Below are 58,687 nucleotides of genomic sequence, written 5' to 3' on the forward strand. Positions count from 1 at the left end.
TAACTATCTTAGTTATTTACATTTGTCAGGTGGCCAGAAACAACAAATTCATATGAAATGTGCTAAAATGGCTCTGTATCTGCTGGTGTGCAAATACGTGACTGTTTGCTAGCAAATAATATATCAACTAAGATACTAACTTTATACTGTCCTCGCATTTGGTAATTTTGTGTTTCAGCCTTTCTCTGCTGCCCCCAAGTGGACAAAGAAAATAAATAAATAAATCAGGTATTGCAGGTTTAACTTGAAGCCAGAAAGGAAATTCACTTGTGTGGGACATGAGTGAGAAACTAGAGAGAGGAAGCTAAAATCCACACACACACACACACACACACACACACACACACACACACACATGCTTTGCAGAATCCTTTCTAGAACTTTTATATAAATTAAAAGAATAAATTAAAATATGTGACAATTACACATAAAACATATTGGACAGCTACAAATAATGCAATAATGCCAGTAGCCATGGTCACACATCGAACAGATGGCAACGGCATTTACTGTAATTAAACCTCCTGTCCTCTTTGTATGTCTTTGTCACGAAAATCTTCTGTGTTTCACAGCCAGATGGTTAGAAATGGTTAGAGTTAGGTGTTAAAAGTGTGAGTAATAAATATAAAAGAGGAAGTCCACATATGCAATGTGCAACATTTCACAGCCTGAAAGGAAAAATCCAGCCACATTTGTGGCTCTGTGAGGCTGTCATGCTCATTGTAAAGAAAAGTGGAGCATAAGGTCCAGAGTTTACTTTTGATCTTTAGCCCCGAGGTGCTAGTCTAAAGAGTCAAAGGAAGGAAAAGCTGGCCCTCATAGAGAGGGGGGAGATGCAGTCTTGTTTAAATATGGGAATAATGTACACATTTTCAGACAGTCTCGCACGGAAGGCATTCATAGTGGTGCACTCGGTTGTTCATGGACAGTAACACAAATGAAAGAGGAGAGCTTGAGAGAGAGGATCACACCCCGGCCCCCTTTCTCAGCTCAGTTTCTGAAAGTTAGAGAAATTGTCAGACGCACGGGTTTCCCAAGCTTTTCGAGTTCAACCATCCAACAAACTCTTCTGATGAAGCATACTGGCGGTTTAACTCTGATGGCATGTCTACACAGGAGGAATGCCAGCCTCATTTTTCAGTCAACCTCACCTGCGTCTGACAGAACAGATACATTTCAACATCAAGGGTTGTTATTGGTCTGGACTTCTTACCCAAAGTCCCAAAAACTGTGTGATGTCTGTGGTTGTCTTATTCCTGTCTGATAAAGTCCACAGTCAGTGAAATACTGCAATAAAAGTCAAATACCCTACAAGTGATGTCAGGATTTTCTTCAAAAATGTGTTTTAAAAAAGGCAAATTCCTTCGAATCGGACTTATTTGAGAGAGCGTGGCTTTGCTTGCAAACCATCTGACAGTAAAACAAGGGTTCTCACTTGACTGCCGAAAATAAAGAAAAAGGAAGCCGCATAATGCAGGAGGTTTAAATCATGTTGAGGCTTCTTAATCCAAGAGCATTCAAACTGTTTGTGGATGCTCATTTAAAGTATCAGGCCGTTAAAAAGGCCCACACAGCTGGTTCATCTGTCTGTCTTCTCTTCTTCTAAGAAAAGTGTGTAAACATTTCAAGCAGAGCTATTATCTTCTCTTTGAAATTTCAGGAAATTATCACATTTCTTTTAAGTTTGAAAAGAATCAGTCATTTTTGGAGCATTTTACTTCCACAGCAGTAACGTAATGCAAAATAATGGCCTGAGTTTGACTAAAGACATGTACGTACAGCAGTTTCTGTGTGATGTTTCCATCTATGGTTTCGATCTTGTAAACAGCTTGAGATGCAAATCTGAACATGATGTACATGACAACATGGGAGATGCATCTTCTATTACAACAGAAAGGTCATTTGCATATACCATATGGACACCTGTAATTGCATGCTGAAAATGCACATTACAAAACTCATTATTGTGTATCTTAATATTTCTCATTAATTTTGCAAATGTCCATTATAAAATGTTATAATAATTTTTTCTTCATCATATTCTTTCTTTCTTTGCTGAGTCTTTCCTACTGTGTGTATGAACATTCGGCCATAATGTTGCACACATGAGATGTGCGGATGATGATAGTTTCCCACCCAAAAAGTGTCACAACCCTTACCTTATTTTATGCTTTGTTATTTTGAACTCCGTCTTCAGGAGGACCGCCTGCATCTGCGAAGCTGTCAGACCACAATTCCTCCAAATCTTTTGAAAAGCTAATTATGAAGTGTGGGCTCATTTTAACTCTGACCTTCACTGCACCGGAGACCTTTGGCGTAGCCCAAACCTTTTTTAAGAAATGAAGGTAAAACGCTATTTTTCTCATCAAGTTTAAAGACGTGCTTGTTTGGCCTTTGCAAATTGGGCAGAAATGAAAAAGCACAGTTCAAGGGTCAATATCTGCATTTAGTGGCTTCATCTTCAAGTAGATAAGAATAAAAAGTAAGCAGTAACTAGAACTCAAAAGTTATGCTTCTTCTCCCCCTTACTTCTCTCAACAATCTTCAAATGCAAAACCATTTGACTGTATGTCTATAACACCTGGCGGGTAAACAGCTGTGGATGTCTGAGACGTAGATAAGACTCATTGTAACCTGCCAAGCTTGTTTAATAAAAAAACACAAGACCATTGAAAAAGCATTTCTCTACAAAGACAAATGGAACAAATCCTTTAAGCAAACCAGGCGTATTGACTCAAGACATTAACATACTGCATGACTTGTTGAATAACAAAGTCAAATGTTTGCAGGTTCATACCTCACCTTTGGCATTATACTTCTTGAAGGTAAATGGTGCAAGTACATTTGCACAGTGGAGTGCGAGCTCCGGCATATGGCATGTCAGGTGTCGGACGCTAATACTGCTGTTGTTGTTAAGAGAGAAACACTTTGAGAAACATGTTCGTTTGCTTTCAACTTAGATGACAATACAAGCAGAAAGTTAGCTTATCTTAGCAAAAGAAAAAGGGGTAAACAGCTAGTCTGGCTCCGTACAAAATTAACAAAACTGCCCACCAACAGCCTCTGAAGCTCACTGATTAAAATGCAATGAAGTCACTGCATCTGGATTTCGTTGCGATTAGATAAAGCCAGGCTAGCTGTTACGTCCTGTTTCAAGTCTTTATGCTAAGCTAAGCAGCTGCTGGCTATTGCCTTATATTTAACACAAGAGGGGTATCGATTTTCTCATCTCACTCTGGGCAAGAAAGAAAATAAGCAATTTTCCCAAAGCCTTGAACTATTTACTTAAAATATGTAAAAATGTAAAATTATTACTAACATTTAATTTATTTATTTACATTTTTTATTAATTAGCCTCGGAACATTTCTTAAATTTGATCTAGCATGTCTCTGTTGGTATTTGCTTGGCTTAGGGCACAGTCAATGGATGTATGTTACATAGGTGTCGTTTACACTGGGGACTACATTTTGAAACAAGCTAATTTTGTCCCAATTACTGAAAAATAGCTTGCACCAAGAAATTGAAGCCAGAAAGGAAATTCGAACAAATGAAATGCTTTGAGAAAGGTTTATTTAGACAATAAGAATACTATGGAATGCAATTTAAATATAGAAGAAACAAATGTGCAGTACCCCAAACCCATTATTCAGCATTCCTATTTATTCAAAATAGTGTTAAAAATCTTCTCGTCTTGTTCTGGTGCATCCTCACATCACATGCCCCAAGTGTATCATCTCTCCCCTAATCTGAGCCCTTTTGTCTCCACCACTTTTCAACACAAAGTGACGCTCTTGGTAGGTTATACTATGGGCAAAGGATTAAACTCTAACTTGCAAGGGCTCTAAATTCCAGTTTCATTTAGACTTCTGCTTGTTGTCGGGGCCATTAAAATCCCTGTGCTTTTGTTTGATGATTGGTTTTGGCTTTCAGTAACTGGCTTTGTTGAATCTCAGTGGATGTTTTCCATATATTAGCTGACCTATGCTGATCACAGGTGTATTTATTTTATGAACATCAGGAGTTGGAAGGAGTGCTGTATCTTCAACCTCTTCGTTATATTGATCAAGTGCTATGGACCCAGCAAGCACTCCTGTGAGGCCTCCTCACTGTCCCTTGGGCCATGAGCCTTACTGGCAGCATCCTGTCAGGCAATTCAAACCTTTCTGCTGGATAAGTCACATAATGATGTTTACAACTACAGTCAGGTGTTATTTTAAAAAAGTTTTTCATTCAAGTAACCTTATCAACTTAAATTCCATTTATAGAAGGAACCTGGGAACATAGAGAGTTGTTATGGCGTGTTTTGTAAACCATTACCCATAAACCCTAACTAACCCTGCAACTGGGGACCCTGGGAACATACGTAGGAATGACCCGCAATGAACAACAGCTTATCGTTGTTGAAAAATCTTATTGTGTGTTTAGGTAATGTCTACTGGTTAATAAGATACCTGTTTAACCAGGTTTAGCTGCTGTTCATTTATTGGCACTAGACTCTGCCAAAAAACCCATCAGACTACACAGAATTTCAATCATAATTCAATACATTTTCCCCACAAGAATGTACAGTTTCATTTACCTCCTCTTATTGTGTTTTGGGGGATTTTTCATTGTTCTTTAAGGCTGAAAGAAAGGTGTTTTTGAGGTGGATGTCACTTGCTCTACCTAGGCTTATGACAAAACTTTTTCTGGCTCCAGTACCTGCCAAGCTTTACCAACATCATGTTCAGGTTTTCATGCAGCCTTTAATACATCTAACTTGTCCCTCTCAACACTGTTTGTAGGCAAAGCACATTTTCTGACACCATAAGTTACTGTAGTGAGATAAATCATCATTACACATGGACAGGTTTTAATTGTTTAGAAAATCGTAAATTACTAAATCAAAAACAAATTAAAGGATTTTGCTAACAACTGTATATTTGTGGGGATACATTTTAAGAATTCTGGGTATTATTGTGTTGCGGGACTTGATGCTTCATGGAGCTGAACTTTTTACCTCTGAAATACACAGCAGTGTCTCTATTTAAAGGCTCAGTTCACCAGATTACTACTAAAATCACTATTTTCTCAATAACCTCTTGTGGTATATAGCAATTCAGATAGTTTTGTTAGCTAACATTAGCCACCATAAGCAGTAAAAGTCCTGTGTATTGAAGTGAACAGGAGTGCGCTTGATGCTAACAAAGTAAATTTATCATTTGTAAAGAGGAAGAATGTTTTATTACTTGTTTAAAGGAGCAGTGTGTAGAATTTAGGATTGCAGATCGCAACCAACTGATAACCCTTCCCCTCCCGTTCCTACCATAACCTGTAGGAGAGTCTACGATGGCTGTTAAACCTGCGAAAAACTCTAAAGGCCCACTCTAGAGCCAGGGTTTGGTTTGTGGCTACTGTGATTTAAATGTGAAGGGCTCAAACTAAGGCAATCTCAGAAACTCATCAACTATCATCTCACAATGATTTAGCCTATGGGCGCAACGGCCAATAACTGAGGTCTTCCAGTCAAGACTGCCTCTACTATGCGCCGGTCACGGTTTACACACCACTTAGCAATCTAGGGAACCCATTGGCTATCGTCTGACGTCCGTATGTAATGCAAATTTTTTTTTTTTAAAAGCTAATAAAAAGCTAACGTTTCGTCAGATAGCTGATGGGTTCCAAGATTGCATTTCAGCCAATGTCTTCTGCCTCTTCTGCTGTTTACCTGCATGCAACCAAAGCCCACTCAAATGATGACTGGTCAATATTAATCAGCAAAATTTTGTCCCTTGCTTACAGATTCTGCATTCATATGCAGATATCTGTTTAAAGAGATAAATTCTAAAGCAAAAAACACAACTCTTTTTCATTTTCAGGTGATTATACACTAATGAAAACATACTTATGAATATTATATTATATTTTGCCAATATCCCCTAAATTGTACACACCGGTGCTTTAAAAGCTATGTGGTCTCGCTGTAAGTAACTGAAATATATACTTACTACTTCTCTAAACAATATTGATTTCCCCCAGAATGCATCCATTACAAAATCCATGAAGATGTTTTCATCTCTGTGTCATTGTCATTGAAGTCTGTGGCATCTCTGCTGTGCTCAGAGTGAAGCTTCTTTCTCTGTTTATGTCAAGCGTAATCAACAACTAATCCTGCTGCTTTCATGTCACACTGAAGGGCACATTCATCTCTGGGAACAAGGAAGCAATCTCGACCCCAAGGGGCTGCATTAGACTTGATCTGAGAAATCCTTTGGAAGCTGTGAGGCATGTGTGATATTTTCATCCTCAATGCTGTCTCTGTGCATTTGTAGGTAACGGCCAAAGCCCATGTCATTTCAGTCAGCTTTATAGTTCAAAAGTATATTCACCTTTTCGTATTCTCCTCTTTCTTTCTTTACCTTATCACACACACACACACACACACACATTCTCTCACATTACAGAGGCCAAAGCAGCATCCCCTCACTGCCCCTGTTGGCTTATAGACCCTGTCAGTGAACAGAGCCAGCAGCAGGCGGCCTCATGCCACTGTGCCATGTGGCGTGGCCTTGGAAAGATCACCATTTTCATAATGAGGTGTCAATAAGGATGACGGATGATGTCTTTCCTCTCCGCCTCAGTTTGCACTCCAAGGTGCTGGGACTTGGCAAACGGGGCCAGAAGGAAATCAGACAGCAGAGGAAATGTGGGAGATGTGGGCAGCGTGACTGAGTCGCATGTTTTTCCATCTCTCCCATTAACAGAGACATCAGCTGTGACGCAAGCGCAGAGAAGTGCCACAGTCCCAGATATTACTGCCAGGACCAGATTTGCTGATTTCTTTGGTCTTAATAATCTGATTCCCACTCAGTCACTGGTGTTAGTCAACACCCAGAAAGGATATTACATATATTATTAAATTTTTTTTGTGCTGTGGGCCAGTAAAATTGTATTTATGCTCATTTTAATTGTTTCATTGTCTCATTGCTTCCTCCTCCGCTGCATTTCTTTGCGTCACTACAAAGCCTCTGTCGCCATGGCTCCACACATGTTTTAGCTACAGGTGCATATTGCATCCAGAGCTGCGTCTGCTTTTGTAACCTGGAGCTTGAGTTTACCAGTTGTTCCTTGGGAAGAAATGATGCCTCATGGAGTGAAAAAAAAAATTCCGTACCCACAAAAGACGAATATTTATAATAATGTCAATCATTTATGGAAATGCATACAGAAAACCTGGAGCTTGAGTTTACCAGTTGTACAGTGGTTGATTTTGAATCAGCAGCTATTTTATTGACAGCTTTCATACATGACTTCCACTACAGTGGACAGAAATTTGGATTTTGAGCCCCTTAAGTTATAGTCCTACGTCGTAACCACCACGTGGCAGACCCCCCAAAGCGTTGTCTACAATTCCTTGATTATTATCCTTGTATCTCTGTCGTTTTGATATACTACATCATAAATTCAAAATAGGGCGAAGAGGAGATGCACCAAGTATCTCAACTGTAAAATCTTTTTATTCTCAGAAAACAAACTATTTTTCATCTAAATGGGATGTAAGAAATTATTTTTAATGATTTACTTCTTGTACATTTTCTTCTGTGACTGAAAAAACATCTGTCCACTCCAGTTGTGCACCAAAGGGTATATTTTGCCTTATTTTGTATATTTTATTTAAAATTATGATATAATTTGCACTTGAATAACTATATGTGTATTCATGAGTTCCATTTAATGACTTTCCTATTGCGGTGGACACATTTTAAAATAAAATATATTGGAGGGGAAAAGTCTATATAGGAAAAGTTTTTCACTTGTTTAAAAGTAAAAATAAACAAAAAACACTGCTTTGTGGTTTAATAATTCATGCATGAATTCATGAGAACATGTTTTTAAAAAAAGGCTACAGGGATGTTAAGAAAGTGAACATTGTCTTTTGTGCGAATTTGACAGCTGGACCGTGTTAATTCTCCCCAAACAGCCAATACTGTGCAGACATTAGCTGTAAGCTAGCTAGCAACAGACTGTGTTTATGGAAGTGTGTCTGTGTGTTTTGTGTTCAGCTCAGCCTCTGACTGATTCACCATATACTCTGGGTTTTCTGCTATTTCCCTGCAGCCTTTCTCGCTTTTCCTCTCGTCTCTGTAGCGGATTCATAAAGCCCAGGGATTCTGAATACTCATTTTACTTGTCAGTATTTCTGCTCTAATGTGGCTCTGTGGACTGCAGTGTGTGCAGGGGAGCAGCAGCATGCTCAATTGACCAATCAGACAGAAATATGAATGGGGAATATTTAGACTTTTTATTATTTAATTAAGTTTTTCAAAATATTGTATATACTTAAATACACTGAACAAAATTATAAACGCAACACTTTGGTTTTTGCCCCATTCATCATGAGCTGAACTCGAAGATCTAAGACTTTCTCTGTGTACACAAAAGGCCTGTTTCTCTCAAATATTGTTCACAAATCTGTTACAATCTCTGTTAGTGAGCATTTCTCCTTTGCCAAGATAATCCATCTACCTCACTGGTGTGGCATATCAAGATGCTGATCAGACATCATGGGTTTTGTACAGGTGTGCAATACCCATGCGTAATACTCCAATGGCGTTTCAGAGAATTCGGCAGTACATCCAACCGGCCTCAAAACCGCAGACCGCGTAACCACACCAGCCCAGGACCTCCACATCCAGCATCTTCACCTCCAAGATCGTTGAGACCAGCCACCCGGACAGCTGCTGCAACAGTTGGGGAGCATAACCAAAGAATTTCTGCACAAACGGTCAGGAACCATCTCACGGAAGCTCATCTGCATGCTCGTCGTCCTCATCGGGGTCTCGACCTGACTGCAACTTCGCACAGCCATTGAAGAGGACTGGACCAACATTCCACAGGCCACAAACAACAACAACATGATCAACTCTATGCAAAGGAGATGTGTTGCACTGCATGAGGCAAATGGTGGCCACACCAGATACTGACTGGTTTCCGGACCCCCTCGGAGAAGACTTAATCAGATTACCAACCAATTATCGGTGTGTATGCCAACCTGAGGTGTTGCCAGTTTGAACTGTGCAGGAACTGGTGTTGTTTGATGTGCACTCCGTCTCTCCGGCAGACTTGTAATAGAGTTGGGTGTGCAGCTGCGTTCAGTAATTATTTTATCCAGTCGGGTATTCCTAATTACAAAATCATCCTGATGTCAGGATGGAAAGAAAATTACATTTTCACAAATAAAACTGAAAAGCTTTCATTTTATTTTGGGAACCACACTCCCGTACCTTACACACGGACTACATGTATGAAATTAGACAAGGAGATCATTTTACAAAATGGTTCTGGCCCTGGCCCTGATGATGACATGCTATTGAGAAAAATGTCAGTGCCTGTGAATTTTCCTTGAGGGTTGTTCTTACTGTTGCTTCATCTGTACTGACTGAGCTTTACTGTGTCCCCAGTTACTGTGGTTTACATTAAAAATAAATTGTATCAGCTGGGTTTGAGATGTAGTACATACAGATCTTATACAGTGTACACCAGATTCCAGCTGTTTGGATGCTGAACACATTTTCGTGTAAAAGGCGTGGTAAAACCAGAAAGTGGCAGAGCGTAATTCATTGGCTTTCCTTTGAGAAAGGGTTGGGTTTAACCACTAGCATGTTAGCGGGGGAGGGGGTGCTACTCTTGGAATCCATTGCTGCCCTATTACAGTAAGAAATGCAGCTCATGAACATGCTGAAATCAGTCACGAGACCTTCAGCTTGGTTATAAAGTGCAGTTTTAATTAGACAAGCATGAACGTTTCATATTAGCAAAGTCGGGATGACAATATCTGCATATTAAACACCCCAAGAGCTCCTCACATTAAGCATTTTTTATCTTTTTCCCTTCTCCTGCCCCACAGTGCCGCACTTGAATCCATTTTCCTTCTGAGTAAAACTTCAAAGTCCTTTTTGAGGCAGCTTATGTCTGAGTGCTTCTTATATGAAACAGCAAAATGTTTATGTGAGAAAAGATTCTCCTTAAAAAAATAAAAACTTCTTCTATTTTTATGGCCTCCCATGCCTTTCATGGGTTTCAAGAAGACCCAAGCTCGAAGCATCAGTCATAGAAATAGATTTCCTCCAGAGGACATCCCCCATCTGTTAGGCAGAGTCTCACGACGATTGTGGTTAAAGTGTGATTCCCGAAGAAACAGAGTAAGGTTAAGCTGTCTTTTGCTGGTTGGAGATTGAACCGGCTCAAACACACAGCATCTCGAACCAACACAGAAAGGAGAAGAACTGTGTTGTGCCAAAGATGTGAGTATAAACCTGTTATACTGACACGTCTTCACATTTCCCTCTGGTGCAGAAAATTAATTTCCACTTTCCAAGCACAGTTGGTCCAAGTTTGTAGATGGCCAGGACAGACATCACAAACGCCAAAATGAAGTAGGTAAAGCCCAAACCCATTACCATTAGCTGCCACAACACAGGCCATGTGATTACTTTTTTGTAGAAAAATTGCTAGGAGAGGAGATTCCCATATTATATGAATGCCTACCCATACATACCATGCAGGGTTTCATTCCCATGCGCTCCTTAGCCATATTCTCCAAACGAAAGCTTTAAATGTAACCACCCCATCTCTGCTCTTCACAGTTCTCAAACCACCATGTGTTTTTATAAAGAATATGTCAGATTTTGTATCGCGGAGACTGCTCTTTTCAGCTCAGTTACTTAGCAACAACATGACATATCACGCAAATAAAAACCCGGAGCCCTCAGTGGTGAGAAAACTTTGAAAAACAGAAGGACGTCTCAGTGATTGCTGCGATAAATCTGTCTCCCCCGGGCCAGCGTGTTCAAGGTGGGAGTGTCGAGCACAAGTTTTCCTCCCACAAAGGGCCATTAGCGCTGTTAGCACACCCTTCTTTAGTGATGGGAGTCATTAAAGGCATCAAAGCTCCGTGTTGCAGGACAAGAATGACAACTGGGTTGTCGTAGCTTAATTTTGCCATCGTCAAATGCCATTCATCAGGCTGCATGTCACGTCACTGACTGACTTACTTACAGACAGCACCAGCTGGCAAGGTTAATTTAATTTAAAGTTAACTTAAGGAAAGTTGTTCAACATAGATTTTTTTTTTGCAACAAACCTCTGTGGGCTTTTCAGAAGTTTCAGATCTCTCTCAATGGGAACCCTGAAGCAATATTTGGTTTTCTGCTCACTTTTTGCATGAAATGAGGTTTTGTAAGGTTCCCTCATCAGTGCTAGCTTCTCTTGGGACCGTTCCTTATACATTATGCCATTCAGAGCTCGTGTCGTCTCGGCTAGCTTCGTCATACTTATGCTCCAGCTCTGCTTTGAAAATTCACAAATGGCACATTTAAAAAAAAAGACTATTTATTTGTCATTTCTCCTTTACTTGATAGTGACAGAGAGAGATTGGATGGGCAGGAGAGAGGGTGGTAAGGACTCAGCCTAGTGGACGGTATCCAAGCTATCAGGTGAGCTAGGAGGGTGACCCAAAAACGGCACATAGTTTGACAAATAGTTCCAAATTGTGTGCTTGAATGAATGAATTAGGCAGGGTGTAATTTAAGACCTTGTCACTAATACCAAGGTATGCATTTAAGGGTTAATATCTGACTCCTGTGTGCTGTGATGGAGGTTAACCTGATTTGATGAAATAGAACAAACATCACCAACACCATTGGCTTTAAATCTGGTAACAAGTGTAGTTTGGCTCTTTCATCCGAGGATTAAGCCTCAGTGGAAGGGGAAGGTTTTTGTGTTAGGCATTTAGGTCTTTTACCTGCCTGGGTTGGAGGTTTCTGCACATTCAAATAAAAGAAATCTCTCCTTTCTCTCCCTCTCTGAAAGGTGCCCTTTCACAATGCACCCTTTCACCCCTTGGATCTATATCACTCTACAGGGAAATTGAAAAGCTCTTATTATATCTGAATTAGCCTCTCAGGATTCGCTGAGTTTGATAGCACCTTTCATCAGTGCACCATGTTTTGCTCACACCGGAAGGTGTGTGAAAAGAAAAAAGCATGGCCTGAAGGCTTTTATATAGCTCACACTGGCTTTTGTACAAAAGCGCTCTATGTGTTGGACAGAAAATACCTACATATGCTATGGCCTCTGGAAACAGAAACGTTACTTAAATGGTGCAGTGAATCAGTTATGCAGCAATCCATAGCAACACATGGATTTATTGTACAACACAGCATGAAATATAAAAGGGAGATGCATCTCTAAAGTTTCTTTTATTCCTTCAGGCTGTTTGGGTCCAGGGATCCTGCAGTTCTTTATAATGCTATAATGCTGTATTTTCATTACATTGTCCTAAATGAAACAACCCCTGCCTACAAGCAATAGGGCCTATCATAGCTTAAACTTGCTGGTCAGGCCTATTTCATGGAAAAATACTGTTTTATTTTGCAAGTCAACATGAGGAGAAGGAAGAGGAAGATGAGGGGATGAAGAGTTATGAGCTAGAGATGAGGATAGACCATTAGGAATACCTGCTACAGGGTTGGAAAGAAGATAAATGAGAGGTCTGTGTTGCTCTGTTGGGTGGGGGACACTCCAGTGTTGACTTCCATTACTGAACCCTGTGGCAGAAAGCAGCCATGACAAACAGTGTAGGATTCAGCGGTCTAATTTCATACAAAAACAAAGTATGAGCTCTTTGGTTAGGTATAGGCAACAAAAGCACTTGGTTAGGTTTAGGAAAAAATTGTGGTTTGGGTTGCATGAAGTCAGTAACACTATTTAAATAAGATCTATAAATAGGTAAGTGTCCTGGGTGAAGGTGCTTTGTTTGTTTGACCCATCAATCCATCCAGCCAAACCACCTCCTTACGCTGCCTTTGTCGCTCTATATACTACATCACCCGGCTTCCTCATGTGCTCCCATGATACGGCCACTAGAGGTTGCGGCCTAACTATTAATGTGAATATGGGTAGCAATAAACCGCTTCACAGTCGACCAGACGGGCTGGTTTCAAGACAATGTAGCTGAAGGGGACACAGGAATGAGGACTGCAAAGACCGGTTCTATCTGTTGCAGATGCTCCTGCTGTGATGTTGCGAACATTGCTTCCATGCAGATCATAAATGGTGGCAGTGTCACGTTGCACAAATCTCTCGCGGGTTCACTTTCAAGTCAATACAAGCCTCGCATATTCTATTGGGTCACATATGGCTTAGTTTTGTGTTTTGTTAGTAAAACATGTGAAAATGCGCAAGAGGAAATGCTTTTATGATGCAAATCACAGCTTGTATGTTGCAAATCCAGTGAGACTGGCCCCATGTTCACAACAGAGCTAGCCCAGGCTCATTAGTCACTCCAAAAAAAAGCACAGTCATCTTGCATTTTCAAGCTTTCAGGTTTACTTCAATTAACCATTTTTTCCCTGTTGTTTTTGAGTTGTGGGTTCATTAAAACAAGCAGCCTCTCTCACATTACACATAATCATTTCACTAATTGTTAAAATTATTGACTATAAGAGCTTTAAAGCAATTGTCAGAAGCATATATAGGTGCCAGGAAACAACAGCTAATTAATACCACATGATTGCTCAGTTGCATCAGTTAAGCTGATGTTGGCACAGGACTGTACTGTTTGTGTTTTCAGTACAAAAAGTTAATGTATAAAATTAATTGTGGCTGAATTCCATTTAGCTGCTTCAGCTTCAGGGTCCTGGTATTGTGATTGCTGACTCACTGTCACACTGCCATGACTTACGAAGCCATTGTTAATTTTATTAGTAACACCTGTGCTTTTCCGACTATGACAAGTCAAAATGTCTACTACTGAAAAAGGCAGCCTGTGACATCTTTAGCGTAATTAATGCAACTGATTAATCAGCTGGCACACCTGGTATTCATTAGCTGGTGTTTCCTAACACCTCTCTACTTGCTGCGGCTAAATGTTTTATGTAAAACAAAAAGGCTGAAACAACCATGACTCTCTCTTTTTTCTTTCTGTTTTGGTAGAAACTTTACTCTTTTAAAGTTTTTGAATAAACACTGGACAAAGTTAATCCTAAAACAGGCTAAAACTAATATTGGCACATTACAAATGAACATAAGCCACTTAAATGACTAAACTCTCTGGAATTATTTAGATTTTCTACATATTATTTGTAGAAAAAGACATGTATAGCCATAATATGATTTAAAAAAGTAAAAAGTAATTTTTAAATCATAAATTTTAAGTAAGGATTTGCAATTCCTCATACCCACGACTGTTTTTCAGAGAAGAGCCAACTGACATCCATTACAACTGTAAACAGCATAGCTACCATTAATATTCAGGAAACGTGTCATATTTCACTGTGTGCTCTGACTGTGTAAAATATTTAAAAAGTCTCATGGACTTCTGCACCGCCTGAGAAAAAAACAAATGTGTTTCTGTTTTTACACAGTGCAAAATCCACGTCTTTAAAGGAGTTTTCTGGTCCGAGACGCTTGAAGTTGCGGCCAGGCGTGTTGCTATGGCAATAACTCCTGAGCATTCAGCCTCTTCTTCATCCCGGTCTGTGAAATGTGAGTTTTAACTTCCTTAAGGCCTCTCGTCTCCCGAGGACTTTAATTTATACCGTATTGTGTTCGCTGGGGAAACTGAATTGACATTGTTTGTTGTTATTTTTGTTATTCATCGCCCCTTTTCAAGTTTATTCACAGTCCAGCTCTCCTCTGCTTGAGATGAGAAAGTCTTTTAAACTTCAGTGGAGAAGGACTCATTTGGAGGCAGATATTATTTATCGTCTAGTAGACTTTATACCAGAAGCCTACTTTTCATCGAAGTAATCACACATGCTCTCACACACATAACATAAAGACGTAATCATGTTTTTTCTCCCCCAACATTTATTTTTTGTTAAATAATTGGCATGAAAAAATGCGGTACGTGTAGCCATGAAAAAACAAGACTGCATCATAGTAATTGTACAGCGAAAGCAAAACATCACAAACATCAATAACCTCACATTTAAAACCTCTCACAGACATGAGAGCACGGTTCTGTTTCAACTAACAGACAATTACGCATTTTATAGTATTACAATGTAGCACAAGCAGGCACCAAAAGGAGTTCAGCAGACCTGGAGACTGCTCTGGTAAACATTTATCGCATGGAGACGTAAAAACACAGACAGCTTCACCATCAAAGAAGTGTTTCCAATGCTAATAGGAGCTAAATATATGATTTCATCATCTCATCTCTGCGCCTGCTCGCTATCTCAGCATCTCTCACTTTGTTGACTTACTTGTTTACTGCTTTACGATGGAGTTTTTTTCCCTAAACACGTAAAATGCTCTCTCAGAAGGTGTTAAGAAGTCTCAAAGTCCTTAAAAGAACAACTACTCCTCTTGTAACTCAACCGTTGAGAAGGAAAAGGAGCAGAGAAAGCTACCAGAAGACACATTTTCCCTTTTATTTTTCTTTACAAAGACGAAATCTGTTAGGCTGAGCAAAAGGCGTACATGAAAAGGAACAGATGAGAGCCGGTTCTTTGACAACTCACATCAACTACAGTTCTTGGTATCACTCACGTGCAGAACCTGTAGACAAAAACAAAATATTTAATTCTGTGCCTGAGGCGAAACTACAAAAATCTCTCTTTGCAATTATGAATTATTCTGCAGAAGAACAAAATAAAAAATTCAGCAGAGGCACATTTTACTTGCAGCCGTCCTCCAGGTAGCCATTATAAATAATTGAGAAACGTATGAGTTTACTTATGAGTGCTTTGTCAGTGTTTGCTGCTGGCTGAACATCCTGTAACTCCAAGCAGTAAACGTTTCAAGAACTAAGAAAAAGCAGCTTTGTTTGTAGCATTTTTAAGTAAAGATTTAGTGAGCTCAAGGTGAGCAAGGTGTGTAATCCTTCAATTAGAGTGGAAACATGAAAATCCTCAAAGTTAGAGGTTAACTGAGAGCCAAATCGTAATGAGCGGCTTAACGAGCAGATTATCTATTTGTAAGCTATTTGTTGGTGCTTGTAGAAGCAATTAAATTATTATCATACGTAGCTTTGAAAAGTGAACGACATGCTCTCTTCTTTTAAGAGACACAAATGAATCATCAGAAATATGAGGGGGTTACTATTTCACTGCCAGATAAGTGGCATTTATGGAAGATGACGTTACAGTCTTTTGTGTCCCGAGATGATCAAATCTTTTTCCTCGTGTGCTGCTAAACTGAAGAAGCAAATGAGGTGTGCTGTTTTTGACTCCTTGTGTGCCGCCTGAAGCTTCTAATGGGATTCTTGTTGAGGGAGGTAGAGATAAGAGTGAAACCAACTGTGTGCACCGTCCCATGCCTCGGCCTCATTTCAGTTTCAATTTGCATCGGGCATTGTTCTGGGGACGGGGTAAAAATTAGATTTCTCACATCAGAGACAGGGCTTTTTTTTTGGAGTCTGTAAACTTAACTGTGATATAGCAAAAACCTATTATTTCTGTAGCCTACTGTTTCTTTCAAGTGACTTTCACAGTTACTGAACAGAGGCCTGCAGTGGAAGTGCTCCATAAAGCCTGAAAGAAAACATGTTACATTTTGGAAAATGTGTTTATTTACTTTTTAAGTGTATTTCCTAAAAATGAATTTGAATCATCGCTGCATTTAAAAAATTTGCCCATACTTGCAATAGACTTTCAAAAGAAAATAATGGCAAACAATACTTAATTGAAAACACAGGAAACAAACACAGTCTCCTGGGTGAAGTCCAGTTCTGAACCTCCTGTCCACCCAAACCACCTGCTTACTTTTGCCTTTTCTCTTGTTTATAGTAGGCCTTCTTTTAGCATTTGCACCCCCAGTGCATACTATGACTAAAGGGTTCCATGTACGTTGGTGCCAGATGCTGAAGGACGTGACGAAGTGTAGGCATTTGACGCCCTGGGAATGAGAATGACTGGGGAGCTCTATGACTGTGTGGTAAATAGCTAACCAGATATAAAATTCAACAAAAACAGCATTTTTTTCAAAAGCAAATTTTGGTCTCTCTTGCAGGCTTTTACCATAATGTTTACTATGCAAGGTTACCCAGAAGTTTTACACTGTTCTTTCATAATGAACATGGCTAGAGACATATTTATTTTGTGATGTTGTAAATCTACAGGCAATGGAAAACAAAACAATACCACCTCTGGATCAAGAGGCTTATCCTCATTATTCCCACTCAGCTATGGTCATTTACTTTAAGATTAAACTATAGGCTCCAATTTCATACCGTTCACAAAATATTTGGATAAATACAAATTTGATGGAAGGTGAAAGGGTGCACAGACAGTGAAATAAATCCTGACTGAATCCACAAGGTTCTCCAAGTGCTGGCAAAGATATGGAAATCACATTCCTTAATTACGAAAGCACACACAGAGTGGAAGCCGGCAGACGAAGTGTTTACAAGTGAGGCTCTGTTAGGGATTTTTGTGTGCCAATTGTCTGTCTGCGAGCCGAACTCGCCGTCACCTCTGCCACCGTCTGTAAACTGCTCTTGGACAGTGCTTGTGCCTGCAAATCTCAGCTGTCACCCACACGCTATTGTCATTCATGTATTCCTACGCTTCTGCACTGAAAAAGGATAAAAAAAGGGAGGGTGGTGGGCGGTGGGGCTGCAGGGACAGGGAGTGCTAGGCGAAGAGAGGACATGAAAAAGAGGACCAAACTTGAAAGTGATAGGAAATGACAGCGCTAAGCTGTCAACGTACACCGTATGTAGGACAAAAGTATTACATCACACTGCTTAACACAAATACAGATACTTTTGTGTTGCAGAGGCCAACTGATACAATTCTGTCTACTTTTTATCTTAATGGGGTGTTAAATTATTCACTGCAACACTTTCATGTCCATATTTTGGCATAATTAACTGAATTTATGAATGAATTCATTTTTCTAAGGCAATCTGTAATTTGTTGATGAACATCATGTCCTGTCAACAAAATAATATCTATCAATCACTGGACAACGTCAATTTACACATAGCTCATGAATCATTTTGCTCACAATTTCTATATATGTCAGAGGTCGCACGCCTCCGGAGCAACTAGGGTTTAAGTGTCTTGCTCAGGGACACACTGGCAGATGTCTCACAGTGGGAATTGAACCCGGGTCTTATCCACCCCAAATCAAACACCTCTGCCTTAACATTGAACACGTACTTCATGTGTACATAAAATTCAGTGGGTATTTAGAGGGTAACTAATGGATCATGCTAACTTTGCACTTGCCACCATTGTTATAGAGTTTATGGAAAGCAGGCAAGCCTCCTAAAGTCCCTCCACATATGTTTAAATATTACATAAATTATTTCAAGTGCTTGCCTCTGAGTCTAAACCTAAGTAAACACACAAAGTAGCCACCTGGATAAGTTACTGCAGCTAACTGCATGAGGATCTACTTCTGCAGCTACCTATTCATCTTCACACTGGTTTGTTTACATGCAAGGCTGTGGCTTGATTTAGCATGTGTGCGTGCAGGAGAAGTAGTATGAGAGATTTGTTTGCGCTATTGTCTTCTAAGGAAATTAAATAAAACTAGGGTGCAAAGGGTTGTTAGTTATCAAGTGGACTATTATTAAGACTTCATAATAGGAGCTTCAATAGCTAATCCAGGAGGCTTCTTCTTGTGTTTACTTTCATATGGAATTATTTATGTAAAATTTAAGTTAAATTTGAAATCTTGGGCTGCTTGCCCCAATATATGTTGTTTTGTTCAAGTGGCATTTCCGCAATAGTGCAAATGTAGCATGACCCATAGCCATAATTAAAAGAAAAGCACAAAGGTTAAAATAAAAATACATAAACTTTCCTTTAAATAAATATTTTTACATTTTCAGAAATACGTTTATTCACATGCTTGATTACATAAACAAAATATTGGTCTTTTGCTAAGCTAAACTAACCGGCTGCTGACTATAGCATTTTATGAACAGATATCAGTGGTGTACGTCTTCTCATCTACCTCTCTGTCAGAAAATAACAAGTGTATTTACCCAAATGTCCCAAAACTTTAGCTTCAAAGCCCAACAGGGCTGTCAAGTAAATGACACCACAAGCCCACAATAAAGGTTCTGCATTATAAATTATTATACATTTTACACAAATCTGCACAAGCTGAGAGCTTTAGAGGTTCTGTAAGTGGATTTTTTAGCTTTAGACAGAGCCGTGCAAGCTGTTTCGCCCTGTCTTTAATTGTTATTAATTGTTGTTAAATCAAGTTGTTGATCTTATTGTTATTATCATTAAAGAATTGAAGGGCTCAGATGTGGTGTGTTAGCGGAGCCATTTGGCGTCAGTTTTATAAAGGCAAAGCCGTGAGAGTTGCACTGCAGGACAGGGTCCCTGAGAAACACCTCGTTAGTCTAAGCCTGGAAATGGGGCCTTTGTGCTTAGGTAATGCTCAGAGTAATTGGCAGCACTGAAGCGGAAGGCAGAGAGAATACATAAAAAGACACCACAGAGATAATTGAGCAGAACAGGTGAGTTTGCCATTTGTCGCAGGGGCACATTGGAGTAACAAGCAGGTGCCTTCAGCCTTTCATGGATAGAACATCAGCACCTTTTCTGTTAATTCACATCCTGATGTCAATGTCTGCATCGGTATTTAATACACATTTGTAGCAGTGGCAATAGGAGGTTTAAGTCCCATGACCAAGCCTGTTTCATCCCAGTTTGTTTTACTGCAGTAAAAGAAAATTGCCTGTTTCTAAACACCAGGCTTTCTTATTTATGTATGCCAAGAAGTAAGGCTTAATTACAGTCTTCAGATGTTTATCTTGAAGATGTTTACGTTAACATGCACCTGCCTTATCAGTCTGAATCACAAAGCTGTGCTGCAAAAACATCCTGTTATAAGAAGCCGACAAAATAACCCAACTGAATGGATTTTGGTGTTTGGATATTTGCAGGAAATCTGTTTTACACACAGGAAGTGATGAAACAAAACTCATAAGAGCAAAACACTGTCAAAGCTGAGCAAGAAGCTTGTCCGGAAAAAGGTGGACTAACTCTGTTTCCATTGATATTGACCCAACAATGTCCAAGTTATTTAGTAGAATAATACGGATAACTGCAAGAGAGAAATGCCCTGAATGAATGAAGATGAAGCAACATTAAACACAAAAGGAAATCCATACTGAATCATTACTCAGTTAATGAGTCCTCACTGTTCAGCAGTATTTCTCTGTCAAAAAGGAACATTTGGCACAGTAAGAACATGAAGACAGTATTTACAAGTACGCAAGATTAATATATTGAACGTAGTTTGTCACTATAATGTCTTGTCTGAGCCAGTGAACAAACCACCATGACAAACGAAGCCACACAAAGAGCACAGGCACTTGATGTTCTCTTCAGGATGCAACAAAGCGGATGCTGCCAATTAAACAGAAGAAAAAAGAATGTCACCAAACTGAAACGACATTTTCCCCGCCTCACTTTCTGCAACCATGCACACAGAATTTGAAGGAGACCTTTTAAAAAGGCCTCATAAATGAGGGCAGCGATATTACTCAGCACATGACTCATGGCATATTAAGATGAAGAGTGAAAAACAAGATTGAAAAAAGCAGATGGTGCGCACAGTAACCGCTGCTCGTTAGCCACTGATGCGACCACCCAGCTCTCACTGAGGCTCAGCAGGTGCCGGTGGTGCTAACGGTGGTGTAGCTGAACTTCGACATAGAGGTGGCCATCGACGTGGCCATGGAAGCGGCGGTGAGGCCGTCTTCTCCTGCCTCCCTCTTCCTGCACCACCAGCACTGGCGACAGAGCCAGTTGCGGCAGCAGCAGGCGAAGGTGGACAGCAGGGCCTTGCGGAAGCGCGTGTTCATGAAGCAGTAAATGATGGGGTTGACGCAGGCTGAGGTGTAGGACAGCAGGTGGATGAAGGAGATGGGCGCGCCTGAGAGGGCTTTGGAGGCTGACTTCAGGTCAAAGGCTTTCCAGGTGTTGGCTGAGTACAGGGGCATCCAGCAAATGAAGAAGAGCGCCACAATCACCATCAGCATGCGGATGACTCTCCTCTTGGCCTGCAGCTTGGCCTCTGAGGTGTTGCTGCGGGCGCGCTCAGGTTTGGCCTGGATGGCACCAGTCGAGGCAGAGAGTGTGGGGAGCTCTAGAGCAGAAGAGGGTTTTTTAGACACCTGGATGTAGCAACCATCGTCGTCATCATTCGAACCTGTGACAGCCCTTCCTATACCGTTCTTCTTGCCTGTGGAATGTCAGAGAGTTTACATTTGGAGAGTTTCCTTGGAATTCAACATAATGTAAATGCCTAGTATTTTTAAGTGTGTCTTAAAACAACTGTTTTTTTTTAGACAGACTAAACACGCTAAAAGACGAATGGAAGTTCATTGTTTTGCTGCATTCCAAATGAATAAAACACTATGTTTATAAATGAGCAGTCGCCACTGAAGGCTATTTCAGATCGTCTCAACCTTGATGAATCACACACACAAGGCTGGACTCCTTGGAAACTGGTCCTACTGATGCACACAATGCACCCAGAGATGTGTCTCATCTGTAACACAGAGATTTTTCTTTTTCTTTGGGAAATACCAGCTGTAAGGCCACTAGAAATTCCAAACAGGCATGAAAACAAGTCGAGTGGATATTAGGACAACTGAGAAGAAGTGTATTTTTGGATGTAACAGGTGCAGAACCTGTAGGTAGCAGCAAAATATGTCATTCTGAGCTTGAGGCACCCTTTGTAGTTATGTTCTATTATTTGTTTGCCTGTACTGCCTGATAATGGGGGTTTGTGTCTATTAGATCCAACAGGCGTGTATTTAATTGGAGTTTTTTTGTGTCATTACTGGCAGTTGTGATATTTTACTGGACTGCTGATAAAACCTGCTGTTTCCTGTCTTTCTGATGTAATTCAATGCAGCTTCATACAGGTCTATAAAAAGTGAAATAGATGTTTTCATCCACAGTATGAGTTAAATCACTGTGAACAAAAAGCTTTTTCCTGTTTGGATTGATATATGATGGTTCTCACCGGTAGTCTCTCTGTTCTGGCCCAGCTCAAACTGAATGCCTCGTACGAGCTCTCTGGAGATCAGACCGTAGGCTACAATCATCACCACTCCTGGGATGAAGAACAGAGTGAACAGCAGCAGCACATACCTGAAAAACAGCCAGATGGAAAGAGAGAGGCGTAAAAAAAAACAACGCAAAGAGTAAAAGTCTCTACTTTATCTCGAATCAGCCCTAAACACCAACCAAACACATAACCTTATCCAGCTACTGGCTGAAAATGTGCTTGTGAACTTAACTTAACAGTGTATCTTTCTTTCCTCATACACCTTTGTGCATGTGTTGGAGCGCTGCTGGAGGCCCCCCAGATGGTTGATCCCTCCCAACAGGCCTCTTTATCCCCAAGGTACTGAACCCATCCAGCGCTACAGCTTCTCACTGCAGGCTATCAGGCTCCTCAGCACCCTGGGGGACCGATCATGTCATACCGTGTCACAACAGCAAGCAGGCCACACTGAAGAACATACAAACAGCATCAGAAACAATCTCACATCTAAAAAAAATTAGGAAATGGGATGAGACTTTTGAGACTTTCCCAGAGTTAGTATTTATTGGTGGGGTACAAGCAGTTAGCCAGTCCTGAGCTCTGCGCTGATGAACAGTAGTTCAGTGACATATTGAGGAGACATTTATATAATATACTGTAAGATAGAATTGTAATCTAGACATAGCTTGAGTTGGAGAGCCATGTGCATACACAATAGTATCATCTGCATAAAAATTGTTATGTTATTATGTCACCACATGGAAAACAATGGCGAGGTCGACACGTAAAACGCAAAGCCTTAACAAGGAAACTGCACCAAATCCCCTCTGGTCTGTTAAATCACACCACAGTGTGTGATTTAATTTGAATCCAAATCTTGGATTCCTATAGGATGAGCCCCACAGGAGCCCCCCATGATGTGGCCATGAAGTCACCAAGCCTATAAGATGGCTAAACATTTTACAAAGAACGCATCATTTGGAATTCTTGTATGAACTGGACAGCACAAATATCCCAACAATCATTTTGGCATTCAAGCGAGGAGCTGAAAACAGCACTGTAAGAGGCCAACATTTTTATACAATTTTAAATGTTGTTTCATTACTACATCCACTTCTGAGACGTTTTGAGGCAATCAGCTGTGTAGATTTCGAATATTGGCAGTTTTACAAAAATTTATGGTGAATCGAAAAATGTGCTCCAACATTTTCGGAGTTGATAAGCGCCACAAGAGCCCTCTTGTCCCACAGTCACACAGACCACTGCAGCCAACGAAACAGACGAGTCCAGCAGCAATGGCAGAGGAAAGACTATCATTACATTCTGAGGAATGTTATAGCATTTTAACTTAAATCAAGAGACATCAGGCATCTGAAACTTAGCAGCACTTTAGAAGAAATAAAATCAATAAACAACCAAACAACAGGGCCAGTATGAAAGGGAACTGTTGCTCTATAAATAGACATTATATTGTCAGCGTACAGTTGGTGGAGTAATCAGCTAAGCTTAGGGTATGTCATTGCGCAACACCGATTGTTTTGGGTGATTTTAGAGAACTGCAGGCGGCCTCTGTCACAATAGCAGCAATAATGCATCATCTCAAACTGTCAACAGTGTTCTGTGTGCTTGTGACTTTTTGAGTTCATTCTTCCAATAACGACTAGCAAGAAGGTTCTCCCCAAATCTGTTCTTTGCACTCTTAGGATCAATTACAATAGACCTGTATTAACATTAGCAAAGCAATTCAGATCAGTTTGACAACAGAATAGTTCTCTGAAGAAAACAGGTTTTTACAATTTTGACAAATAAAAAAAAGTAATCAAAATTGATGCAGCCGAACCAGAGACATCTTTTTTATTCCATGCATTCTTCTGCCTTGTCAAACCTGGGGGCCTGCATGACCCACAATGCAACCTTTCTGCAGCCTGTTCTGTTGGAGATTGAGGTGTGTTATGCAAGTAGCAGCTAATGTAGCCTCAAGCCCTTTAAAAGTAAAAGAATGGATGTCTGAAATTAGTTACAAAAAAATCCTCTTATTAGTCAAGCTGGTGGCACCTATGTTTAAAAATGACCTGACCAAGGGCAGAGAGATTTTCAATTGTTTTCCACTTAGTACTTTTACATGAATGGAGTTACAGTCTTATCTTATCAAGTGAAGACATATGGGCCCAAAGGGAAATGGAGTAAAAGAAACTGTAACCTGGAGAAAATACTAAAATGAATTGAAATGCTTGATTTAACTAAATACACTGCCCAATCATATGTTCTCAACATGGAGGACATGTTAAGTCACCAACATCTGCAGAGTCAGTTGGACCAGTTGGACCAGTCAGCTGCTGCAGGTCTGACACTACAAGACAGTATTTTCTTTAAGAGGGTGGCAGCCATCCTGTTCAATGTGGGGAAGGTTTTCAACACAACCTTATCAAACTGTCACGTTGACATACACAGTAACAGTGCATATTGACATACATGGTTACAACCTCATATGGACGCACCCTTATATATACCCAGAAATGTCCAAATAAGGAGGTGGCTGGGTGGGTGGGTCAGAAACCGGACTTTCACCCAGAAGACCCGTGTGGTTACAAAAAAACTTAAGTTAAAGTTATGTCACAGTTATTTTCCTAAACCTAACCAAGTTGTTTTGGTGCCTAAACCTGACCAATATTTTTCACAATGTTAACCACATGCCGTTTCACAACGTAAAGCAATAGTTTTATTTTGAAAGTCTAACCAGACTTTGCATATTTATTCATGCTAACTTGACCGCAGAGCCTTACAAGTGCAAAAGTGAGGCCAAAGTGTCCATATGTGACGCACTGGGATGAGAACGTGTTGACAGACGGTACCCATGGCTATGACACAACAGAAAGAAATGTGTATAATTGATCGTGGTGAGATTGATGACACCTCAAAGAAAAAGTAGTGAACTGAGTAGTGGGGGGAAAATGGAACAAAATGTTGAACGAGGGGAATTTGTAAGGAGTGTACAAAATTCAAAGGGCTCAGAGCATCTGTCAGTTTGGCACCATCTGTATCTTCATCTTTGTTTGAACAACCAGCGAAGTACAATGACTGAGTGAGCATGAGAAACCGCTTGGGATTATAAAAGTGTACGCTCTCTCTGAAGCGAATAAAACCTATAAGTAAAATTAAGTGAACTGAAGGGAGAATGATAAAGAGAGGAGGAGGGAATATGCAATTATTGTAAAAGAGAAAACAAGAAAGAGTAACCCATGAATAAATAAATAAATAAGAAACTGTACAGATGTCACTTTGATCGTAATAAATCTTTACCATCACGCAGCCACATCTCCCTTTTGATTCGTCATAATCAGAGAATCCTCTTCACAACCACCGATGTCTGCGGTGCACATCAGTCAGCACATGAAAGCGACAGCAGAGAGGAAGAGGTCGGGTTTCATTCATTCTCTGATATTCTAATCTAGTCTTCCCCGGCAAACCCTCTGAACTCTGCACAGCCCCGCTCTTTCACTTCTCATTTAAAAAAAGGCTTCAGCCAAAGTCTCTCATCAGCTGGCTGTTTGATACTGTGGAAAATCTGTTAGACAAAAGCTGTCTGGAAGTGAACGTGCAGGAGTGCGGCAACACACCACTGCTGGTGGATATTTGTGCTTGTTTTGCCTCAAGGGGGAAACCCAGATGGATGAGGCAGAGGGACATGAAAAAAACATGATGAATATTCATATGTTACTCCCTCTTTTGACTGTTCCCGCATCACCTGAAAGCTCCATGATTATCAACCACTGAAGGTGTGTTAGGTTTATATTAATCATCAAAGAAAATGACATGCACGTGTTACCCATTTCTGCACTACAAATAAACTTCACCTGGGACAGGGAGATATGAAAATTGGATCATTGTCTTCCTTTGCAGAGTTTTTGATTTTGTTTTGTTTGAGTTTGAAGCTAAGTGGTGTAGGACTCTGTGGATGGCAGCGTCAAGTCTCTGCAGACTGAGGTATCTCCAACAACTATTGGATGGACTGTCATGACATTTTGTACAATCATGTCATATCATATGTCAATCAAATGTCCATTCCCTGAAAAAGCCCTGCCTCTTTCTCAATATATTATATATATTTTGAGTAAAATAATTTTGTTTTTTATTTACAGTTAATATTCTCCTAAAAAGACGCAGTAATTGATCAGCAAAACACAGTCCCCTTCCTGTTGAAGATGCAAACATCAAACAACAAGGATAATAAGAATTAACATCGTGATTAATAGCGGATGGGTTGCTTGTGGGTGAAACAGGGTGAGGCGTCTCCCCATTAAGAGAGACACTGTCACAGCTTTTTCTTTCACTGGAAACATTTAAAATTGCAGACAGCGGCCTCTCTAATCATTAAAGTAAATCGTTATTGGAAACACTCATACATTAGTACAACACACAATACAGACATCATCTGGACAGCTTGCGCTGCTCGAGTAATTAAATGGGAACACAGCCTACAGGGACCATGAGAGATGGAGTGAAATGTCCATGAGGGTGCAGGTCTCTAAATTGGAGAAGATAATTTGGGTGGGTGGCGGGTGATTGATTTATGTGTACATGGGAATTCAGATGACGTGTATATGATTATCTAAAGTATAACATCATAAAGTATCAGCAATATAATTTCTGTTGTTATTTATTATACTTCTATAAGTGTGCCCATAACCAAGTTTCTCTTTAATGCAAAAATGTTATCTAGTCATATTATAATGTCTACTTATCTAGTGGCTGAGTTCTCTCAATGAATAGGATTATTCAACCCTCCAGATATTTTGTTGTGTAAAACTCCAGTCTGTGTACAGTGCACACCATGCATGAGAATAATTATAAAAATCATTAAGAAAATCATTAGATTTGCCTTTGACTAGAGAAAAATGGTTCATTAACAACTTTATGGCTCTTACGTGTCTTGATATAATTCGCTTATCATCTCAGACTAAGATTTCAGTCTAAAAATGGATGCTTCAGTAACTCTATGCCTTGCTTCATTAGGTGCAAAAAAAGGGCCATTTTCATGTAATGAGAGGTGGATGAAAGAGGTGTTATCTCCTTGGAATTGAGGTTTTAACCCCTAAACCCTGGTGTAATTTAAAAGATGGCCATGACAAGTCAAGATGAAACTGTGAATTAAAACTTGAAAGGTCCTCCTAGTCAGTGACACATCTGGACTTTTGACATCTGAGTCTCGACTTTCTGCCTCCTCCTCCTCCTCCTCCTCCTCCCCGAGCAGACTAATTAACTGGTCTCCCACTGCCTCGCCTTTCCCAGAGAAGCTTTGCGGTTTGATAGACAAAGAAAAGAGAAATCTTCAGAGTGTTCGACCACAAAAAGCTGTCAAGTAGAGAGACGTACAAGGTTTTGCCATGTGCAGCTTCTTCTTCTTTTTAATTGCGCCATCCTGCAGGAAAAGTTGTGTGTGTATGGACAGATCTATGAAAATCCCTGAGTAGTACATCCCAAGATGCAAGAACATATCTTGTCTGTGGCTGCTTATCCCTCTACCTGTGGTGCTTTTTAACAACATGCCTCAGAGGGCATGAATGTAGATGGATGGATGCCTTTCCTAACACAGAGCAATTCAGACTGTAACAGCAATAATCGCTTCTCTCCTGCTTTAATCCTTTTCAGTGTACAGTCAGGAGCAGAGAAACAATCATGTTCATTCAAAATGACAGCAAAATGGTAACATGCACAGATACCGAAGGCAGACACATTATCTACAGTGTCTTTGTCTAATGATGTCGTCTCTACTTTTCTTTCCTGGCTCCTCTGTTTTTTTTGGTATGACCCCTGCTATGCTAGAAAACGGACCCACACAGTCTGTAATTATGCCTCAACGGGAGCTGCCGGGTCACCTTTTTCATCTTAAAGAAAGAGACTCCCACTTAATGATTTCATTCATTTTTCAGACATCACCCCTGTAACCACCTTTACAGCTTCATCCCAGGGGTTCAAACCTAAAATGACAAGAATTTATGAGCCTTCTTTCCATCATTAGCAGAGGTGTAGGACGAGGTGTAGGACGGGGGGGGGCGGAGAGTGAGTACACAGGCTGACCTTTGAGAGCCCAAAATGGCGGAAGCTATTGTAGCTTATTAGCTCAGTTGCACCATCCACTTTGAGTTAACCTCCCTTTGCAGAGATAAAACTGCTTCACCAAAGAGGCATGGTTTGCAGACGTTATGAGAGACCAGAGTGGCTGGTACAAATGTCTTTTTGAAGTACAGTGATGATGTATTCCACATGAAGAAACTGGAACAAGTTAAAACTAATATATTACAGCAAACTTTTTTATTCCAGTTACAAACACACAGTGTACTACAAACGCTGTTTGAATTGCCTGAGAACAGTGGATCTGCTGGAGGTTTGTGCAAGAAATTTGAGCTATTTTACGAAAATTACCAAATCAGCATGCACTCTGTTTTCCAACTGTGAGCAATCAGCAGAAAGTGATCTGATTGCACTGCTCAAAAAATTAAGCTACTTTTTGCTTGTCATGGTAATGCATATGTAAATTACACAATTACACCGGATGTAAATCAGAGTATCTCCACACATTTGGAACCAAAACCAAGCAGATTGCATTCGATTCACTAACTGACTCCGTCTATTCATCTTTTACCCATCATGTCTTCTCTGGTTCTGATTTTAGCCTGCTCCTTGATTTCTTTGCCTGTTTGGACTCATTACTTTAACATAGCTACCAGTCCTCATCGCCCAACAAGTCCTGCTGATCAGACTAATGTTTGAACAGATGAATGACTGAGGGTGTTCCTTTTATCCATGCTTTTTTCACTTATTCATTGGAGGTTATTGTGTCACCAGTACCTACCAGGTCTGCTCAGCTTGCTGGCTGGGCCAGTCCAGGCGACACATGTGGCCAACAGTACCGTTGCTCTTTGGGAAAGACTTGAGGACACTGAACACTGGGTAGGGCACCATGACTATCAGTGACACCACCCAGGTGGCCGCAATGACGCGGTAGGCGTGGGATCGGGTCTGCCAGGATCGGGACTTCAGCGGGTTACAAATAGCGCTGTATCTCTCGATGGCAATGGCCACAAGGCTGAAGGTGGAAATGCTGACAGAGATCCCTGCAGGAAAGAAAAGAAAAGCAACGAGAGAACATTTAGAGACCTGCAGCCTCGTTTATAAAACGGATACACATCAAAAGGTTGCGTATGGACGAAACAACTTATGCACAGAAAGATTTATAGCATAGTGCGTACGCATGTCACAGGCTGATTTCCCTTTTATAAATCACAATAAACTTTGAAAATTTGGCTCACATGAGCAAGCTTTTTTCCTTTTAACACTCATAGTTGCCTATAAATAGCCAGTGAAACACTAATTAATAATACATACTGACTGCATGAAGACAACGACGGCAAATTCTGACAGAAAAGCTAAAAAAATAAATTTCGTCTAGTGTGAAACTGAAGTTCTTGGTGGTGAGGTTGAAACAAGTTTGATGTTGATGCACAAGATGACCCATGTACGTAAGTTGTATGGTTCATGGTTTGAAATGATCGTGAACCAAATACCTTCAAGTTGTTTACACAAACAAATGAGAATTTTTCTATTGTTTTTAGTGACTGCGTGTTCCAGCGGGGTTGGTGGAGCTGCAGCTGGGCAAGGAGCCCAGCCCTGGCATCTCCACTGCACCTCCTGTGTCTCAGCCCTCCAGCGGCCGTGTAGTTGTAGTCTTACAAATGCAGAGACTTAGTTAATGAATAGTGTTACATGTTTCCCATACCTCATCACTGCCACACGCTGGCGCACAGCATTTAGCTCAAATGCCAGTCTGCATTCATTCACTGAGCCTAAGTGCTCAAACAGAAACTAACATTGGTGGAACAGCCACCAGGGTTCAGTATCTTGCCCAAGGATACATTGACATGCAGCATGGAGGAGCCAGGGATTGAACCGCCGATTAACGGGCAACCCACTCTATCTCCTAAGCCACAGCCGTCCACAAAGGAAAGACCAGGCAAGATCTCTCCGCTACAACTGGCAAGATTGTCATGAAACCTGTTACTGATTTTCATGGTCCCCAGCAGAAGATTACAAATTTCATTGGTGACCCCTTAAACTTTCTTTTTGTGCCATCATCAAGCAACTTTCTACTCGGACAGAAGATAGTTATCAGTCAGATTGCTCCCCAGAGAATGAACCCTTTCCATTTTGGGCACTTCACAAGTTTTCCTGGGCCACCTTAAGGACAAAACACTCCAGCAATTCCACTGGTAAATTCCACATGTCATAATTAATGTCCCGCTCCAATATTCAGTGTCAATGCTAATCAGTGTTCACTTGACCTGTTAGTGGCCATAATGTTATGGCTGATTGGTGTAATTGATCCACTATGTTCACCAGCCAGTTGCTAACTTTGTGTCTGCTGTTCGGTGCTGGGCAGGTAGTGTACAGTGGGCTTTTTTTCTGCTGAAAACATCTCTAGTTTTGACAACTGCAGAGTTTTCACATACAAGTAGAAGATCCTTTATTGTCACATACACATACATGCTGCAAAATTCATCCTCTATATTTAACCCATCCCTCAAGGGAGCAGCGGGCAGCCGCGGTGCAGCGCCCGGGGAGCAACTCCAGATCTTTACCAGTGTCTGGTCAATAACACTGACTGTAGAACCTAACATGTTTTTGGTGGTTGGGGAAACCGGAGCACCTGGAGGAAACCCACTCAGACACGGGGAGAACATGCAAACTCCTCACAGAAAGGCCAGGGCAACCGGGGTTTGAACCCGTGACCTTCTTACTGTGAGGGCACAGTGCTTTTGGGGTTTTTATTTGTTTTTTTTAGTAGTCATGTGATTGTTAAAACATCTGCTATACTCAAAAAGTCACCAACCTCAAACTTTTTAATTTTTTTTTCATCCAGACAATGTAAGTGCTTCATGATATAAACATGACTTATTCACTTCATCTAGCCATTGGTATGCAAAATAGTTTGCTTGAGAGTAAAAACAAATATTTTTGTATATAGGTCACCTACTCTCTCAATAGTGCTAGAACCTCTGTGATCATCCAATAACACCGTTTAATGATAAGGTTCCACCTTTTTACAAACTATCTAGTTCAACAGGGGTTAAATTCCTTAAGAGAAAATCCAAGGCCAGTTCGTATTTGCATGTATGAATATGCATAATCTGCAGCCGGGGGGAGCATAGTCTGTGTTCTGAAGGTGAGCCGGGTGAGATAAATAGCATTAATAAACCCATACCTGCGTGTCACTAGCTGCTACAAAGCAGCGCCCCGGGAATAAATTCCCCACACTGATCCTCTGTCACGAGAAGCAACAACCTCAATCCACCATTTCACTGTCACACATTAATCTCCATTCATTGTTCCTTTGCGACAGAAGAACATATCCTGTCTACACCATGGCTTTGCATTATCATTCAAGGGAGGAAGTCATTATGCATACTCCTATGAGCACGGTGCAATTCAATCTACAGGAACCACGTTAAGTATTTGAGTAGTGGACTGCTCTGTGGCTTGTTGGAGAACAATTTATCCTCCCCGGGATCAGCCTTTGACTATGGTCCCTCCTGCAAATATGATGATAAAATCACCCTTCCTTTGTACTGTGATAAGCTTTGTTATCCGAAGATAAAAGGTAAGTCTTAAGTGTATATTGTCAACTGTATTTTTTTTTTTAAACCTACAGATGTGGTTGTAACCTAGAAAAGAAAAGAACTATGCAGATATTTGGTGTGGGATTTGATGCGGAGTCTGATAAAAGCAAGAGAATGGCTTTATCTTATTCCTGCTCTAACAGAACAAAGGAGCTGACTTATACTCCAGAACAAAGAGAACATCATCGTCACAATAAGACGTCTGAATGGCTTTTATGCTCCTTGAGCAGTCGGAGAGCCACTGTGCATTATTAAAAGCATTTCAGCTCTTAGGCAGAAAGAAGATTCTTTTATTTTTTTTTTGATTGCAGCTTCACTGACATGAAACCTGACAGAATACTACATCAAACCAAAACCACCTGGTCAATGACCCACTCACATGGAGAATGATACATATTGTAAGCAGTTGTATGATGTTCAAACTGGGCTTATTGGCTTAGCACAAGGGATTTCAAATAGTGAGGCACACCTCCCCAGGGGGGCAAGGAGGGAGAGACTGGAGGCAGAAATACTGCATGAGGTGGAAGGGACAGGTGCATGTCCTGTTCTTAAAGCAACAGGAAGTTAGTTATTGTAGTTTGGCCTGCTGATATAGCCTGCTCCCCAACACCAGGCACTCTTCATTCTCGCAGTCTCAGTATTTATATTTTCAAATGCAAATTGCATTTTAAAATCTGAACATGATACACATATTTTTAAATTCAGTGGGGCCTAAACTTTCTAAGGATATGCTCTCCAACGTCCATGGTGAAAAAACATATCATACGTAACTTTCGTATCCATACAGGTGCTGGTCATATAATTAGAATATCATCAAAAAGTTGATTTATTTCAGTAATTCCATTCAAAAAGTGAAACTTGGATATTACATTCATTCATTCATTCCACACAGACTGATATATTTCAAATGTTTATTTCATTTAATCGTGATGATTAAAACTGACAACTAATGAAAATCCCAAATTCAGTATCTCCGAAAATTAGAATAGTACTTAAGACCAATACAAAAAAAGGATTTTTAGAAATGTTGGCCAACTGAAAAGTATGAACATGAAAAGTATGAGCATGTACAGCACACAATACTTAGTTGGGGCTCCTTTTGCCTGAATTACTGCAGCAATGCGGCGTGGCATGGAGTCCATCAGTCTGTGGCACTCAGGTGTTATGAGAGCCCAGGTTGCCTGATAGTGGCCTTCAGCTCTTCTGCATTGTTGGGTCTGGCGTATCGCATCTTCCTCTTCACAATACCCAATAGATTTTCTATAGGGTTAAGGTCAGGCGAGTTTGCTGGCCAATTAAGAACAGGGATACCATGGTCCTTAAACCAGGTACTGGTAGCTTTGGCACTGTGTGCAGGTGCCAAGTCCTTTTGGAAAATGAAATCTGCATCTCCATGAAGTTGGTCAGCAGCAGGAAGCATGAAGTGCTCTAAAACTTCCTGGTAGACGGCTGCGTTGACCTTGGACCTCAGAAAACACAGTGGACCAACACCAGCAGATGACATGGCACCCCAAACCATCACTGACTGTGGAAACTTTACACTGGACTTCAAGCAACGTGGATTCTGTGCCTCTCCTCTCTTCCTCCAGACTCTGGGACCTTGATTTCCAAAGAAAATGCAAAATTTTATCAGAGAACATAACTTTGGACCACTCAGCAGCAGTCCAGTCCTTTTTGTCTTTAGCCCAGGCGAGACGCTTCTGACGCTGTGTCTTGTTCAAGAGTGGCTTGACACAAGGAATGCGACAGCTGAAACACGTCTTGCATACGTCTGTGCGTGGTGGTTCTTGAAGCACTGACTCCAGCTGCAGTCCACTCTTTGTGAATCTCCCCCACATTTTTGAATGGGTTTTGTTTCACAATCCTCTCCAGGGTGCGGTTATCCCTATTGCTTGTACACTTTTTTCTACCACATCTTTTCCTTCCCTTCACCTCTCTATTAATGTGCTTGGACACAGAGCTCTGTGAACAGCCAGCCTCTTTAGCAATGACCTTTTGTGTCTTGCCCTCCTGTGCAAGGTGTCAATGGTCGTCTTTTGGACAGCTGTCAAGTCAGTAATTGTGTAGCCTACAGAACTAGACTGAGAGACCATTTAAAGGCCTTTGCAGGTGTTTTGAGTTAATTAGCTGATTAGAGTGGCACCAGGCGTCTTCAATATTGAACCTTTTCACAATATTCTAATTTTCTGAGATACTGATTTTGGAGTTTTCATTAGTTGTCAGTTATAATCATCAAAATTAAAAGGAATGAACACTTGAAATATATCAGTCTGTGTGTAATGAATGAATATAATATCCAAGTTTCACTTTTGAATGGAATTACTGAAATAAATCAACTTTTTGATGATATTCTAAATATATGACCAGCACCTGTAAATCCACTCAAAGACATGAAGCCGCACCTTATAACTCCAGAGCTTGCCTGAGAATAATGAGAGTGTCCTTAAGTATCAAAGTTATGCAGTTATATTTAGCAAAAAGGAACCGCTAATAGCTAATTCAGAATACTTTTATTGGTGCAAAAAATGAAAGCAAATACAGACAAAAAAGCAGGGCTTGTAGGGCTTTTAAGTTGTAGCCCACAGCGTGACTCACTGAATCCATAACAACATTATACATCCTGTTTACCCTAACCCTTACCATGATTATCTACTAAAACAGAAGAAGAAAGGCAAAGAATAGCTTTATTTATAGAAGCTTTTGTCATGTTGCACGTAAATTGAGACAAATATAAAATTAATATTGCTATCATTAATAGTACTGTTATTCATTTTTATTGATGTTTGTATCATGACAGCATTTACTGGTTTCTGCTTTTCTGTGTAAAATATTGTGTTGGGCTGCTTCTTTCTCCATCTGCCCCTCCCCAAAGCCAAGGAAGATGGCCGCCCACCCTGAGTCAAGGTTCTGCTCAAGGTTTCGACCTGTTAAAAGGGAGTATTTTTTTTCCTTTTCTGTGTTGCAAAGCGCTTGCTCGTGGTTGGAAATGTTGGGTCTAGACCTGCACTATATGAAAAGTGCAATGAGATAATTATGTTATTAACTGGCATCTTTTTAAATATTATACATGCCTATAACATCACTTGGTTTTAAAAAATAATGTCTTTATGTGATCGCAAATCAAGAAGAGCAGGGTGACTCTTTAGCGGGCTCTACCTGTGATCATAGAACTCAGGTTACAATTTCTATTTTTGCCAAAGAGTCTCCACTGTCGATAGGCTCGGAGTGAATAAGCCTTCCTGCAAACCACAGGGTGGAGCGGCCACCAGCGTCGTTCCATGACACCATCCTGTTGACTACTGTACACTACCGGTCAACTATAATAACCACCTCCAGCTCCAGCAGCTTAAGCTGGGCAGAAGGAGGTGGGTGGCACAGTCAACACATGCAGATCTTAACAGTGTACCGGCACTGTAAGAGTCTCGCACAAAAAGTCTCTCACACCCACACATATCTTTCAAGTGCTAAGCACAGACACAGAGAAAGACCAAATCACACACGGGGGGTTCTCTTTTGTTGATGCTTGAGGGCGGTCATGCCCAGCCACAGCGCACTGACCGTGGAAATGAGGAACACAGAGCGGTAGGAATTTTGGTCTTTTTCTCTCTCTCCCAACATGGCAAGCAGGAGGAATAATCAAAAGGAGCAACAAAAGTAATGAGTAGAAGAAGAAAAAGAAGCATTATTTATATAGCACTTTTGTAAAGTGCTTTACAAAGCAAATAGACACAGCAGGATTAAAAGAGAAAGGGCATTATAAAAAAGAGCAGTATAAACATTTATTGGTAGAATGCAGACTAATAAAATAAATATTATTAAAAAACACTATTGAAGGTCTTTGCATAAGTTCTAAAGTAAATGTTTCTGGGAATTGTGCTTTTTTCTTTTTTTTGTGTTAATTAGACACTCGTCTAACTCCTGGCAAGAAAGGAAATAAATATATTTAAATGTCCAAATCTTTCTTTATGAAGTGGTTTTAAAAATGACAATGCTTTTGCAAGCTGTAAATGAAGTACGGTGCAGTTATCCTTGAGCAGTCAGGTGTGCTTTGGAAACAAGAATGAAGGAATGATGCAATCATCTTCACCACCAACCAGCATAAAAACTGCATAAGGAGTCTATATTGCCTCCTTACAAGGCCAACCACCATAAGGTAGAATTAGATCATTATATTTGGCACAAAACATATTTAAATGTAATTTTTCAGAACCTACAGAGCCCCATTACAGGGGTAAGCCTGTGTGAAACGGAGCCACAGGTTTTCAAATGAGTGATGTTTTAAAACCCTACACTTACAAAGAGTGGTAGCTGGGAGGTTGTGCCCAGTCATGCTGAGAGGAAGTGCACTTCCAGGTGATGTATAGCACCCCAGTAATTTGAATTGATGACACAGTTGCAAGTGCGCAGACAGCTCAAAGAAATTCAGAGCAGACTAATGTGCTTCTTGTCCGAGGGATTAGATTCTTGTCCACAAGCACTAGGCCCAAATTCATCAAACCTTTCAACATTTCAGTCCAGGTCCACATGACCATCTGTTTTAATGCTACCAGGGTAACCTAACACTGAACTGTGATCAACAGTGCTGATGGAATCAATTTGTTTGGCCTCTAAAGAAGAACTATGGAACAAAACAGGAAATCTTGGTGTAGTAAAACACATTTTAAAATATACTACAGGAGCTGATATAGATCATACTCTCCCATGCATTAATTCTGCATGTCCATTACAGTGCACTGAGAATACACAGTTACATTTTTTGTCTTCATTTCAATTCTAACTTGTGAAATCATCAGTAGCAGCTAAAATCCAAAACCTGGACACTTTTCCATGATGTGCACGTCTCTCAGTTATTGCTGCATAAAGTCCACTGCAGTATTGGGAGGCTAATGTTTGAGGAGAGTGTGATTCTAGGCAAGGTGCTGCCAAGCTAATTACCAGTCAACTCACTGACTAAATGCTCACATTTTCCCACTGCGCTGTATCTTCTGTTCTCAGGATGAAAAAAAAGCTCTAATCCTTTTTCTTGTTCATTAAACTCGAGTCGGGCAAACACTCACAGTAGGCCGCTTGATAACTGGCTTTTGAGTGAAACGGTAAAGTTTGGAGTCGAGGGTCTCTCAGCGCACCTCAACCTGGGAGAGGAGATTTACATGCCTCGGCTGATTGTACGCCTCTTCATTCTTAGCTCACACCTAATTCTCAGGGTGTTGCCGTTAAATGTTGCCCCGAAGAAGCCTATAGGCATAAACACTTCTCAAATGGAAAAACTGTGGTCTAGGTGCCAGATGCCCTTGCAGCCAATTCTGTAAAAGTAAGCTGGAAGACATGAAAACCAAAAATTTTAATACATTATGCAAACTGCACCCCTGTGGGCACTGACAGACTGAGCTTGTAAGTTGGTTGGTAATTGCATCATATGACCAGCAACACAAACACAAACATGGATGCATAAATGTGATTGTGGACTGCACACACTCGGAATATTACAACATCGATCTCTCTCAGCTGCCACCGAAACAGTACAAGGCTGTGAGTCACATGATTATCGAGCTCAGGGCAGATGAATGGATGCATGGACGAACGGGTGAAAAGAAGGATGGATGGCGTATTATATGTCTAATGGCCGTGTGCTAACAGATGAGCTTACAAAGGGTGGATGAGTTTGCAGAGCAGGTCTGCCACACAATTAATCGGCGAGGATAGTCACAATGATCCTGTCTATTGATTGGTTTTAGCTGATAGAGAGCCTTGCTCGTAGGAGGTTCAGATCAGACTCTCGAAGGAGGCTTGACTGATATTTACATGCAGATGCTGACATTTGTGGATGAACATTTATATGATATTTTTCATGTCAAGACGTGTAATGATTCTGTGTTCCCTCCAAAGGCAGTAGACATGTTGTCTTGTTCGGGCTAGTTGGGGGGTATAATTACTTAACTGTGAGGCATTTGGAGGTCTGCTACAGACACTGTTGAAAATAATAATATCCAGCCCTCTGATAGGATTGGTAGATAGAATGTAAGTGCAGACAGATGACAGGCAGGAGAGAAAGAAACAACTTTGGAAAACTCATAAACCTCTGACTGAAAAATTATACGAACAAGCAATACACAGAGGGACCTTAGGAAATGCCTATAAATGGTTGCATCATTAGTGAGAATATTGTAGCCAAGAGTCCAGCTCCTAATAGCCCTGAATGAAGCTCCTTTACTTGTTGTGGCGTCTTGCAGGACGTACTTATTCAAGGCTGGGCGCCCAAGTTCTTCCTGGATGTCGGCTAAGCTTGCAATTCTCTCCCTCTAAGCTTCTTTATGCCTGCCTGCACTCTGCATTGTCACTAGTCTCTGGATCCTTTTGACCAGGCTGTTTGATGATGAAATAGACAAACCAATGCGTTCAACCCCTGTACGGTACGTATAGATGGGTGCTGGTCGTCAACTCACCCAAGAGATTCCAATGAATAGAAGGTTGCTATGCCAATTAGGGGCACTATTGGACCGGATCATGTGGAGAAACAGATGCCGAATAAAGGACATTACCCCGCACTTTGTATGTCAAGCATCTGGTCATTTCTTGGTGGGCCTATTGTTAATGCCTGGTAACACCAGCATGAATGGTTAATCTGCATCATCTGCAAGCGTTTGTGTCGAGTTTAACTTTGATAGTGCTGACCTTTGAGGAAACTGAGAGTCCAAAATGGAGGATCATTCACTAGAATTTAACGCTTCCCTGTCAGGAAGGTGCTCTGCACTTATGAAGGAGGAGTTGATGGTATAAATACATATTTTACTATCAATTTTACTGTCAATTTATTGTCCTGGGGCTGTTAGTTAGCGGGCTTCTTAGCTCTGAAAACTTCAATAACTCAGTTTAATGAAATGGTGTACACCACGAAGAACAAAATGCCAGGGGAGAGTAAAGGCCCAGTACAAAGAACATACAAGCTTAGAGCTACTGTGACTAATTAGTGGTTAGCTCACCAGCTACAGTTCACCGACTGGGCCTGTGAGCAAAGACACAGGTGAATTTTAATGTGCCACTTTCTTGATTAATTGGACTTAGAATTGGAGAATTTTAGTCTTTAGAGCAAAAGAACCTCTACTTTGATCATTGTTTGAGACATTAATTCAAATCTAGACTAATGAAACTCTTAATCATTGCGTTTATTACGCAGAGAAAATGAATTTTTATTGCTGTTTTTAGGTTAGCTGATCCAGGAAATAACATCTATCACATTTGCAGTGGAGGGCATCCTCATTATTAGTCACAGGTTAAAAAAAAAACCAGTGTTCATATGGTTAAGTGATTCATCATTTAACATAATTTATTATCAGTTAAACTAATCTGCCGGCCTTACCTTGACTGAAATGATACACATAAGACAAAGCGGCTAAATAACAAAAACTTTGTATTTAAAGTCCGAGGCAGCTGGCCCTCCTGCCCTCCTCCTCCTTATCACAGCTCAGAGAGCCCAGTAATTGAAAAGGAGATTTAGCAAGCCTGTTCTCACAGATGGTGCATCGCATTTCTGAGAGAATAATACGATTGTGGCCCTCACCATTCAATAGCTCTTCTCAACCATTCAAAGTTTAAAGTGAAGCGAACAGACAGACGTGCTGCAGCGGATCTTACTTTCTCTACCATCTCTTGTGCTTCAGTCTGACTCAGGCCTCACGTGGCACCTTGACTCTGGCCTGATGGGAGCCAGCTCATCGCTAAGTCACACTCCTGAAGATGTGTGACTGTTCAAGCACTTTCAGCTTGATGGTTACCTTCTGACAGGCAAAATGAAGCCCACAGAAAAGCCTCTCTGAAAGACAGGCTCTTGTTAGATATTGAGCAATTTTCAGGCAGGATTCTAAGGCCACATTTTCTGATCGGCTGTCAGCCACAAAAAAAGGCCAGCTTTTTATATAAGAATAAGAAGAACACCTATTAACCCAGTCAACATAAAGTTATCAGATTAATTTGATCCCCCCCCTGTTCCTGTCAGCTCTGTTTGCAGATTTCAGATTTCTTCAACCTCAAGCACACATTTGATGGTATTAAAAAGCTTTCCTTCAGACAAGTGTGGAGAAGGTTTGTATGGATTATAAACACTTTCTGCTCCCTTAAGGAATAGTTTGACATTTTGGGAAATACTCTAATTTGTCTTCTTGCCGAGTGTTAGATGAGAAGATCAATACCACTCTCGTGTCTCCGTTCAATTCAGTAAGGAACTATAACCAGCCGCTGCTTAAATTATCTAAGCATAAAGGCAGGAAACAAGAAAGAAACAAGTAGCCTCGCTCTGTCCAAAGGTAACAAAACATGTCTACCAGCACCTCTAAAGCTCACTAATTAACAAATTACCTTGTGTGAGATATTATCTTGCTTGTTTAAAGGTTCAGTGTGTAAATCTTTCCAAGCATGTAGGAGAAGCTTCGGTGGCCGACACGCTCTGTCGGCTCTTGTGCTAAATAATATGTGTGGTCATCCATTTGTCCAAATTTCACATCTCTTCTTACTTCTAATAAACCAGACTACTACTACTACTACTACTACAACAACAACTACTACTACTACTACTACTTCATACATAATCAACGTAGTGACAAAACGTGCTCTGCAAAGCATTTTATCCATTTGGGCTAATGTAGAAACATGGCGGCGCAACATGGCGACATTTATGGTGTATGTAGACAGAAATGGCTCATTATCTAAGGTAATAAAAACATAACGGTTCATTATTTAAGGTCTTTATATACCACGCAAAATATAGTTTTGTTTATTTTTATTGCATTTCTGTCAATAGATCCTCCTAAATATTACACACTGAACATTTAATCTGTACAAAAATATACAAATAATGTAAAAACGATAAGTTATGGTTTTATGGGGGATTGTGTCGAGGAATATTTCTTGGCTGGGCGCAGTGACTTCCTGGAAGTGACTCAACAGACTAAATAATGCTATTTAGTGTGCTTTAGAGGTGCTAGTAGGCCGATTTTCAAACCTTCAAACAGCATTTGGCTGTTTCATCCAAGCTAACCAGTTCAAGTAGCTCTTAGCAGAAAAGCAAATTTACTGAAATATCAAATTGTTCCTATATTAAAATTTAAGTCCACCTGACATTCCTGTCTAGCATAATAGTGTTGCTACATTTAACTACATGACTCTACACAGCTCCACTATGGACGCTAATAGTGGTCAGTGTTTGTAAGAAGAAAGATTGTCTGTGCTACCATAGTCCTTAATGCTGTTTGTTATATTGAAAAATTGTTGAAATATTTACTAAATTGCAGGCACAAAGTCTTGAAAGGAAAACTAAAGAAAACATATCTTGGTTAGAATTAAAAGATTTTAGAAGATTCTTACTGCCCCCAAATACAAAATGGTGTTAAAGCCCTACTTTGCCAGCTAGAGAGACTTATGATGACTTCCATCCCATATTTAAAAAACAAAACACAGCAAATTAAGCTGAAATATATTGTAATGTTGTAGTTTATGTTGCTGTTCAGACCAGGTTTGAAATTAAATAGTTCATTCTCACCCATAAAGTAGGAGACCGTCTTGCACATGGCGCCCCCGAAGATGAAGTCCTCCAGGATGTTGGGGATGAGGGTGAATGGCATGCAGAAGATGGCCATCATGAGGTCGCTGACCGCCAGCGACAGCAGGAAGGAGTTGGTGACGGTCCGCATGCGCTTGTTCAGCATCAGGACCACAATGATAAGCAGGTTGCCAAAGACGCTGAGCAGGAAGATCAAAGAGTAAAGCAGGATGCGCAGCGAGTCCGTCTCTGACAGAGAAAGAGAGAGGACATTATAAGATCTGTTTTTCTACATAGTTTGGCTGATCAATTAAAGGAAGGAAACACAACTGAATTACCAAGAACTATACACAGCTTTGAATGAATGGAATGGCGTTGTCTGTCTTCTACAATAAAAATATGAACTTGTTGTGAACTCAGTTCGTCAAAACCTCTGTGTGCCTGTGTGGGTACTTTTTCTTGTAGTCCTGGGAGACAACCAAATGTTTATTGTTACTGGAAACTGCAATAAACAAAGAAGAAAAAGTGGAAGAACAAATAAAGGAGGCAGAAGAGGAAGATTGATGGTTTAAATGGACTGGCTGGTTGACAAAAGACAAATGTAGAACATTTTCTTCATCTGTATGCAGTGCTTTTTCTTGGAATCATTCAAGCAAAACCCACACATTATATGACACATGAAATGATAAAGTAAGCAGACGTTGAATACAAAAGTGTAAGAAAACATCGATACATGAAGAGAACAGTCTCAGGTTTGTCACCTGGGAAATGAGGCTCCGGCACATACACAACACCAAAGTCTATTACAAGGCAGAATAACTTTGCATAATCAACATCTTAAATTGTGCTATGTCAATATTTTTCTGCTCGCCCTGTGAACCAGACGATAATTGAAATAAGAAAAAAAGGAAGACATACAACATCAACAGTGCTGCACAGACTGTGTCAGGCGGGAACCTAGCGGGAAAATAACTCAAACTGGAAAAACAAAATCAAAATTAAACTCTTACTATTTGCATCATCAACATTACATTTACATTAAATTTATTTAGCTGGTGCTTTTATCCAAAGCCACTTAAAGTTAGTGCGTTCAACCACGTGTGTACAATTCCAAAATTATAAGAATCATGCAGGAACAACAAATATCAAACACACTCACACACAAGTGCTCCAAAAAAAAAGACATAAAACAGTGCTGAATCACTCAAACACAAATCCATGCATGCTATGCACACTGTATATACTGTCATATCTACCTAGAAAGAAATGGCCAATAAAGCCTATTCTGAGCCTGATTAGCCTCCACTGGATAAACCCACCCCTGCATAGAAATAATAGAACATTTTCCATACCGTGCTATCACCTGACAAATACAAGTAAGAATGAAAGAAACGGTCAACTTAAATAAACGTGTTTCCTTCTTTCAGCCTTGACATACAGCTGAGCATCAGTGAGAGCTGGATTGCCCAGCCAGAGGGTTTTTGGGATGCTCTCTTCACTCACACCGGCCTGTCACAGTGAGTCTGCTTGAGAATTACAGTATCTAACAGGACAAGGTCGGGGCAGGCCGTGTGCTGTGCTGACTGTGTCCTCTCATTAAGGACAGTGACATGGGACAAGTCTAAAGGTCTGCAGCAGAGCCTGCAGACAGAGCATCACACATCAGCTTGGAGGAGCACACACACACACAAACACACACACACACACAAACAAACAGTACTGTATGTTCAAATAATTATCACTCACATGTGGGATTTACAATGTGTTTTTGTGCCACAGGTAGTGGCAAACCAAGGAAACAATGATGCAATTTTGTTTTGATAATTTCATACGGTCCTCTCACACAGACTTAAATCTCAATGCTTCCTAAATAAAAAACACATGAAACGTAACAGTGAATTGTGGTATTTCAGAAAGTATTTTTTTGTGTACAGTACAACAACACAATAATTTTGTGCACGGTGGTGCAGTGGTTAGCACTGTCGCCTTACAGCAAGAAGGTTGTGGGTTCAAACTCCGGTTTCCCCAGCCTTTCTGTGCATGGTCTGCGTGGGTTCTCTCCGGGTGCTCCGGCTTCCTCCCGCCATCCATAGACTAGGTTGATTGGTGACCCTAAATTGTCCTGAGTGGTTGTTTGTCTATGTGTGGCTTGACTGCCGACCTGTCCAGGTTGTACCCTGCCTTGCGCCCAATGTCAGCTGGGATTGGTTCAGCAAAGTTATATGGTCTTGCTTTAAGACATGTGAACACATAAAACATTCTTTTACTAACTATTTTCATTATTTTTATGTCTTGCTACTAACTAACTAACCTATGTCTTAAACCTCTTACCAAGTGGTATGTAGTGCATGGGCCTTTGTGGGCATATTTACTAATTTACTTATTTTGATACTGTGGTATTAGTATTTTGACAATTGTGTCTTATGACATACGTCTTATGTATTTAATGTGTGATATAACCATTTTGCTAAAAAAAAATTTAACGTTTCATTTGATTGTCTGTTGAGGCAAATGTTGAGGCAATAGCCAATATCAAGTTAAGGTTTTCAATTTGCAGAGGACAGCAAAGATAAAAGTAGATGAGGTCTGGATTTGAACCCAAGACACTGCAGGATGCATGTTAATCACCTCTGCCACCTGAGAGACCAAGTTGCCCTCCAATATGAATAATTCTTTTGATAAAATAATCCTCTGATGGCTTTGAGAGCAGTTTCATCAGCCAAAGATTGACAACACGGTCACATAAGCAACATCCACCCTGTTACAGCCAGTGAAATATAAATCTGCAACGCGGGTGACGAGTTTGACAAGAGTCTGATTTAAACAAAGCATTATTGGACATATGCATAATCAGCACTGACTTCTGTGACCTCCTACACAAACACCAAGAGGGGAGCCCCTACTGGCTGGGCAGCCTCTATTGTGTTAGACGTTGTGCGATTGAGCCGAGTGAAAATGGAATTATCTATTCATTGAGCACCAGCGGTACGTTGGCTCCCCTGAGCCTAACGACTGCAGGACAATTCACTTTAGTTCCTCTGACTCCCTCAAGCGTGACAGCTGTGTTCAAATCCACAGGCATCTATAAATATATCACAGGGATGGAGCTCACCTCTGAGATGCTTATTTGCAGCAGGAGTTGTTGACGTGGAAAATCTTAGCCACGACGACCCAAGGCTGAGGCATCAACACTGCAGCTTATGTTAGGGCTATATCTGTTTATCTAATCTCCGTTTGCTCTATTCGTACAGTGTATCCTATTGGCTGCTGCGATGCAAACTGTAATTATGTTTCCCCGCAAGGATCATTAAAGTTTCATTAGTTCACTTTGTCTTATCTTTAGGCGAGGATTAGCACAACTTCATAGGAGACATCATGTAATTTGAAAGCTTTGTTATTTATTAGAGGTTGTAAGATGAGTATTTTTATAGATTCATCCTGATACACAAATAAAAAATTCTAATGATCATCAATAATGAGTAGTAATAAACTTAGAGGTGATATGACTGAGATGCAAAAAAAGAGCCAAAATTCGGAACTATGCTTTTAATCACTACCTTGCCAACACGCTGTAAACCCCAGTGAGATGATGAAATATTAGACATGACTGTCAGTTCCTTCCAAATCTGATGTTACACCTAATTACAAGTGAGCAGAAAGCTCTTTGGAAATGAACCTGTGAAGCAGTAGATATGAGTCAGTTAATGAGTCCTGAACTTGTGGGAGTCAGCAACTAATTCCCTTTTCTCAAGTTCTGTTCAAGTAATAACTAGTGTCATTTAAATCAGGAGAGACAAGGGAATGAAGTAAAGATAATGTTTACTATAATAAGACATGTTGACAAAAAGGTGCAATCAAGGGTCATCTGCACTGAGCAGCAGCAAGATAAATCCCCCCATGGAGACCAGACACTGGTGGTGCTGGCTAATGACTCTTCTGAGGCTGATTAAATGATGAAACTGATAAATCTGCGAAGGTTGGGCTGTGATGGGGAGGTGGAGGGGCACGCACAAAAGCAGCACAAATGTACTAAAGGCAGACAGAGAATCATATTTTAAAAAGACAGCAGCAAGATGGTAAGCTAACAATGTAGGTATGAAACAGCTGATATGACAACTGACATCTCTGAGAGGAATTAATGGTAGGATAGTTTGAGAAATAAATTACAGGCAGGTGAGTTAAAAGCTCCGTTAAAGCTAGTAAGTGGACCTTGAGTCAAGTCATTTTTTCAAATTTCTATTCCAAGGTCAGGAAGGAACTTTTAATGAATGCATTTATGCCTGACTTAAAGTAATAATTTATATTTAGCTGACACTTTTATCCAAAGCGACTTACAATTGCTATATATGTCAGAGGTCGCATGCCTCTGGAGCAACTAGGGGTTACATGTCTTGCCACACAACAGTGGATGGGTCACCCGGGTCGCTCACACCAAAGGCAAGCATCTTATCCATTGCGCCATCACCACACCAATTTAATGTCAGTCAGTTAATGGACTTTGTTTCAGTGCTAATTTCAACACAAAAACCCGCTATTTACTTTCATATTGCATGGAAACTGTAGTTCCCTCTCAAGGGTGTGCATTTCAAAGAGATCTAACAACAGGTGCGTTTGAGAGGACTGCAGCTGATTTTTGTCAACTTGATAATCTAACGTGAGCTGCAGGTGACTGCAGGGGAGGGTATAAAAACAGTGCTGTCAAGTCGGACACATTCTACCTGCATGAGCTTACTGTGAGCTGAGATCAATGACTGATCGTGCGGGATTTGCAAGGAAAAATGTTGCAAGACCAGGCAATAGTAGGTTTTAATGTCATGTGACATGGTGACATTTTGCAGCGCCGGCGAAAGTCGGACACAATTTCTAACCAGCATGCCTTACTTGAAGTCCAGCATGCATCACATTAAGTCAGTGCTGCGCAGTGCTAAATGAAGTCAAACGCACCTAATGTGTGTGTGTGTGTGTGTGTGTGTGTGTGTGTGTGTAGTATTCTGTTTCTAAGCTTCGATAGGAACTACATAACATGGTGCACCTTGTAAGTACTACGCAAGGTTGGCAGAATCATGACGTTTCACTGTTGTTGTGCATGTTCACCTACGGAAGCACTAAGGGGCCATAGATTTATCTCTTTATTTTACTCCGTTTCCCCGTGATAATGGGATAATTATCTCGTGATCTCGAGATAACAAAACAGTAGTTTAACATAGGGGTTGGCAAGAACGTTTCTTAATGGTTCTTAATCTAATTGAAGGTGGCATTAGTGTCACTTAGTGGTTCAGTTGGTAAGATACATGATTTATAGTCTTAAGATTGTGAGTTCAATCCTCATGGAAGATTAACTGTTGAAAACAGACCCCTTTTTCCAGAAAAAACGCCTAAAATGACATACCCAAAATGAATCAGGAATAACTCCTCAACCATTTGGCCTAGATGCATAATTCTGGTCTCCTTTGAAAAGTCAGAAGCTAAGAAATATGAATCCATTGTGTATTAATATATTTATTTTACTTTTACAGACTACATGGAGATGCAATAAAGAAAAAATGTGATATTTTTATCCTCGCCTGGTAAAAAAAAGCTATATTTTAATGCAATAAACCATCAAAAGCATCCTGAGGAAGCTTTTAATGCAACTGAATATCTTCTAATACACCTAGAATGCAATTGTAACTGTAAATCTGATGAAAATAAACTAAAATACAACAGTTATCATACAACATTTTCAAATATACCAGGCGAATTTCCATATTTTGGCAATATTTATTGTTAAAATGTTGACTTTTATTGATAGATATCTTTAAAACACTCAGTCCATACAACTTATTTCCAAATGACAAAACATTGAAATATTGATAAAAACAGGAGTATTCATCAACATTCCTGTCACCAAAAGCACTCCCATCCTTTACAGGCCTGTAGATTGAGAACGGAACATCACACAGTGATGGCAGGGGGGGGTTATAAATCGATTCGGCTTGAGCAGACCATGTCTATATATCTCCAACGGATCAGCCACAAAATGGCAAAAAATACCGTATGTTTTCAAGCAGCATTTTTCCTCTCTCCAGAAAAAGACAACAGCAAGCAGGCAGCTTGCAGGTATTGCGCAATAATGAAGATGGCGCCCGCTTAGACTCGGAGCAACAACGTTGGCAGGTTTCGGCGTTAAAACGGCGGAAATTTTTTTTTTTCAATCAGTAACATCACCCAGAGCGCCATCGCCCCTGGTACCGCGTCTGTTTTCAACAGGTTAAAAAATCTTATTCATATTATTATGAAGATGACTGATTCACATGCTCACAATTAATCACGTGCTGGAGTGTGCGCATCCTGGCGATTGGTCCACATTCATCAACCTATAGACTTTTCATTTCCCAATCATTCCCAGGCAGAGGAAATTCATCCGCTTCTCATTCAGGTGAATCAATTTAACTACACATTTCCTGACAGCTATTTCAGAACCTTTGAAATAGCCGTAACTGCTGACTCAGCACAATGACACAAAATTATCGTTAGGAAACACACGTGCCGACCCCTGTATTCAGCTATGGTTCATTATTTCGAGATCATGATCATCATTATTATTAAATAACAATATGAATCGATGGCCGCTTAGGGCTTCTGTATTCGCCAGTTTGGGATGGAACATTAAACAAGTGGACGCAGTTATCTTGAAGAAGTCTTCCCCATGCTCTTACTTTACCCATGTCTGACCAGTATCCTTATTTCCATCACTACAGATCTAGTTAACGCTAAGAGTAACCAGCATTACAATAGCAACATGCCAGCAAAGGGAGGAATTAAAAGTACTGCCATTTTGCAAACAGGGATGTAAACAACACAGGTTCCAAAATATTCTCAAATTTATCTTAACAAGTGTTTTAGGAAAGAAATGCACTTAACATGTTTGTTAAGAGTCAAGGATACACACAATGCATTATGGCAATAGAACATAAATGTAAACATAACTTTGTTTGTTTACAAGAAAATGCCACAGGGTACCTTTAACCTATAGACATGAATGTAACTTCAGTTTAATGCTGGTGTAATGTAGAAACACATTATCACTGAATTCTGTCTGACAAATGTATTACAAAAATCCAATATAATTGCATTTCTCAAAGTACTATTGTGTTGAGACATTTCCAATTTTTCTTTAAAAGAGAAACACATTCAGAAACAATATTTTTCGGGAAAAAGTGAAATGTCATCAAGAGACAAAGAAATGTAACAGTGACTGACTTTTCTGTAGCTCGTAAAATGTTTCCCACATGGAGGAAAATCTCATCTCTCTGAAAACTGAAGATTATCTTGGTCCTTATAAAACCTACAATAACTTAACTTACATTTATGTATGTGGTTCACCCACACATCTATGTAATGTTAGCTATGAATAAAGAACTTGTCTGTGCCCTTTGCTGTAATTTACCTTCTATGGTGTCTCTCTGCTACACAGCACATGAAAAAGCTGGCGGAATTCAGGTCAGACCAGACTGTGTTTTGAAATTGATTCTTTTTTTATTATGTGCTTTCCAAGCACAAGGACCTGCTGGTAATTACATATAAACATCTGTTTCCTTACAACCATTAATGGTTGTGTTTTGAAGTCATTTCTTTCTAACTAATAAACACTCCAAATTGGGAATAAACCACTACAAACATGTTTGGTATGAATGTTTACTCAGAGTGGAAGGTTGTTTCGAATGCCTGATTTGTATCCACACTGCCAATAAATCAATATCTTCTATCACAGAGCACTTAATAGCTCTGGCTTTAATCCCTATCATTCTTTTGCTGGTTGTCAGGGCTAATCAGACGCTGCCTCTTTTCAAATTGCAAAGGTAGCTTCAGAGAGGTGACAGCATGTCTTGTATCCTCATGGATTCAATCAAAAGAAGACATCTGGAAAGCGTTCGTTTGACATCTTCTTCATAGTCAGTTCAATCACAGAGGGAAAACACGATGACTGAATGACAAGAACGATTTCACCTTCTGTCAGGTATGTGGATCCCTTTAGAATTGTTTGAAAGGATAAGACTTCATCTGTGGGCTTTATAATAAAACCCATGTTTAGTTTCTGATATATTGATTGTATGGGTTATGAATTTACACAAATAAGGATCAGACCCGCTGCAGATTTAACCTACTGGCCTTCTTTTTACCTCTACACTCCGCACATGACCACATGACATTAAAGAATTGGTGAATCCTTTGCCGCAATTTAGCTGCTCATTGTGCAGAGGCACATCTCTGTATTGCATTTTATCACTAATGAGTTGTTACAGTCAGCACAATTCAACCCAATTAGTCTTTCCACCATGAGAGAATAATATTGATCCAACATTACTTTAAGATTTTTTGCAGCTGGAGAGAGCTTGTTTGTAGAGTACATTCAAGCTCAGCATATATTCAATTACCCAAGAGGCCTTGTCAGACATGTACATAAGCTTTTGATGCCATTAGTTCCTCCTTTCTATTCACTTAAGTAGTTTAAGACACTCAAGTGAATGTTTAAACTTAAAATCATGTAAAGAAACCAGCTAATCAGTAACATTCACCACAATGAAACAGGAAACTTAAGAAGATGCTGGGCAAGTTCGGACAATAAGCTTGATGGCAGATAGCACATGTATAGTAGGTGTGAGCTCATGTCTATTTAAAGTAAAGCGTTTGGCAGACAAACTGAGGCTGAGTTTTTTCACTGCAGCTTCTCCTGGGGGGTGACAAATTCAGTAAATCCCTGCCCATTCAGCAGTGTCTGCAGACACAATGACAGGAAGCCAAATGCCTGACAATGTTCAATGATCAGGCTGGCTGCAAAATGTATTTCCATGGAGTCCATGTTTCCAATGCGTGAGCATTCCAACAGTGTTGGTGTCAAAACAATAATGCATTACTTATTTACGTCCAGTAGAAAGTAATTTGTTATATTGCTTTTGCGTTACTCCGCAACATCACTTGAGATGCACTGCTAGATAATTGGCAGTTAACAATATAACGTTAAGCATTATATATACACCCCCATCTCAGCACAAATTCCTATCCTGATAAGGAGGATATCTGTAACGGAAGCCAGATGGCTGTGCATTGAGTTAGCCTCAAGTGCAATTTATACTTCTGCGTCAAATCGACGGCGTAGGTGACGGTGTAGGCTACGCAGAGGCTACGCCGTCACCTGACGTGCACCTCCTCAAAAATGTAACTACACGTCGAGCCGACGCGGACCGTAAGCTCTGATTGGTCGGCTGGGTAGCCTCGCAATGCCTTGGAGCCGACCGGAAGTACCCCGCACTTTGAAGTAACATTTACTAGCGGCCAAAACGGCGGCTGTAACACAGTGAATCAATATATTTGACCGTCACAACCTGAGCGAAATGACTCATTTCGCTATCAGAATGTGATCCATTCAGTCGGTAACATTTGAAAAGGCTACACCAGCCGCACGTATACAATTTTACCCCCATTTACATTAGCGGAGCGCTAAACCGGAAGTTAGCCTGCTCGGCCGGCAAAGGTCAACACAGTGGACGCTGTAGCGCTACTGCCGACTAGCGATTGGGGGTGTAATTGCAGAATGACGGACACACCTGCACACAAGTATAAATGCATGGCTACGTGCGTAGCCTATGGCGTAGCGTCCTGTACCCAAGGTCACCGGTTCGAGTCCGGATCGTGCAGTAGTACAACCTTGGTGGAGAATCGAATGGGAGTAAGGTTTAGGGGGGTGAGTGTAATGGAAGGCAGATGGCTGTGCAGTGAGTAAACCTCACTCCCCAGAGCCTTAAGAGATGCTGAGGGAGAGATGGATTTTTGCATCGGCTTCCCGTACCCGAGATCGCAGGGTCAAGTCAGGACCGTACAACCAGGGCGAGAACCGTTACACTTACACAAGATCTTTTTTTATGTTCTTTATACCATAAAGCCGGCAGCAAAGTTGGTGAAAACCAGCCCAAAGAGCGCTTCACAGAGAGAACGAGGCTCTATTGGATGCCTAGGAGAGTCAAGGAAGTACTGACAGTAGGCTATAATTGCCTAAGTAAAACTATCAGTACACAAAACAATAAAATGGAAGTTGGCCTTTCTACCACAACAGCAATGTCTGCGTGACATTTTACATTAAGAGTAACTTAATGATAAAGATTAACACAGCTCAAATCTATGATTCTGCAAAACCCTGGATTACTTCCAATGCCATTCTGCAATATCTGCATGTGGCAGCTGCCATGTGGTTACAGTAAGGAAAAAGTTTATATAGTTAACTATAGTTATAGTTAGGCAACTAAAACAATTGGTGAAGGTTACAGAAAGATAATGGTAGGGATTAATAAAAACACAATCATCAATTGAACCAGCACTACAAATAGCCCCGGTAAAAACATGCGGATTTAGTTAATTTTGGACAGAGCTGCTGTTAACAAACTGGCTGCTGACACTAGCTTCATGTTCAGCTACAGACATGAGTGTGGTATATATATATGTCTTTACATCTAGCGCTTGGTGTGTCGCTAAGTCTATTTATATAGTATGTATCCCAAAGCATGGAAACATTCCTTTGAGCCCTATTTGTTTTCTTTGTATTCCTCTTGATTTCATCCTTCTCTTCTATCTTCCTCTTTCCATTTCTTCTTTCCATGAAGTAACTTTTGTTTCGAAAAGTGCTATATGAATGAAGTTCCTTTGCTCGCTTAGCAAATCTGAGACAACCAACTTGCTGAGTGTAATGTGAATGAGTCACTTGTGAATCAATGCACCCCCAAACTAACCTTTTCAAGCCTTTATAATGTAATTAATAGAGCAGTAATTTTCTAAACTGCAACCATTATACTCATCTGTTGAAACTGATTAAATGAGATTTTCCCCATTCGCTTCAATATATTCATTGGAACCAGCGCCTCGTAGTAATTAGAAGAGCTGCATCTTAAGGGATTTCCCCATGGAATTAAACTTTCAGCCGAGGTGTTTGCCACTTGATTCCCATAAATCACTATGCAAACAAATCCAGCAGTGAGGCACCACCACCAGTGAGGAGTTTCCATAGGGAACACAATGCCGCGCAACTATTGATTGGACTTACCCAGGACTGAAGAGACCTTAAACTTTGTGAGATTCAGACTTCACAGAGTAAAAACCAAAAATTACAGATCATTTATTTCAAAATTGTTAAACTTCCTTTGCTTTGCCACTTCAACAACACTTGCGAGTCACATGACTTAGGATTAACCGTTGAGGAAAATAGTCAAGTAATCAAATGCATCGCTCTGCCTACCTCCGTTCCTCTGCTACAGGCAGTTAATAAAGTCAGTGTGCAGACCATTACAGCTATTACATGGTCGAGGGAGTTCTGCACATGTTTGCGAGGATCTTCATTTGTGCTGTCGTACTCTATGTAGCAAACTGACAATAATAAATGCATATAAAAGCAACAGACTTATTGATTTTCCCTATTGAATGTATACTAACACAGAAAGATTATGCGGGATATGGATTGTGCACAAGAGGCAGCAGCTCATTATCAGGAAGGAGGATGCACCAAATATTTTGTACACTCAGTGCCTGCCTGTGCGTGCTGTTTATTCTGCCTCACCAGGTCACTTCAGATGTTTCCAATTATTTGTTCTGATTACCGTGATCATGTCATGACTACATCTACCATCTACATCACAGTGTACATACCCAAAGGGAACAAGATTTTTTCTTCTACAAGAGACCTCGTCTTAGAAATTGGTTAGATTTGAGGAACTCCTGAGCAGTCCCTGCTGCAGTAACTAGTCTTGTTTTTACCCAGAGCCCAGGGGGACTGGCTGGTTTCTGAAAATGAAACAGTGTTCATTTAATGCTTATGAGATCCACTTGATGATAACTTATCTCACATGAACTCAAAAGGACAGGGTGAGCTCAGCAAAGTGTCACTTTGAATCATCGGGGAGTGTGTCCGGGACGAGCCAAGGTGCAGATACAGATGTGTCTGAACTGAACTGCTCTCCAGGGTCCTGAATGATTACTATAATGTGATGTATGTCAGGGGTTGTTTCATTTTGGTGCTGCGGGGGTTTTACAGCTGCTCCTTTGAACACTGCAGACACAAGATGGAAGAAAACAGTCTCCAAAATGAACTGAATGTAAATACAGATCCCAAAGAATATAATTATATTTTGGTCATTTATATTTCAGGAGGATTCACATTCTGAGTTTTAGTTCTACAATTTCTACAATGTTCACATTTTTAAAAAATGCCAGTTTGCAGAATTAGCTATTAGCAGTTCCTCTTTGCATTGTACCCATGGATGTAGACTACAGACAACTACCACTAGATTACTTTGACACTGAAGAAAAAACGTGATGATTCTCAGGCAAGCTCTGGATTTATAAAGGACCGTTTTTAATCTGATTTCGAAGTGCGTATATGGACATTTATCATGTCTGTGTGTTCAGATATGAGTTATAACTGAGAATGAGCACCTGAATCTTTCCCCTCAGACAGCATCTTTGCTTCACATCGCTCCCTCTGCAACCCCCTTCCACTTTGCCACTTTCCTACACCTCCCTGAAGCATCACAGTTTGAAAACCTCTACAGTATGTATAGTAACAGTAATAGCAGAGTAAGAAAAAGGAAAGCAAAATAATTCAGGCAGGGGTGGCAGCTAATGATAGGCAAAGTAGTTATATCCAGTTTATGGTATTATTATAATTACTTCATTAAAAAGATTTGTTCTAAAGAGTTGTTCACCGAATCATTCAGTGCACTCCGACTGCAAAATCCCAAACTTTCAGTTCAGCTCACTAACTAGTGAACTGAGACGGTCGTTTGTGAAGGATAAGACAGAGAGCTGAGGATTTTGTTGGATAAAGATACCGTTTGCAAACTGAAAGCTGCTATGAAGTCTTCCCTATATAACACATATATTTTTGAGACGCCTAATTATTAAACAAAGTATTTGGTACTACCTATTTCAAGACAAGACACGAGAGGCAATGAGATGGGCGAAGTTGAGAGACTTAGTGGCTGTCTATCATTCAGGGGGGCACACCTTCATTGTGTATGTTCAGTGAACAAATCACTGAACATGCTGGATCTGGATCTGAGACACGCTCACACTTAGCCACCCGTTTGTTCATACTGCAGGTTTCACCCCATGTTTAATGCAGATAATGTTACATTAATGTTGTTGAATCATTGCAGCTAAATGTTAGCAACCTGAATCAGCTGTGCATTTGCAGTCTTGAACACACCCTATTCCCCTCTGTGAACTGAATGACTTGAATCGCACGCTCAGTGAGTGAGAGTATCCCTGCACGTTCGCTTGCAACTGACCGGCTGAATCCCAATCACAGGGATCTCAGAACTTTGAGGCACGCTTGGGGCAAGTCCGTGAGGGCTTAGGGCTGTCCCACTGTCAAATCGTCATGTGCATGAGTGCTCTCTCGCAGACTTTTTGAGCCCTAATTGCACTCTTTCTGTAAGTCCGCATCCCTGCAGACTTTGCCTGAGGGAATTACCCACAGTTCATAGTGTTGTGACGTTAAACATGGTGTTAACATGAGAAGCAGGGGTTAAAAAACAAACATGGAAGGGGCAACTACAAAAAAAAAAAAGTTTACATGTAAGTGTATGATGCTGCTCTGATAAAAACGAGTAAACTGCTTATTTGGAAATTACCTCTTGTCCACAGGTAATATTCAAATAATGAATTTACTCTGGAACATGTTCAAACCAGACAGTCGGTCTCTTCAGTGCCTCGGCTGTGAAGAAAGCAAAGAGAAGCCTCTCGCACTCAAGCACTTACCAGGTGACGTCAGCTAAGTCTGTGAGGGTTCAGGGCTTAGGCTTTAGGGTGGAGTGATTCAGTTCAGTTGGTTCACCCAGAAGATTCGTTCTTTTGAACGCAATGTTCGCAAACCTCACAGTACTGCTGGTAGCAGTGTAATGGAGCATACATACATGCACATAAATTGTTTGAAATATGATCAGCACTCTTAAGTACATAAGAGTCATGTAACTAGAGCTATATATAGATACATATCTTAAAGATTTTTGTTGCCCAGGAGCTTTGAAGTACAGGAAGAGAACAAAATGCATGCCTTAAGTCCCATGCGTTCCAAGTTTTTCCTCTCAAAATGACAAACATTTCCTGGTTCCAGCTTCTCTGTTGTGAGGATTCGACGCTTTTCTTTATCTTATGTAATAAAAAAACGGAATATCTTTAAGCTTTTTATTGATAGTCAGAAAAAACAAGACATCTGGTGAGAATACATTGGGTCTTACATAATTATAATAGGCCTTATTCATTATATTAATGTATAGAATATTAAGTAATCGATTAATCAGGAAAATAATTCATCAATAATGGAAAGAATAATTAGTGCAGCCCTGGCTCATTTATAAGTGTCCATTTTATAAAAAAGCTGAAAATAATGATTTATGCTAATTTTTTCCAATATAACCAACAAAAGAAGCCTTTTTTCAGATTTAAAACAGTTATGACTGCATCAGAAGCTTAGTCCTTGTGCAAGCAAAGGACAAAATATCCAATTCAAGGTATCGGACGGAGGTAATTCCACAAGTGGCAGGTGGAGCGGGGCTTTCATTTCCTGTCCCGGGGCTGGAGCATCTGAGAGACCAATAATGCAGCTGCATAATCAGGCTCCATTGCTCTCCCTTGGCCTAAAGGCAGACAGCGGAGACAGAATAGATCCCCTAAGGATTACGGTAAATAAAAAGCGCCTCACGTGCATGTGACAGAGGGAATGAGAAGGAGGCAGGACATTCCCTCTGTCAAACACTGAAACACAAGCCCACAGGGTTTGATTGCTCTCTAATGAAGCCTATACTGCTGACGATGTTACAGCCTGCCTCCCGTATAAGGTCAATAAAAGTAATGCAGCACAGACGAAAGGAACGCATGTGAATTATTTATTGGGGAAAGATTTGAAATTTTCTCGATACTGCACCACTGGCAGGGGGATTAGAAAGGAAACTCTCGCCCACGTTCAGACTTCATTACCCAATCAGCCCTTTTCCACTGGTGTCCCGATAGACAGAGCTCGGGAGACTTATCTCCCCTGGTGTGGGGTTTAATCTCCTCAAGGGGTAGTCAGCATTTTGAGAATTATAAGCAAGAAAAATAAACATTCAGAATTACCATGGCTTCTCACACTGCGCGCACAAACACACACACACACACACACACACAGCTGCTCATTCTGATAGTGGCATTATTGATGGAGAGAGGAGCGGCAGCTATTTGGGGGCTGCATGGTGATTGATTGCATACAGAGACTGAAGAACTTGATTTAAGCAAAACTCCTGATTGCAAATCATTTTATGCAAAACAGTGTTCGGGCAGGCCGTTGAAAAATGAGGAAAATCAGTGATGGTTAGAAGGTAAAAGTGCATTTTGTTTGTGTAACAAAAAATCCAATTTAATATCTGATCAAATTACACTGGGTCCACTGATTACATGTTAAAGCAGGTAATCAGTCATAGGTGGCAGTTTGTAATTAGAGGCAACATTGTCCAATAAATTAGTCAGACTTGTTTATATGAAGAAATAAGAAATAGTTTATTTGTTTGCAGTGCCAACAGAAAGAAGGGAAAGAATGACAAATCCTGATAATAATTTTAACAACAACAAAAAAACAATAAGTAGCCTAACACCTTCTTTTTAAAAAAAAAACATCTGTTTGGAGCCAGCTGTTGCCTTTTGCCTGATGGAACCATTTGGATGCCACCTGAAGCATAAATACAGTTTAACACCTGCAGCGTTGATGAGCCATGAGAGGCAGCTTGATGGATAAGACCTGAGAATAGGAAATCTTACCTCTGCTCTTGGTGGCCGGTCTGGGGAGGACAGAGCTGTTCGTACAGCTGATATTATAGTCGGTAACTTCCGTGAGGTTGCCCTGCTCCACGCAGCCCGCCGACACCTCCACAACACTCTCATTCCCCGCCTGCAGAGCCATCCTCTCTGGTGACAAGGACGACCGTCAGGAGCGTTATTACACCTTGCAGAGCTGTTTAAACCTGGAGCCGCACTGGAATCAACTTGCCACCGTCGCCTTTTTCTTCATAACAGCCGCAGAGAGGGCGTTGTGAAACTTGGAGAAAGCCCAAACTGGAGTTTACAAATTAAAAAAAAATCTAACACCGCGGAATACCTGGAGAACAACCGGACTGTGACTGGTTAATTAAGGTGAAGTCGTGTAGGTGAAGCGCAGCGCAGCGCTCACTGCTCCGGACTGAAGCCCGACTGTGAAGGAATGGAGCTGCGCTGCTAAGGCAACTGAGGAGCTCTCTTTCCCTCTCTATCTCTCTTTCACACGTAGGCCTACACTCCCTCTCTCTCTCTCTGTCTCTCCCCATCTCTCTCCCTCATCTCATTCAACTCACGACTGTCACTGTACAACTTAGCCAAAGCACTACATGAATAGGCCGTCTTATCTGTAGCTTCAAGGTGGGGGTGACTCCAGGTTCCCTCTAAACTGAGAAAATTAGTTTAAATTGTAATTTTCAAAGTGACAATAGAGCTAAAAGGCAAAGTGGCCATGGAAAGAATCATGGAAATGAGGACAAACCCACACGAAATTATCCCCTTACTTATCCCCTCACCTTATGGAGCTTTTTAGAATCTTTCAGCTTATTGTTTTGGTTTTATGCCTCACCTTTAGCCACTTCTCATTTCCAAGGCATGCTTTGTTAGGTCCTTCAATGTCTGGCCCCCTGGCATGGCACCCCTTGTGTCACCATTCAGAGCAGGGTAAGACCTTTAGAGTCATTGCTCACTGCTAAATATTGGGAAAGTCTTAGGTAGGTGGGTCGGTTAGAAACTTGACTTTCACCCCAGAGACCGGTGTTTGTTTCAGTGTGAAATATAAAGTGGACATAATAATAACAACAACAACAATAACAACAACAATAATAATAAAGCATTGGAAGCGGAGACCATGTTTAAGTATGATATATCTAAGTGGCAGGGTGTAGAGGATGAACAGAAGAGGACCAAGCACTGAACCTTGGGGGACGCTTGTGAAAGAGGAGCAATGGAATAGGTACAGTTGTTGATGTTGATGAACTGTTGTCTGTTGGCAAGATAAGATCGAGCCAGGAGAGTGCAGCGCCAGTGATGTTGGAGTAGGTTTACAGACGGGTGAGGAGAATGAAGTGGTTAATGGTATCGAAGGGTGCAGTGAGGTCGAGCACGATGGTGAGGTGGTAGTTAAGTCACATATGTAACAGTTATTTTAACACAATAGTTTTCACTATGTTAACAATGCACCATTTCAAAATTGAGACGTTTCGTAGTGTTAACAAGTCGGCCTACTTTTATTTGAAACTCTAACCAGATGTTGCATATTTATTGTTGTTAACTCGACCGCAGAGTCCTATAAGTTGCTAAAGGGGTACCCAGGGTGTTAAAAAGTGACTTCAAGGGGTCTTGATCAAGGGTCCAAATGTGAGGAGTTGGGAG

The 58,687-nt window shown here is 40.6% G+C and overlaps 1 protein-coding gene across 1 annotated transcript; it reads right to left on the reverse strand.

Moving 5' to 3' along the window:
• Positions 1-14,800: 14,800 nt before the first annotated feature.
• On the reverse strand, positions 14,801-58,220 carry cckbra (cholecystokinin B receptor a). Its single transcript, XM_038717438.1, has 5 exons — positions 57,041-58,220; positions 41,222-41,470; positions 28,869-29,130; positions 21,992-22,119; positions 14,801-21,202 (listed from the first exon to the last, which is right to left on the reverse strand). Exons 1-5 carry the CDS (start codon positions 57,180-57,182, stop codon positions 20,625-20,627), a joined length of 1,359 nt encoding a protein of 452 aa, XP_038573366.1. The 5' UTR covers positions 57,183-58,220; the 3' UTR covers positions 14,801-20,624.
• Between the last annotated feature and the right edge of the window lie 467 nt (positions 58,221-58,687).

The sequence above is a fragment of the Micropterus salmoides genome, unplaced genomic scaffold (assembly GCF_014851395.1).
Source record: "Micropterus salmoides isolate LMB-PRFRI ecotype aquatic unplaced genomic scaffold, ASM1485139v1 Ms_hic_scaffold_1, whole genome shotgun sequence".
Taxonomy (NCBI): domain Eukaryota; kingdom Metazoa; phylum Chordata; class Actinopteri; order Centrarchiformes; family Centrarchidae; genus Micropterus; species Micropterus salmoides.

Bases quoted from the DNA above. Each gene is read 5' to 3' on its own strand.
- cckbra (XM_038717438.1), bottom strand. From the start codon at position 57,182: ATGGCTCTGCAGGCGGGGAATGAGAGTGTTGTGGAGGTGTCGGCGGGC. The intron at 29,131-41,221 runs GTGAGAATGAAC...TCTTTCCTGCAG, and splicing joins GACGGTCTCCTACTTTATGG to GGATCTCTGTCAGCATTTCC. The intron at 22,120-28,868 runs GTAGGTACTGGT...GCTGTTTTTCAG, and splicing joins CAGCAAGCTGAGCAGACCTG to GTATGTGCTGCTGCTGTTCA.